This window comes from Arachis hypogaea, chromosome 3 (genome assembly GCF_003086295.3).
Source record: "Arachis hypogaea cultivar Tifrunner chromosome 3, arahy.Tifrunner.gnm2.J5K5, whole genome shotgun sequence".
Taxonomy (NCBI): Eukaryota; Viridiplantae; Streptophyta; class Magnoliopsida; order Fabales; family Fabaceae; genus Arachis; species Arachis hypogaea.
In genome coordinates this window covers 131,508,917-131,579,301 of record NC_092038.1, presented here as the reverse complement: position 1 = coordinate 131,579,301, position 70,385 = coordinate 131,508,917, and the positions used below count along the sequence as shown (strand labels likewise).

Here is a 70,385-nt window from a genome sequence, read left to right as displayed (position 1 = left end):
CCAGGTTGGCGAGGGGGTAGATAGCACTTATGGTGATTCTACTAGTTTCCACTACCAAACATTCCCAGCGAAATTTAATAAACGTTTTTTCAGCCATGTAGTACTATAATATCCCTTCCATTCATAAATACATATGTCACTTTTGAAATAAAGATAATAAGTCAACAAGAAATAATAAAGATAAGCGAAGGTTTTCGCGGTGCGACTTTGATTAATTTTAAAAGAAAAAACAATTTGATCTAAAGTATATAATTTAGAAAACACTTTGTATCCAAGTATTTTTTCGATGTTATAAATTAAAATAATAAAAAAGGTTGGTGGTAATTTGAAATATTCAAGACAATATTGGCAACCCTTTGAAGTTTCAAAGCAACGAAAGATGGTTTAAGGCATAAACATGAATTTCATCATACATCATCCATGATAGTGACAAGTTTTGATCCAATTAGTTTCCTAGATAGTACGCACAATATTGTTTTTAGATCCATATCCATGTGTATGTTATGTCCACGTTGCTCATTCCACCTCACCCCCTAAACATTAATCAATCATTAATGCTCTTCTTACATATCAAAGACCCGCCATGGGTTATGCGTAGATGGATAAGTATTGGCCAAAGCTTGTGGACCAAATTGAATACCTAAACCTAATGCATGCTCAAAATAATGCTGACTTGTTCAGCTCCTAGTCCTAGTAAAGTATACATATACTGTTAATAATACATATTGCTCCATATCAATTTGTATATTTTATATACTCATATATATAGTTAAGTTTGACCTTCTTTTACTCTCTCAGTTCATTATATTATTAATTACAAGCTTTAATTCTCCCTCATTAAGAGGTACGCTTTTTCTATCATCTTTGAAATTACATGTTATTGAACAAGTGAAAACTCAAATATAATTAATTTTATATGAAGTTAATAATTAAAATTTATTAAATTATTTGATATTTAATGATTTTTAGTTATTACTGTCACATAAAAATTAATTTATATTTATGAATATTATAATTTTTAATATTAATTTTAAAATTTAACCATTTTTTGAAGAAATAAATTTTTATTTTCATATTGCAATTACTAGATAGCAATAATCACATCGACCACTATCATTTAAAAATAAAAAGTATGTATATAAAAATTATTGAAAATTCTGAGACCTCGTCTTTGCTAAATCCGTCCCTGGCAACCGCCCCCCTAATGTCGCGTTTTGGAATATTTATAATTTATATAAAATATATACTTAGAATACGAAAATTCAACCGACCACATACATGCATCATGTATGAGGCATGTGTAGATGGGCTTGACTAAACATACATGGTGCACTAATCAAGCATCGCCACGATCAACGACCAAATTATAAATGATAAGATATACGATACATACCAATCACAATAATTGAGGTAAAATATTATTTTGGAATAGATTATTTTATATAATTTTGAGTTAGCGTAAAATTGTTCGCACAATTATTTAACTTCTTATATTTTTTAATAATAATCGTTAACATGATAAATATAAGAGTAGTTAGTTTTATGAATGTAATAATATGTGAGTGGAATGTAAATAAAAAATATGTATACAATGACACTAAAATCAAATAAAATTACAATTTTATATGTGTCAACTTGCACTATTATTATATATATTTTTTAAAATTGTGACTATTTTTATCATTGCCAACGACGAGGTAAAATCAAATATAGAATTCTACTAACATGCGTCTTAAAAGTATAATTTAATAATATTAAAAATATTTGACTAAAAATTTTTAAAATTTTTTTTTTTACATTTTAAATTAATTAAATATATAAAAATTTAAAGAATTTCTACTATCACACAATTTATATATATTCTTAAAAGACATTTTAGCTAAATAATCCGTATCCTTATTATCTATCATATTCAGCTCATAATCAAGAGAATGCATTGTAATAATCTATGCCGAAAATCATCAATACATAATCATTTTCAGCAGATTTGTCCACCAAGCTAAGAAATACTATTTATTTTCTTGTGGTGTATGAATATGCATGACGTAAATGTGAAGACCATCCTGTACATAAGAGAACTTGGATCAAACGAAAATATAAATTATGGTAGCAACAATATATATAAAATCTACCAAATAATGCAATGGGATATATAGGTGTTTTGAGTTTATCAAATGGCTGGAAAAGCGAGAACATTTCGAATCATATAAGCAAGCCATATCCACCGAAAACAAAAAAGGTAGTAATGAAAAACATTTGAAAAGAAACATTTCATTCCTATCATGGTTTTTATTTATCAGAGATTTAATTTTGGGAGAGACTAATATTTGTGGGTATTAATAAAAAAATTAAAAAAATATAATACAATTTAATTTAAAAAATAAAACTTCATAACTTATTTATTAATAAATATAACATGTAATTAAAATATAATATAAAATTATGTTTATCTATATTATTTCAAGACCAAACTGTTTTAAACATATAAATCTTTTCGTGTATTGTTAATCGTACTTTTATAATAATATGTGGAAATTTTATATTAATAAAAATTAATAATGAGTCGAATTCTAGTTTTAAGTTTTTATATAACTAGAATCAGAATTACGTTATAATAAGTCACAAAAAAAAAGTCACTATTATAATTTTATGTATATATTATGGAGATTTAGCGGATTTTGTCTGTTATGGAGTCAATAAAATATTTGTATAATGTGTATAGTCATGTTATGATACAATTCATTCTAAAAACTTAAATTGATAGAAAAAAATAACACTAATAATTATATTTCTAATACTGAATCGATAGATTTTGTAATTTATAACTATTAATTAATTATTATTATTATTATTTTTAATAGTATAATATTATATCTAATAATATGAGATTATTTATTTTGTTTATTAATTAAATACTTATCAAATGAAAATAAAAATGCTTGGCGCTAAACTTTCTCTTATATATATCTTCATTTATTCATTAGACGGGTCTCATCTTTATGGTGACTTGATGAACTTTTATTTTCGTCTCCATAATAAATCATTCTTGGATATATTTGTTTCCAGTTTTTTTTTTTTTTTACTCATTTCTAACACCTCCCATGTAAAGATGGAAAAATTGCGTACTAAAAGAGATGTGAGAGCGACATGCATTTTGTTAAAGTGCATATGCATAATTATTAATTAATTAATTAATTAATTAAACTAGATATAATGTGAACATAAGAAGGGATGACGAGAAGGATAAGTGTGGTTAAACTTTTAAAGTAGTATAGGTGGCAAAAGAATAGAGGAGACTGGAGAGGACAATGGAACAAAAAAGGCAGTGGATGGGGCCAAATTGCCCCCAAAAGTAGGATTAGTCATCACATAAACCATGGGTGTTTAAACTTTAAATTCATATCACAACATGATATGTGTCCATTAAAATGATTTTTTATTGTATTTTTTAATTTAATAAATTAAAATTAATTAATTATAAATTTAAATTTTATTTAAAAGTCTATTACTAATTAATGAATTACTATATGTATAAAATAAAATTTAAATTCTAACACTTATTTAAATAAATAAATAAATTGATTATTTGACCAATTCAAATTAATTTATATACAAAAATTAGTTATTGATATATCCGTTACACCGTTATAACTCGAGCACATATAATAAAGAGAAATAAATTTTTTTTAACATATGAGATTTATATAATTTATTATTCACTCATTAATTTAAATGTCAAAATATTTTTTGTAAATGTCTATTTCTTTATTTTTTTGATGTTGAGGTATAATTCTTTCGGACGAAAAATAAAAAGATAAGACGAGCTATACTGTAGTTACTCCGCAGTCAAATCTTACAAAAATAATTCTTAAAATTAATCATAAATATAAAATATATATTAAAATATAAAAATATATTAAAAATAAAATAAAAAATATATTTATATATAAATATATTAATATCTGATGTTAGTATACAAATAATAAATTTTATTTTAAATTAATAGAGTGAGCGCCGCACAAACCCCATTTGATCACCACTTACAATTCAACTTGCAACATCATTGTAAATTTAGTACTAACAATTTTTCCGAGTCCATGTCACCATTCAATTCGACCTTATCCATGGTTCTTGGGAGCTTCGCTCTCCACGCGCTATTCTAGGAAAAGGATCCTCTCCATTTTTTTTAACAATTGATAGAATACAGTGTGATTCCTCATTTTTAATTTTATGAGTGGAACTAAAAATAAATAAGAGAGAACAGTGAATAGTTAAATTGAACACTAGATACCATCCAATTTTTTTCTCACTGGAGAGGATCCACTCCCCACTCCTCTATTGCCCTCATGACCTCACCTCTTCTTCATTAGTCCTTCCCCCAAAAATTGTTTTCTGTGTTTCTTTTTCTTTTGGCTCATTACACTCCACAAATTACATATCTATTATGTTATCCATTGAAAATATTTTATAAATAAAAATATATAAATTTAAATGTTTAATATTTTTATTATGTATTTAATAGAATAAAATATTAAAAATTCTATTAATAATCTTAATATATACTTTCAGAATATATATTTATTTTCTTTTTGTATTCATATTTTATTTACTTATTAGAGACTTAGAGTACTAATTTGAATGTCACTCTTTTATAAACATAAGACATAATATAATATACTAAAAATCACAAACATTAATAATATTTAAAGTATAGAAAAATTTTTAAGTATGTCGTCATACTATAATTAAAATTAATGATTAGAAATTATTAATACACCAATATAACGGTACATTTGAAAATCTTCGGTAAGTATATGCACAAAAATATTTATTTTGTATTTTCTCTCCATAAAATATTTTGTAACTAATCAAACAATTTGTATGATGAACAAAAATTAAGATAAGTCACTTGTATTGTTGTATAGAAAGGGTATGCTGATTGAAAAAGTCTTCTTTTTTTCATGCCCATAGATTTGAAAATTTTGGTGCGAGACTGTGAGCCATTTGAAAAAAAAAAAAGAAAAATCCAAGTAATAAGAAAAAGAAAGAATGTTTAGAAAAATGTAAGGAAATAGTAGGGTCACGCGGCATTGAAACGTGTTTAGCTTTGGATCCCACAATAAATGGTAAAAGTGCTATATTTAGCTCATGTAGAAGGAAACAAAGATAGGGTGGGTTTTGAATGCATGTTGGGAGAGACAACAAAAATCAATTTCGGATAGGCTCGAATCTCACTGTTTCTTTTCCATTAAGATTTAAGAATATTTATATATCAAACAATAGAGACCAGTTGGACTAGGATAAAAGGATAGAGAACAGAAAATTGCATTAATCTTATCCACCATTTTAAAAAGCAAGCTGTCTCTTATAAAAGGTCATCCATATCTTCCAAATCTTCCATTCCATTTATATACCCCCCCTGCACCTATTCAATTTGTAAAGCGAGTTATTGCTTCTAGAGTAGTTCTACTTGATTGGTTCATGAGAAGAATATAACAAGAGATAGAAGATATATGGAGCAGCAGCAACTGAAGAAGAATAACAACACCAACATGGTTGAAGGACAGAAGAAAATATTAGGACTAGTTCATGAGGATGATGATTTCTTTTCTCATTCTTCATCTTCTGTGTCTTCTTCTAATTCTTCTTCAACTTCAATTGGTTCTGATGATTCTTTTGAAGAAGTAACATCATCTCCTTCTTCTTCATCCTCATCAATTGATCATCAGCTTGCACATGATGATCCTTTGAGTGACATGTCTTCTCTCTTCCAACAACTTCCCATCAAGTAAGCTTCTTTTTCAACCCCATCTAATCTCTACTTCTTTCTAAAGAAAAATATTAACCATGTTATACATGTATGTATTATAGGAGGGGGTTATCAAGATTCTACGAAGGGAAGTCACAGTCATTCACATCATTAGCAAATGTGAGGAGCTTAGAGGATCTTGCAAAGGCAGAGAACCCTTACAACAAGAGATTGAAGTATTCAAGGAGCTATGGAGGAGCCTTAGGTGCATATGAGAGGCACAATACTAACAATAATATTAAGAGAGGGATGCATTCAAATTCAAGGCGTTCATGTTCTTTATTGATTAGTGCAAGAAGGGGAAGCGCTAATAACTTGCCTCCAATTCCATCACCACATCATAGATCTGCCAATACAAGCACCATCCCAAGTCAAACCGTCTTGTTTGCTTGAAACTTGAGAGAATTGTATAAGGCCTTATTCAATTAAAACTTTAGAAATTTATTTTATGTCGTGATGATACTGTTTTTTTGGTTCGTTAATGAGATGATGATGTTGTTGTGATATTATGATGTAGATTTCGTTACTCCATTCAATGAAAAATGTTGGAGACAGAAAAAATTTCTTTCTTGTTGCTTTTGGTCAAGTGGATTGGACCATCCAGAAGGAGTTAGTTAATAGAACCCAGATTAGCATAGCCCAAATTTGTATCCATGAGCTTAAGGTTTGCAAATTTGATACCATTAAAACAAACCTTTTTTCACCAAAAAAAAAATAGAAACTTGAAATTTGAAGTTAATTTTTTTATCTAGTTTTTTCTAAATACATTCTAATTTTAATTAAATTTATACCTATTAAAAAAAATTAACATTAATATTGAAACTTGAAAGTAATAGTATAATTTATATAAAAATAAAGAATAAGAAAATATAAAAAATTAAAATTAAAATTAAAATTAAATTTTATAATATTATATAAAGATAGAGATTATTATAAAAAAAATAAAAATATAATAAAAGTTTTATGACACAATATAAAGGTAAAAAATTATATTCAAATCGTATGAATTAACTACTTAAACTAACATGACATCGTGATAGAAATTTAGAAGAATAATAATAAATATAGAGACTATTTTTAGTTTTATTTTAATATATTACTAATGGATAAATTTATTTGGTGACTCTACTAATAGATAAATTGTGTATGCACATTATCATACTATCTCACATGCCTATGCTGGTGAAACGTGATAATAATTGAGTCTTCTAATTTTTTAAATCCTAATGAGGCCAAATTATTAAGACATAGACGAAGCAAACAACATGGCAGTTGAAGGTGGCGGTGATAAAGAGTTAAAACTTAAAAGCATACTACTCAATTTGATTTCTAATAGAAAACAGTTATCGGTTTTATTTATTTATCTTTCTTTACTGCTAATTGTAGTCAATCAGTTTGGCTGCTGCTGCTGCTTTTTTTTTTTCTCAGTATGCTTACATTATTATTGAAGGGTCAAATTTTGTGTTTAAATTTTATTAACAAGCAACTTAAGAACATTTTTTATGAATATCATAAGATAATGCATTGAAAGAATTAAGATTTTTTACTATGATATCTTTATAGTCAAATCTTTCTTTTTTTTAGAAACGGTCAAAATGATAAAAGAACATTGGGCTAACAGCCCAAAGACATATACGATTTTGGTTTGAAACCAAATTGGGCCTACTTTAATGCAGTTCGACAGACCAATGTCCGGAATCCACTTCCTTCTTGTTCAAATTAGGCGGGTTTTGCATACCAAAAAAAAAATTAGGCGGGCTTTCTGTTTGTCCCAGTGACCAAATAAAAAGTTCCTGATACCAATTGAAGGTATTGCAGGGAAGTCCGTGAGCAAATGTAGCTGAGGTAGAAGTTAGTGAGTAATGGTCTGTAATGGTGAGTTACTCTTAGTAAGGTAGTGTTTGTTTATAAAGACTGGAATTGGGATTCGGACTTGGGAGATTAAATTCGATATTATATTTAGTTATTAGAGATTAAAACTAAAATTTCAGTTCTAAAACACAAAATTTTTTAGTTCTTTTAATACTTCTAAAAAATTGAGACACAAAAGATTAAAATTTTCTAAAAATAAAGACTAAAATTTTAACAATATCTTTTTAATAACTAAAGATATTTTAATAAATATTTTTATTTTATATCTATATTTATTCTGAATTAAATAGAATATTAACTAAGATATAACTACATTTTACACCAAATATAATACAAAACTTAATATCTCAATTTTAATTTCTCTTTCAAATGCAGCTTAAAAGTTATGGTAAATCTCCTTTTTAAGCTTTTTTTTTGGACTAGGCCTATCAAGGATAGACCATGGCACAACTCGCCCTGGATCCGACCCGACTACCAGTGCAGCTCTATCGAAGGTAACCATAAAGTCACAGTAAAGATAGAAGGTTAGATTCAACGATGTTTGTATAGTTTTCTAGAGTGTTTGAGAATGTTCTAGATAGTTTTGGAATATTCAAGAATGTCCTAGAAGGTCCCGGAATATCCTAGAAGGTTCTAGAAGACTCTGGAATGTCATAGAGTAATCTAGAAGAGTGTGGATGTATATATAAATATGAATAGTAGTATGAAATAATCTAAAAATATTTAAAAAATGTGATAGGATAGATATTTGTACTGAATGTTCTAGATGATCAATCTAGTCATTGATTAGATTTAATCCTAACCATCTATTGAGGAGGTAAATGGCTATAAATAGGGGTGAGAGTTAGAGTTTGGGCGTGTGAGTCATTTGTAACAAACAGTTGAATAATAAAAGTATTTTTTTCACCAAAACGTTCTTTCTCTTGTATTCTTAACTTTCTTGCTAAATGCTGAGGGTTAGGCAAACATTGTCTTAGTTCAAGAGGTTGAGTAAGTTCAAGTGCCGGCACAGTAGTGTTGAAGTGTGTCCAAGGTCGTGACAATTTGGCATCAGAGCAAGATTCAAGAGGGAGCACAAGTGGTCTGTGGATATGACTTCTAGTGTAACCATGGAGCATGTTGAGTCTCAAAGGATAAGGGATACTATTTCTTCTCAATTGGGAGGCAAGAAGGCCCATTCTTCAAGTGAACCTAGAGGTAAGGACTCTAACTTCTTAGAAGAAAGAGTTTCTATGTTGGAGAATGTTCTATCCTCTATGGATGAGCACTTCCAAAGGATAGAACATGACAAGGAGACCTCGAGAATCATGTGTTAGGAGAAAGAAAGCATGCTCCAAATCAAAGAAAAGCTTGAGAATTTCTTGAAGTTATTTGAGGAAGTTCGAGTTTGATTTTAGGAGGCAAAATTTTGACCAACCATTATAAGGGAGACAACAAATATTGATATCCGAAAGTCAAAGGAGTTCAAGGACGTGAGGGACGTTCAAGAGGTGGAGAATTTTTCATGGCAAATGGAGAGGTACTTTGAAGGTCAAGGGGTGGTCGAAGAAGCAATAAAGGTATGCAATGTAGCTATCTACCTTTCTGATAATGCTACTTTGGGTGGAGGAGAAAATATATAGATATGAAGAAGGGTACTTGCAACATAGCCATATGAAAAGATTTCAAAATGGAGTTGAAAAGACAATTATTTCATGAGAATGTGGTTTATGAAGCAAGGAAGAAGTTGAGGGAGTTGAAGCACAAGAGTACGATTAACGACTACGTAAAGGAGTTCACTACTCTCACACTTCAAATTTCCAACTTAGCATTAGAGAATGCATTGTTCTTCTTCATTGATGAATTCCAACCTTGAGAAAAGTAAGAACTACAAAGAAAGAATGCTAAGGATGTTGATGAGGCCATCGTGGTGGCCGAATCACTCACTGAGTATCATAGGGGAGACTCTAAACCCAAGTCTTTCTCCAAACCTAGTTCTATTAAAAGTGTGAAAGACAAGGAGAATAGTTTCTCAACCAAGAAGGAAGGGAAATACTCTTCAAATAAAGAGTACGAAGAAAAGAAGAAGGCTTTCGTTCCCAAAGGAGGATGTTTCGTGTGCAAGTGACCACACGAAACGAAAGACTGTCCCAAGCTATGGACTCTGGCATTTATTGTCGAGGAACGAGAGGCTCAATCTCAAGTAATTGAGTGTGTTGGATTTATCCAACTCATGAATGTTGTGAAGAACAAAGAGGCAAGCACTGCAGAAAAGAAAAGCTTGATGTATATCAAAACCTTTATCAATGAAAAATTCGTCGTGGCTATGATCGATACTGGTACTACACACAAATTCATCACGCCTAATAAAGCAAAGAGGCTTGGGTTGAAGATCACCGAAAATAATGGTTTGTTTAAACCCGTGAATACCAAAGGTGAACCCTTTAAGGGAGTAGCAAAAAGGATTGAGATGTCTCTTGGTTCTTGGAAGGGCCTTGTGGATTTCTCAGTAGCACCCATGAACGATTTCAAAATAGTCATTGGTCTTGATTTACAAAAGAAGACAAATATAATACCTATGTCATACTACGACATAGTATGCATCATGGAGAAAGGGTCTCCATACATGGTCCCTACAATCTCTAAAGTTGGAGGAATACTGCTGCTTTCTGCTATGCAGCTCAAGAAAGGGTTCAAGAATGGAGAGATTATATATTTGACTCTATTACAAGAGGAGTCAACATCTGAAAGAGAAGACGTTCCTACCGAAATCAAGGAAGTTCTTGAAGAAATAAGGATGAGACGCCTCCCGAGTTGCCAAAACAACTACCATCTAGGAGAAAGGTGGACCACAAGATTGAATTAGAGTCAAGAGTAAAGCCACCTACCTCAGCACCTTATACGATGGCACCGCCAGAACTTGAGGAGTTGAAGAAGCAACTCAAGGATTTACTAGATGCTGGATTCATTCTTCTATTGAAGGCACCTTATGGCGCACCAGTCTTGTTTCAAAAGAAGCATGATGATTTATTGAGACTATGCATCGACTATCAAGCACTTAACAAGCTGGATTTGAGGTCAAGATAGCACCAAGTGAAAGAATGCCATGACACCAAATGGGCTGGTCATTAAGGCCAACGAAGATCTTCCTATTATTGGCCTCAAATGAGGAATGAAGTGGAGAGTTATGTGAAGACTTGCCTCGTGTGCTAACAAGACAAGATTGAAAATAAGACACCAAGTGGTTTGTTGGAACCTCTGCCGCCGCCAGAGCGACCATGGAAAAGTGTGTCTTTGGATTTCATCTCTGCCTTACCAAAGTCGGAGGAGTTTGAATCTATTCTCGTGGTAATGGATCGATTTTTGAAGTATACTACCTTTATACCTGCCCATACTGATTGCACTGCAGAGGAAGCAGCAGGACCATTCTTCAAGATTGTGGTGAAGTACTGGAGATTGCTTAAGAGCATCATTAGTGATTGAGATCCACGCTTCACAGGACGACTATGGACAGTGTTGTTCAAACTCCTTAGATCGGAGCTTCATTTCTCAACAAGCATCCATCCTTAAATCGATGGGCAGATTGAGAGAGTGAATGGCTTACTCGAATGTTACTTGAGACATTTCATAAGCGCTAATCAGAAGGATTGGACAAAACTTCTGGACATTGCTCAATTCTCATACAATTTGCAAAAGAGCGAGTCCACAGAGAAAAGTCCGTTCAAGATTATGACTGGACAGCAGCCGCTTACACCACACTCTCTTTCTTCCTCTTACTCAGGGAAGAGCCCTAGAGCTTATCATATGATTAGGTCATGGGAGGAACAAGCAGATGTCACTCGTTCTTTCCTCGAAAAAGCTGCAAAGAGGATGAAGAAATGGGCAGATAAGAAGAGGAGGCATGTAAGCTATCAAGTGGGAGACAAAGTAATTATTAAACTTCTTTCACAACAATTCAAAGCCTTTCGCAAGGTTCATAAGAGCTTAATTCGCAAATACAAAGAGTCATTTGAGATCATTGGGCGTGTTAGGGAGGTTGCTTACAAAGTACAACTCCCTCCCTCTATGAAGATCCATAAAGTCTTCCATGTGAGTATGCTTAAACTATATCATGAAGACCAAGATGAACCGAGTAGAGGTGACTCGAGTCGTGCTCTATTTGTGGTGATTAGATCCTTTGGTAAAGAAGTCGAAGAGATCTTAGCTAATTGCGTCGTGCGACGAATAGGAGTACCACCAAGTATCCAATACTTGATCAAGTGAAAAGGACTCCCGATAACCGAAGCTAGCTGGGAAGCTTGTGAAGATCTGTGGCAATTCCAAGAACACCTAGAGCGCTATCATGAACAAAACGCAACAAGAACGTCTGCGCATTAAGTGGGAGAGAATGTGATGGTAAATTTTAGAAGGTTAGATTCAACGATATTTGTATAGTTTTTGGAGTGTTTAAGAATACTCTAGATGATTTGGAACGTTCTAGAATGTCCAAGAAGGTCCCGAAATACCCTAGAAGGTTCTAAAAAACTCTGGAAGGTCATAGAGTAATTTAGAAGAGTGTAGATATATATAGAAGTATGAATAGTAGTATGAAATCTAGAAATATTTAGAGAAATGTGGTAAGATAGATATTTGTACAAAATGTTCTAGATGATCAATCTAGACCGTTGATTAGATTTAATCATAATAAGATTACTCAAAAATAAAACAATTTCTTTTTTATATTCAATATTTGAATAAATACTAAAGAAATGAAAAGAAAAATCGATTTGAAAAATAAGAAATGTTTCTTTTTTTAGTAAAAGCATAACCTTATGATAAAATAGAAACTAGAATCATCTTTAGGTCAAACAAATTTGATCAATTAAAATATTTATATATTAGAAAAATAAAAAATAAAAATTATATAAATAGAAATGTCTATTCACAACACAAAATATGAATAGGAATAAATGAGATTTGTGGATGTGGATAAAGAAATAGTTATGATACTATAATTTACGTTTTATTGAATTGAGTATCATTTTCCAGTTTTTGTGTTTATTCTGCAGAAGCAAATTAAGTCAAAAGGGGATGATATATTATGTTTTTAAATAAAAAGCCTAATAGATATAAAAAAATAAAGTGCACAACTAGGGCATATAATTTTATGTAAAGTAGTGGAGAATCATAAGAGTAAGCGTCAAATTAAGAAAAGATATTTAAAAAAAACCAATGTTGATAAGACGAACTTTGCAAAATCCATTCTAAGAACAAGAGATAAAAAAATAACAGAAAATAAAGAAAAAAATCATTATGATTTGCTTGTTCCTGAATTCTTTTTTTGCGCTAGACGTCGTAGAAGTGGATGACTATAAATAGGGGGGTGAGAGTTAGAGTTTGGGCGTGTGAGTCATTTGTAATAAACAGTTAATAATAAAGTGTTTTTTCTACCAAAACATTCTTTCTTTTGTGTTCTTGACTTTTTTGCTAAATATTGACGATTAGACTGACTTGATTTTAACTCAAGAGGATGAGTAAATCCGAATGTCGACACAATAGTATTAGAATGTGTCTAAAGTCGTAACAATGAACTATGAATTAGGTATTCAACAAATCTTTTAAAATAAATACTCAAATTAGTCCCTTAGAAATTTTAAATAATAAACTTTTATTTTCAACAATTTTATTGCTTTAGGAATTTTTAAAACAGGTCAGTCCTTCTGTAGAAAAAAATAATTTTTATAATAGTATTTATTGAGAATTTGTCTTATAATAAAATTTATTAAAAATTTATTTGTTAAACACATATTAAATATTTTATTATAAATAATAAAAAGAACAAATTGTTCGACATAAATAATTCACAAGAACGTTTAAAATAATAAAATTGATTAATACTTAAAATATTTTACCTAAAATTTATTAGCGACCAATTTAAATATGTAATTTTTTTAACGTTTGTCTTCACATCTCAACTCATGTAGTACGAGAATCTAAACAGTTAGTGATTAGCTAATTAATCCAAATCATTCTAATTCTTTCAACATTGTCGCTAAAATAAAATGCACAAAATACCAACCTTATAACAACGTCCAACTATAGTATATAGCCGTATCCCATGATTGTTACTTGCTATTGCAATCACCTGTATATGACTTCTTTTCTCTCTAGTTATCCACTTATCCCTGATTGTTTACTTGTTTTATTTATTTATGATTTCACTTTTATTTTTACCCTTTGAAACAATTAAGTTGAGCAATAACGATTGACGAACGATCGAAGCGTTCTGCAGCTGGTCAAGTAACCTTTATTTGACCAGAATTTAAGTAAATTGTGACCTCATCTTTCAACTTGATAATATTGTTTTCTTATCAAGATTGATGATCTCATAGCTTATTGTGGGAAAAATTTCCCTTTAACTGATTTTGCGCATAAACATATACACGACAAAGCACGCAGTAGTGCCCGCGGCCGGTGGGGACCCTACTTGTGGTGCATAATTTTGGTCAAAGAAAACATCCAATATTATTTAATTTGAGGACGACTCCGAACGTGTACGTATCTTCCGTTAATTAAAGGAATCAATCAAATTGTAGCAAATAAAAGAGACGATAATTGTAATCACAAGGTAATAAGAATTAAGAAGGAAGCAACATGGAATCAAAGCAGCTTCAATTTTATTCGAGCTGGACCAGCTGGTGTTGGTGGTGGTGGTGGACTCATCACTATTAAGAAAGAAAATAACACACATAATATTCGTACAAAACACTAGCAGACATGTCATCCAGGGTGGAAAACACAACACATTACACAAATTGCACAACAGCAAGTAACCAACTACCAAGAAAGGACGAAACCCTTACACATGCAAAGGTAAAGTAGGTCACGGGAACATCGTGAAGCTTACTTTTAGATATATGGTGACGTGGTCTGTAACGAAAGAAGGGTAAAACCGTAAAACTGAATAATAAGGTGAACGTAAAATTTTAATTTGATACACAATATTGAATAATACCCGCGTTGTTATTTATCAGTCACCGGCGTTTATTTATGGCTAATTTTTTTTATGGAAGTAAAAATGGTGATATGTTTTAACATTGTAATTTTTGGTATTTTTTAAATTTATGGAAGTACACAAATCGGAGGGTCTAATTTCTGTACCTCAAATTTTTTAATTTTTTTAAACACAAATCGGACCGTCCGATTTGTGTACTCCAAATTTTTTTAATTTTTTCAACACAAATCGGACTGTCCGAGTACAAAAATCGGACGGTCTGATTTGTGTGCCTAAAAATCGAACGGTCCGATTTTTGTACCTTTTAAAAATTGAACGGTCCGAGTTGTACTCCGTACATTAAATCATCTCACATTTTAAAAAAATACTACAGTTGATCATAATTTTAAAAAAACACCATTATTAATCCAATATTAAAAATAAAAAGTGTTTTATTTATAAGTCGGCTTTCTATGTTATTTTTTATAATTATTTTTTAAATTTATTAATATAAATTAAATGTTATTACTAATTTAATAAAAATTTAATTTTGATATACTGAGAGTATAAAATATTTTATACAATTGTATAATTATATTCATTATTTCGGATGACTATTGAAAAAATTATTATATAAAAAATAATTATTTTTATTGATGTGATATTATGTAATTAAATGTATTTATAAAATTATTGTATATTAATATTAAATCAAAATTAAATTTATTTAATAATATAATAGTTAGACACTAAACTCAAACTAATCCAATTCATTTACAATTCTACGATTTATTATACAAGAAATTATATGTATATTCGTTTTTGTATATATTATTTTGTTTTTATGTATACGTTTTTTTTTTTAATCTTTCCTCGCATCTTATTAATCATGTTACTTTTACTTTTGTTTTTATGTATACGTTTTTTTTAATCTTTCCTCGCATCTTATTAATCATGTTACTTTTACTATATTGTTAATGGAGTTATTTTTCCTTTCACAATCACCAATGTTGTTTTTACCATGTTTTACAGTGCTAATGAGAATTGAAAGTGCACATAACTTTTCGTGTTATCTTTTACTTTTCATGATTAATTTTTTTCGTCTGATTGATTTATTAGTGAGTCGTTCACCTATGACTTAAAGTTTAAATGGTTATGCATGTTTTTCTCACATGAATAAATTAATAAAATATTCTCCCAACAATATTTAAATGTCATGACGTATAAATGGTTATATTTGTTCCTTAATTTCCAATATGTAAATAGTTGCATGTAACTGACTTACATTTTTAAAAAATTACTAATGTATGTTTGCGTACAGGAATACATAAAATTATATAAAAAAATTTATTAAAAAATTAAATAAAATATATAGAGTATTTTTTATTATAAATATTTTACAAAATTATAATTAAAATTAAATTCTCAATATTTTTAATATTAAAATATTAAAAATAATTAGTATTTATCTTAATCAATTTGAGTTTTTGAGTGGTTATCTCACTTATCCGCTTAAATAATTATTAGAAATTAGAATCTAGTCTTATGTGCGTAGTAATTTATTGGCTAGCAATAAACTCTTAATAAATGGAGCACGAGCATTAATACGTTGTTAGACTAGGCAGAAGTACCCGAATACACGAGTACTCAATCTATCCATACCCAGATGGGAAGGGTAATAACTTGACCGAGTCGGAACAGGGCATGGTCGGGTTTAGGGTGTACCTGCCCCAGATATATACATAGAAACACTTTTTAGGAATTAGGATTTATCAGTGATTCACATCTTTAATCCATACTCTATAGCCATGTCAGCTGAGAAACCCAGTCATCATCACCCAGAGTTTTATTCTTCTCGACTTTTTTACAAAAAACTTCATAACTCCCGTCATCGTCGTTGCTGAGCTCATCTCTGCCTACTCCTTTACAGCTCCCATCTTCCTTAACAGCTCATGTCGCCGTCGCTGCTTATTCCGTTATTGTCGTTGTTGAGCTCGTCGCCACTTTTCTCTTACTAAGTCCCTTTTCTCTAGCTAAATTCCCCTCTCTCTCTCTCTCATTGTGAGTCTGTTAAGTTTTTATCTTTTTCTTCCACAGACTCGTTACTTGGTCGCCGTCGCTATGAGCTTGGGCGTTGTCGTTGTCGTTGCAGTTTCATGTGAGTCTGTCATCGAATAAAATAGAATTTTTATTTAAGCTGGACCACTTAAAAATAGGCATTCAAGAGATCATTTTTGTATGTAATTTCTGAATTTTCTCATCCAAATTTGATCTATGTAGTTGGATATTTTAGTATAGCAATCATCATGGTTTCACTGTGACACTAATGTGATAAAAGCTGCGGTAATTTCATAACTAATATATGAGACATACTAGATTATTAAAATAATTAGAGAAATAATATTCAGATGTGCGCATAAAGTTTATAAGATATGATTATTTCAGGAAAATATATATGTATAGTCCAAGTAGAAGATTGTTAGGAAGTTATTATTTCTTAATATATTTATGAGCAATACATATACTAATTATAATCGTAAATTAAGTAATTTTACATTAAATGAATTATATAATGGTGATATCATTTATTGTCATAAATGTTGAATTAAATAAGTCATTATTACTTTTGATTTGGATAAATGAGATTAAAACCAGAGATACTATTTTATTTGAGTTTTAAGGTTTAATGAGTGTAACATTCAAATATAAATAATGACTTTAGAATTTTGGTACCCAACACATCAAATCCGCCTTCATAACTCTTTTTCTACGGTGGAGTTGCGATTCAGCCGTATAAGGGATATAGAAGGTTTTAGATTGATGAAGATCAAAGAACCACAAGAACCAAGATCTCTGATCTCAATTATGCTCTCGAATGAAGGGATGCTTCCGCGCTCTCAGATATATTTTTTAATGATTTAACATATATGATGTTGAAAAATTCTAAAATTTTCATATAAAAAAAAATTATTCAATCAACTGAGGATAAATAATTTTATTGAATTAAATTATATTAATATGATCATTAGATAATAAAAATGTTAGAAAAATAAATAAATAATATTTTAAAAATATAAAAATATTAAATTATCATTTTAATTTACTTTTTTAATTAGTAACAATAAATATCTTTAATTAATTAATTTTTAAAAAATTATACTTTTAAAATTATTTTATTTATTTAAAAATCTTTTGAACATACAATAGTTCAATTAGAGGTTGACTATTAAGAGTTGAATATAATATTTTTAATTCATATTTTCAATAAAAGGATGTAATTAGTTCTATCCTTCCTAAAAAATTCTATATTCACTATTACTTATTCATCTAAATAATTCTAACATTAATAGAATGTTATTTTTAGATGCAAAAAATCTAAAATATATTTATTCTATTTCAAAAATTAATATTCATATTTAAGTTAAGATTTCAACAAATATGACAAAAAATATTATATTTTTTAGTTAAAAAAGCAAAATATCTATAAAATATTTTTGTGCTTTAATTTTAGATTTTTTTAAAAAAATTGGCAAGTTAATAGAATTAAATTATATTTCTATAACATATATAAGAAGGTATATTACACATAAATAAAAAATGTTAGGTGTAATAAGAAAGATTAAGTTGGAAGTAAATAGTCATTTTTAACCATAAAAGATTTAAACGCTGATAAAATTGACAATAAAGAATTGAAACTAAAGTTTTATACATACAAAATAAGTTTTGTTAGACAAAAATGATCAATTATTAAATTTTTATTAATAATTCTATAAATATCTCTCTCCTTTCATCTTACTTTCTCATCTTTCTTCCACAACCACCATCACATCTATTGAAATTAAAGTTATACTCATACAAGATAAATTTCGTTTGATAAAGATTAAAATCATTAATTCTCTAACCTTGCTGCCTCTATTTCCCCTCTCTTGCTCATCACTCTCTTTTCTTCCCTTCGTGTCTCTTTGTTTGGCGGTGACAAAAGATAGATCTCTCTCTCTCTCTCTCTCTCTCTCTCTCTCTCTCTCTCTCTTCATTTTTAAATTTTTTAGCTCAAAATCGTTGTCTTCAGCACTATTGTGTTCTTCTTTCTGTGGTTGAAGGTGAGAACAGTATCGTCGCCGACGTCAATGTCACCGGAGAGATCGAGATGGAGGTAGAATCGTAGGTGGATGAGATGCATTTGTTAGAGTTTGTGGCGATTACGCTAATCGTGAATTTTGAGGTGAGAAGCAAAAATGACAACAACAACCACGACAGCTCCTCACTCCAATGGCATGACTGCAGGCAGTAGGTTGGCGCGGTGAGTTCTATTGAGCCTCCCACTAGAGTGCGTGTTTTAACATTTAGGTAGATTGGTTTGTCACGCTCTAATTACAGGTCTAGAATTGTTGTTGTAATTTAAATTTGTAGTAGTTGCAACAAGAATGCAAGATGCAACTATCTGAAAGAGATGAAAGAAAAGGAGTGGATTTAGTTAAACAGTACATTTTTGCAGTGGAGGTAGTGGTGGTTATGGAAAGAGGATGAGAAAGAAAGAAAAAAGAAAAGGAGTATTTATGGAATTATTAACAAAAAATTAAGAATTAGTCATTTTTATCGATCAAAACTTATCTTATATGATTATAACTTTAATTTTAATTTTTTATGATCAATTTTTATAGTGTCCAAATATTTTATAATAAAAAAATTATTTATTCTTTAAGTTAGAGTAAGTAAATCACAATAGATTTTATGACTAAGCTTATTATTTTTGTATATAATGATTGTTGTTCAATGAAATTAAACTCTTTCATAAAAAAGAATATATATATATATATATATATTATAATGAGAAAACTCATTTTGGTGTCCAATTTTTTTCTATTTTTATCCTTATTAATAATTTACTTCCTATTACAGAATTCTCACTACTTCATTTCTATTCACGTTCATGTCAATATAACTTTTTCCGTTAATTTCTCTCACACCACGTTACTACATCAGTTACAGAATTCCCACTACTTAATCTTCATCTTCATCTATAATAACTAATAGGATACTAATTTCTCTTCTTAATCTCTCTCACTTCACTGGTTACTTTATAATAGAAAAAAATTTCTTCGTTTCTCCTCCATTTTCTCCAGCATTCTTCTCATTTCGCCTAAATATAATGTAAAATCTACTGTAATTTATTTTTTCTCATTAAATAAAAGTGTAAAACTATTTTTATATGTTTCTTTGATTAATTACTATTGACAACATACCAATAGAAGATTCACGTGGAAGTGGTCGACGAACTTGGCAAGACTATGCCAGACAACGAAGATAAAATATGAGTGAAAAACAGAGGCAGCAACACCTTGGCAGAAGGCGTACCAGTTATCGAGAGAGTATTAGACGAGGAAAACAAATCCATACATCAAGTGATAAGTAATTTTTGGTAAATTTTATTATATTTGTGATATTCATTTAAATTATATTTTATTTAATTTTATCTTAGTTTTAGTTTGTACCATTTTGTTCTGAGTACAATGTACTATGTAGCTTCACTCTAATTATTTTATTAGAGTTTTTGTTGTAACTTCTTAAAAAAATTTATCATTTTTGTATTTTTTTTATATTTTTCTTTTCCTTTCTTTAACATTCTCAATTGAATTGCCTCCATCCTTCTCCTTTGCCTTCTTCCACTAAGGTTACAATTTTGTTTAATTACAGTTGACAACATACCAATAGAAGATTCACGTGGAAGTGGTCGACGAACTTGGCAAGACTATGCCAGGCAACGAAGATAAAATATGAGTGAAGAATAGAGGCAGTAACACCTTGCCAGAAGGCGTGACAGTTATCGAGAGAGTATTAGACGAGGAAAACAAATCCATACATCAAGTGATAAGTAATTTTTAGTAAATATTATTATATTTGTGATATTCATTTAAATTATATTTTATTTAGTTTTATCTTAGTTTTAGTTTGTACAATTTTGTTGCGAGTGCAATGTACTCTGGAGTTTCACTCTAATTATTTTATTAGAGTTTTTGTTGTAACTTCTTAAAAAAATTTATCATTTTTGTATTTCTTTTGATATTTTTCTTCTCCTTTCTTTAACATTCTCAATTGAATTGAATTACTTCCATCCTTCTCCTTTGCCTTCCTCTACTGCGGTTACAAGTTTTTTTTTTTTCAATTTTCTTACTCAATCTATATTTTTAATCTATTTTTTATTTTTTTAATTTGTTACCAATTTTTCACGTAGACAAATAGCGTTATGTCTTTTTCTCTTATTAACTTGATTTGACAAAATTTTTTTTTTTATATTTTATATGTACATTTTATTTATTTTTTGACATGTCTGTATTTAACTATTTGTCAATGATGGGATGAAAAAAATTTATAAATATTTTTTAACATTTTTCTTTTTAAATTATTTTTAATGGGATAATTTTTTTTAAAATTTTCTAAAATACTTGATTACTTAGAATATTGTATTTAAAATTTGAGTATATAAATATTTTAAATTAAACTAAAATAAATAAATTATATTATAAAAAAGTTTATTAATTTTGTTTTTTACAATATTATTTATTTGGCATATTGGCTTCGTTATTTAATTGATATATAATGCATGCAAGAAAATTACACTTATCAAGTGGTTCTTAAAATATTAGTATACTAATTTTTTAAATAATTAATTATTTAGAGTACTGGATTTGATATTTAATTATGTAAAGTATTGTATTTGTCATACAGAAGAGACAAAAAATATATACATATTAATGATAAAGTAAACAAACTCCATATAACATTAAAATGGGATAAGATAAGAACTTTGTTAATTAATTTTTATTTTTTAAATAATTTGACAATTCAATAAATATTTGAATATATATTTTTTATTAGTTTAATCTTTATTATTATTTTCTTTTTTTATCTCATGGGGCATGTAAGTTTTAATTTATTAGTTTTTTATATATCTTTTATTTTTTGGATTATTTTATTTTATTGTATTTTTTTTACTTTAAAAATTTTAGAGTCTAAAAAACTCTTGTTTAAATGATTCAAACCATATGATTAAAAAGTGGTTTAAGAGAATAAATTTAAATTTGGGTAATTTAACATTTATTAATGAATAACTACTAAAAGAAAAAAATTATTGCATAAATAACAGAAATAAGTTGATAACATATAGGCTAATTTAGAAAACCAAAAAAAAGTAAAAAAGTAACAAAAATTAACTTTAATTTTAAAGATAAATAAAAAGATGTGACATTTTATGCATTAGATAATTTAAATGATATTTATTTTATAGAAAGTTAAAAATATTTTTACCTAAAAAAAATTTAATAACAAAATTGAGTTTGGAGAGAGATATATGAAATTTTCTAACTAATTATAAAATTTTTCTATTTCTCTTTATATATTGTTTCACTTTAAGTAACTATTTTTTAGCAGTAATATTCAAATGATAAATTAATCTCACCTTTATAATACGATGACATTATTTAAAAATATGCAAAATGAAATAATAAAGTACATTTTAATTAATGTGCATAATAAAATAAACATAAAACTTATATAGTAGTAGTCAAATACGATAACAATGATTACCTTTTGTCCAAGGTACTATATTAAATTGTGACTTCAATTTATAATTATTAATTAAAAAACTTACAATGATGTATTTTTATTTTTTTTATTATTTAGTTAAAAATAATATATTTTCATATTGATTTTTAGAATTATCGATATCAGATTTTGTTAATATAGCAAAAATTTTGAATGTTTTTTGTCCTAAATTTCTTCTTAATCAATAAAATAAGACAGCTAACACGCACATCAAGAAAAAAATTATAATTTTTATACATTTAGATATTTAAAAGACAAAAAAATAATTTTTTAAATAAAATTTCAACAATTCAAAAAAGTTAACAGAATAGTTTGTTATAAAATAAAGTGATAGACAAAATTAAAAATCGTGATAATAATACTTGGTGATAATTAATAACCATAGAATGAAGAGAAAATGAAAAGAAAAAAAAGACAAAAAAGGAGAACCATATAATATACAATGGCGTTGAGACAATCATAAAAATATAAATTAACAATTTTAAAAAAATAATAAAATTAAAGATAATTTTAAAAATTGAATAATAAATTAAAAAACTATTTTTTATTAATTAGAATTATGCATAAAAATAAGTAATACTTTAAATATAATTTTTTATCTCTAATTAATTAAATACTATTAAAAATAAATAAATAAACCTAATAACATTTATAAATAATCCATTTGTAAATAATATTTTTTAATCTTTATTTTGATTTTTTTAATACATAGTAATAATATAATGAAATCTTTTAATTTTTATTTAATTTATAAATTTTATATATTCTAAAAGTTAAATAATTTTAAAAATTATTTTTGTTTTTAAATTTTTTATTTTTAATATTTAAATAATTTTATTAGATTTAAAATTTTAAAAATAAAAATATAAAATTAATATTTTAAGAATAATAGAAAAGCGGCTGAACAGGCACGATAGTATCTGTTGAGCCGCTAGTGTATATAATGCTAGAAAATCAAGATGGTTCTAACAAGAAATTAGTCAAATGCTTCTGGGTGAAAATTCAAAATCTCTACGTAGATGATGCTTATACTAGATATTAGGATGTTTATTTTCTTTGTAAATTGGATGGTTCTGAATCTGTTTTCTGGTTTATCATGTTTTAGGCATTTGAAAAGAGAAGGAGAATGAAGAGACGGAAGCTAATTGAATCAGTTTCTGTAATTCACATTGCAATGATACTGATTACTGAACGTATCTCCTCCTAATTTGAATGTGGTAAAACATTTAATAACTAATATTTTAAATCATAAATAAATAAAACTAATTATTATATTTATAATTAATTAAGTTATTTCATTTTTGACTGATTTGAAGTTGGTTTATATAATTTTCATATATTAACTATTTTCATGGTTTTAATTCAATCTATTAATGTTTTTTATTTATAAAAGTTCAAAATATTATTGACATTGTTGTTCAATGAAATTAAATTCTTTCATAAAAAAGAACTCGAGAGGCATATTAACGAGATGTGGGACGATCCGGGAAGGCTGTATCGTTTGGATGGAGTCGCTCATATCGCCGGGGTGATCAACGACGAGGTTGGTGGTTTTTGTTAGTGGTATATGTTTAATGGTTTTTGTTGTTAGAATATGTTAATGGTTTATTGAAGTTGTATTACTAGTGGTTTATATAAGTGGTATTGCATGCGATTTTGTATAGTAGTTTTCTATGTGGTTTTGTTGATGGTTTTGTTTATTGGTTTTTGTTGTTAGTATATGTTAATTGGTATTGCATGCGGTTTTGTATCGTGGGGTTCTATACGGTTTTGTTGATGGTTTTGTTTAGTGGTTTTTGTTGTTAGTATATGTTAATGGTTTATTGAAGTGGTATTGCTAGTGGTTTATATAAATGGTATTGCATGCGGTTTTGTATAGTTGTTTTTTATGCGGTTTTTTATGGTTTTATTTAGTGGTTTTTGTTGTTAGTTTATGTTAATGGTTTATTGAAGTGGTATTGCTAGTGCTTTATTAAAGTGGTGTTGCTAGTGGTTTATATAAGAGGTTTTGCATGCGGTTTTGTTTATGGTTTATGTTAGCGGTTTATTAGCTGTTTATGTCCTGATTTGTATTTGTAACCGGTTTTTGAATCTGTTCTAATCATGTGGTCTGTGTATTGCGCAGCCCCGGCGTTGCATATCGAGTATGCGGCGCCAGCAGGGAATGCGGCTTGATGAGCGGTACGTTCCGTACTTGCAGATGGCTGGATTATATCATCTTGCGAGACTGAACGACAGATGGTTCCGACTAGACGAGCCGCTTGTGAGTGCATTCGTCGAAAGGTGGCGTCCGGAGACGCACACTTTCCATATGCCTTTCGGGGAGTGCACCATCACACTTCAGGACGTGGCCTACCAGTTGGGTTTGCCAATGGACGGACATTACGTCAGCGGTTGCCTTACAGATTTTCACGTATATATACAGGGTGGCCGGCCAGCTTGGCAGTGGTTCCAGGAGTTACTCGGTGTGTTACCTCCCCCGAGCCAAATTCAAAAGCTCGCTGTGAGCTGTAGCTGGTTCCAGGAGACCTTTGGAGAGTGCCCCGAGGGGGCCGATGAGGCGACAGTTAGGCGCTTTGCCTGTGCCTATATCATAATGTTGTTGGGAACCCAGCTGTTTGCAGACAAGTCCGGCAATCGTATTCACATCAGATGGCTACCGTACGTGGCTAGGCTTGAGGAGATGGGTGGCTACAGTTGGGGGTCAGCGGCGCTTGCATGGTTGTACCGATGTATGTGCTGAGTGGCCAACAGACATGTCGTGAAATTAGCTGGGCCATTACAGTTACTTCAGTCTTGGATCTTTTGGCGGTTTTCTAGATTTCGGCCCGATGGGTATGATACGTTTAGCTGGCCCCTGGCATCCAGGTACGACTATGTCATTATATTATGTTTACTTATTCTATGAATTTAAGTTCTCGCCTGAAATTTTTTACTAGTTTGTCACATTAATTTCTGACTTCGTATCTTAATGACCTTTGCAGGTGGTCAAGTTACAATCCTGGCATTAGCGAGAAGGGACATCGGGTGCAGATGACTCGGTTGAGGATCGACATGTTACAGGCTAGGGATGTAAGTATGCATAAAACATTTACCTAGTCAACGTAAGTTTAGTTATAGCTAAATTTCTCTTCTAATGTATTCGTGATTAAATTTTCAGTTTATATGGATGCCATATAGCACACCCGACGTCGTCCAGGTTGTCCATCCGGTGGTGTTGGAGCCTCGTCATACGGCCTTATGGCGTTCTGTGACGTCGCTGATATATTTCGCGGTGGTTGAGTGGCACCAGGTTGATAGTGTGTTACCTCAGTTTGGAGGCGTACAGGCTTGTCCCCGTCCCGCCCTGAACATCGACTTCTTGATGTCGAAGGATGGTAGAGGGGGTGATCGTTGGTTCCCGCACCATCTGCAGCATTGGCATCTTCATTGGGAGACACGTGCGGACCACGTCCTTCGGTTTGATGTTGTTGCCGATCCGGGTCCTTCACATGACTTCTTAGATTGGTGGCGTCAGCACGGAAAGAGGTTCTTGTCACCAGAGATGTACTTGGGGGATTCTAGAGACATTCCTATTCCAGTGGAGGTGACATAGGGGGGTGTCGATAGAGTTCCCAACATGGACCGAGTTGATGACGTACCTGATAGGCGTCGGATTGACAGGAGAGCTCGTGTTAGGACACGACGTAGCGACCGAGAGTGGAGGTGGCTGGACCAGGCTATAGAGAAGGATGACCAGGCAGGTAAGGGTCGAGGTCGACGACGAGGTCGTGGGGGCAGACGGAGAGGGCCTGCAGACCACCACGTTGGAGGTGATCCTCGTGACGATGCCGTTCCAGAAGGGGTTGCTCAGGGGGTTGTTATACCCGATGCTGGCGGAGCTAGTGGACAGTTGTATGGGTCTGGTATGGGAGATCCTTCGGCACCTGTTGACGCTGGAATAGGAGAGGGGCCATTCGGAGATTACTTTGTCGGTGTCCCCAGTCACGACCAGATGCTTCAGGAGAGTACACCTTGGGTGAGTTCGGGTACCATGTTTTCAGACTTTCTTGCCGGTGATACTCTTGATGCAGACTACGGTGGGGAGCATTTTCTAGATGAGATCACTGCCATCATGCAGGAGGATGAGGCTGGTCGTCGAGGGGGTCAGACGACGGGGTCACAGGCACATTTAGATGTAGATCTGAATGAGCCTCCATCTGTACCTCAGATATATTCGTCGTCATGTGACCGAATCTCCGGCCCTCATCGCAATACTGTGTCCACAATGAATACTTAATCCGGTTTGCCCAATCACAAATCGCTGGATCCTCAGAGCGAAGAATATCAAACCAGTAATGGAACTCGACCTCCGTTTTAGCATAGGCAGCGTTCATGAGAAGCCTTCTTGCATCTTTACCCTTGAAGGTGAGGGCGAAATTTGCTGCTATGTGCCGAATGCAGAAAGCTCTGTATGCAGCCGGAGGTAGCCAGCCCCCGTCGGGAGCCTCAAGGGCGGCCTTGATGCCGTTATGCCTGTCAGAGATAACGAGCAGACCCGGCTGTGGTGTAACGTGCTAACGGAGGTGGGAGAGAAAGAGTGACCAAGACTCAGCATTCTCACCCTCGACTAGTGCGAATGCAACAAGGAGTATGTCGGAGTTCCCGTCCTGTGCAATCGCAACAAGCAGAGTACCCCCATACTTGCCATATAGATGGGTCCCATCATTACTAACCAACGACTTGCAATGACAAAATGCCTCGATACACGGTGGAAAAGTCCAGAACAGTCTGTGAAAATAAGCCTGAGATTCGTCCAGCTGTCCCCCAACTCGAACAGGGCTAGTCCGAAGAACTGCAATAGAACCAGGCATGGTCACCTGCACTCCTAACACCCACCTTGGGAGCTCATTGTAAGACTCATCCCAGTCACCATAAATGAGCGCAACAGCCTTCTGTTTCGCCATCAGACCCTTCTGTAGGTCGGCCTGAACCCATAGTGCGAGGCAGTCGCATTTAGGAGCACCTTGATGCTAACGGATGCATCAGCTCTAACCATTGGCATAATGAATGCCGATATCACATGATAATCCAAACTCCTGTGATCGCTGGAGATAGAGCTGGCGACACAAGTATGCGGTTCATTGTACCGTTTGACCTCTCATATGCCCTTGCGCTGCTGGAGACTCAGCCGAATCAACCATGTGCACCCATTCCCGAACTCAGAACACTTGCCAACGTAACGGCGATAATCAGACTCCACAACCTTGTACTGTACACCTCGGCGGATGCTGTAAGTCTTCACACTTAACAGGGCATCCTCCTTATCCTGAAATTGCTGACCAACCTGGAACTCTGTCATACCAGCTGACCCTTCTGCATCTCTAGCGCCAAATCCTGCAGCCTCCCCAGGTACCCCCGGCTGCCTCATGGCATCCAGGTCCAAAGATGAAAAATGTGCAGGGTACTGCTGTGTGCCAGAGCTAGAGCCACCACCGACACCGGCAAGTTCACTCGCTCCGATATCATCGCCACTATCATCAGCAATCATATCCGGCTCGACATCATCGTCCTCTACATCATCAAACAATCCATCTCCAGCCCCAGCCGGTGCAGCACAGTGTATAGAGGTAGGTACAAGTTCCGCTGTTCCAACCTCGTCGCCAACACTGCCGTTGAGATCAACAGCGAACGAAGGAGAGGCGACAGGCGGGGCGGGTATCTCGTACGCAAGGGACTGAGGAAGATGCAACAGCATGTCTTGAGCTAGAACTGGCAACCGTCGCTAAAGTGTTGGTATTCCGGTTCGAACCCCCGAGCTGGACACCACATCAACCAGCTTTGCCAACAGCTCCGGTGTCCACACTTCGGGAAACTGCCGGCGACAAAGAAACATGACCTGCAAGTCCTCATCACTCCCGATCGTGAAACAATCATACTTCACGGTATCTTGGAGTACCGTGATTGGAATGCGATAGAAAAACTTCTTAACCCGTTTAACACCATCCAGACCAAGTTTCTGCAGTACAGACCTAGCAAGGTCATCATAGCTCGTCGTAGAACTCACGATAATACAGAGATGATCCTTATCAGTGAACTTGACACCTGACCGAGTTTTTCTCTTAATCGATCCTATGTGGTGAACCAACACTATAAAACTGTCCTCACCAGCCATATGACCCCTCAATATTGAGAGCAACTCACGTTCATCACATATATATACAGGTCTGGAACATACTAATTCGAATCAACCCGTTTCGAACTATTTATACATAATTCGAATCAAGTCAATTGAACTCCATTGAGTCACGTTTGCCTACTAATTCGAAACGACTCAATTCGATTTATCCTTCCCTAATTCGAATCTACTTGATTCGAATTACATGCAAGTCTTTTCAAACGTAATTCGAAGCAAGTTGTTTCGAATTACTTGCATTTGCAGTTCGAATCATGTTGATTCGAATTATATTTATTTGTTCGTTGGTGGATTGCTGAAAATTTTTTTCTTTTGGCTAATTTGGGTAATAAAGATCTCCCATTGGTTTATTTAGGTTTTTTAATATATACTAACTATTTTCATGGTTTTAATTCAATCTATTAATGTTTTTTATTTATAAAAGTTCAAAATATTATTGACATTGTTTTTGTTAATTTCGTAGTTTATTATTTTCAAATTCAAATTTTTTAACGGAAATTTAAATTTGGGTTAACTACCAAAAACGCCCCCGAATTATTCAAACGCTGACAAAAATGCACCCAAATTTTACTATCGACAAAAATACCTTTAAATAATTTAAAAATACAACAAAAATACCCAACAGTAAATATATATTTTTAAAAAATACCTTAGAGATTGAATTTTGACTCAATTTTTTGCAAGTATGATTAGAAAAATGAGATATTATTATTCTTAAAATTTGGTAATTTTTTGCTGAATATATATTTTTTTGTGAGTTTTTAAAAGTATTATTGGTTATTAACAAAAAAATCAAAAAAACTAACATTAAATATGTATTTCTCAAAAAATACATTAGAGATTGAATTTTGATGCGATTTTTTGGAAGCATGATTAGAAAAATGAGATATTATTATCTTTAAAATTTTGTGATTTTTTGTTAAGTATATATTTTTTTGTGATTTTTTAAAAGTATTATTAGTTGTTAACAAAAAAATTATAAAAAATAATATACTTAATGAAAAATCACCAAATTTTAAGAATAATAATATCTCAATTTTATAATTATTCTTGCAAAAAAATCATCAAAATTCAATCTCTAAGGCATTTTTTGAAAATATATATTTACTGTTGGGTATTTTTGTTGTGTTTTTAAATTATTTAAAGGTATTTTTGTCGATAGTAAAATTCGGGTGTATTTTTGTCAGCGTTTGAATAATTCGGGGACGTTTTTGGTGGTTAACCCTAAATTATATTCTCAAATTTTTTAATCCAGTTTTTTAGACTTTAGAAAAACTAATTTTAATTTTTCATTAATACAAAAATAATAAATACTGTGTGCTAGTTTTCAATTTTTCATTAGTATTTTTTTTTTTTGTTGACTAATTTTCATTAGTATTATACAACAGCAGTCCTAAATTAGACACAGCGACTCACACAAAAAAAGAAAAGAAACGGCAATCCTATTCATAACTCGTAATTTTCAAATAAAATATTATTCGCATCACTGTTTTAGATTCTTTGAAATTCCTAAACTGCACCTGAATAAAAGTTAAATCCCAAAAATATCCCATGCATGTGGCAGAGCAAGTGAGGAGAGAGCGAGCCAGGCTCTGTGTTAGGTTTCCGTCCCCATTATACAAAATGACAAAACCACCCCTTTGGAAAATAATTGAAAAAATCTTAAATATCTTGGGCCAAATAAATCAACTATAAATACCCCAAAGCTGTAGAAGAGTTCGATACCTCTGCCATTCGCCCTAAAAAGTATCTTGTCTTTTATCAAGAGAGAGAAAGTAGTGAAGCTAGAGAGAGAAAGCGCATTCCCCTTGCCAAATATCTCTCTTTTCCGTTCGATACCTCAATTCTCCGTCGATCTTATGCAAGAGTCGTTGATCCTCCGGCGATCTCCAGTGGGATAAGTTTCAATATTTGATATTGGTTGAAAAAGTGCTAACCTTATGAGCCGGTTTGAGAAACCTAGTTTGTCTTCCAACCTGAGCCGCTTCATTGCCGGCATACTCATTTTGATTTTCTATCATTCAGCCCAGTTAGTCTCTAATTTTCCAGTTCCTATACACCCTTTAAATCTTGAATCCAATTCTAATTGAAGGAAAAAGTTTGATATTTGTTGTTGATCTCCTTTATTTGACTCTCTCTCCAAATCAAAATCCTGTCTTTTTCACACCCTCTCTCTGTAATTGTCCCTTGATCTTATTGGATCTTCACAAGTCTCAACAGTTTGACTGCCCTTTTTGCTGTTTCGTATGGACCCTGAGGATTTATTTTCCACCAATTTGATTGATGGTTAGTTCTCTTAATATATATTTTTTATTTTATTATTTTATCTTTGTAAAGTTTGGATTTTCTTTTCATTGGTTATAAGCTTAGTTGCCTGCCTATTTCCTGATGATAATAATGTTCGTTTGAAAAGTTTGGAATTTTGGCTTTTGATCCTACTGGTTGATTTAAGGGCCTGGCTGGTTCTGTCTATGTGTTGATATCATCATAATGTGTTGTGTATGAATTGAGGACCTTTTTTAGTAACTATTATCTAGAATCTTGTGATAAGATCTATCTGTCTTTAAACAATGGTTTAGGAATAATTATGGTCTTAGTTGAGCTACAAAATGTAATGGGATATTATTGTTTACAATGGGATGGATGGGAATTGTTGTTTTAATGTTTTGTTCATTCTCGTTTTTATGCTCTCATGAATTGGAAAAAGTGAGAAACATTTTGGATCACATGATTTGTTTAGTGCATTGTGTTTATTTCTTCATTTATTTTTCTATATTTTTCTCATTCTGAATTTTTGTGTCCAATGATCAGGTACCATTGCCTCCCGCATTGAGAGGCAACACAGATCTCGCCCCTCTGTTATTGTAATTGGTGCTGGGATATCAGGGGTTGCTGCTGCACGTAGTCTCTATGATGCATCTTTTAAGGTGTCATATATCATTATGATTTGCTTTTCTCCTTATTCATTCTTTCTATCTCTTTAGGTTAGAAAATAATTCTTCTTGCTTTCTATTTTAACATATTTTCATGATTTCGCTAGGTAACCGTACTCGAGTCACGGGATAGAGTTGGAGGCCGGATTCATACTGACTACTCATTTGGTTGTCCAGTTGACATGGGTGCCTCATGGTACAACTTTTTCCAGTGAATTGTCTCTCTGTTGTATAGAGTGTTTTGTGCGCAAAAATAATATTCATGGCCTTTTGGTCTGTGTGCTATGTTCCAGGTTGCATGGAGTTTGCAATGAGAATCCCTTGGCTCCATTGATACGTGGTCTCGGCCTTACTTTATACCGAACCAGTGGTGACAACTCTGTCTTATATGACCATGATTTGGAAAGGTAACGATCATCCATCATTTTTGAGGTTGATGCATTTTAAGGTTTGGAACGGAATTTTTTGCAATTTTTAGAATCAAAAGCAATAGTATTTTAAGTGAATCTACACGATAACATATAAATAAATGTGATAAATTTGCTAAATGAATAAATATGTATGCCATCATATTTTCTTTGTTTGTAGAGGGATTGTGAGTCACTATATTATACTAGTAGTACTTCATGCTAATCAGCAAACTCATTGCGTTTCCAGTTATATGCTGTTCAACATCAATGGTCATCAAGTTCCACAACAGACAGTTATTGAAGTCGGAGACACCTTTAAGAGAATACTAGAAGAGGTTGATTTTTTCACTTTCTTTAATATGGTTTTTGGTTTTTCAGTAAAGAATGTGATTGTAAGTATCTTTAGCTGGAGCCTAATTGTTTTTTTGCTTGTGATAACAGACAGGGAAAGTGAGAGATGAAAATCCTGATGACATGTCAGTTTCCCAAGCAATTTCAATTGTGTTAGACAGACATCCAGAACTAAGGTACTTTTTAGTATAATAATATTATCTATGGCTATGAGTTTTGAAACTTGAAGTTATATGAAAGTAACTGGCAAAGCTTTTTGCAGGCAACAAGGACTTGCCCATGAAGTGCTGCAATGGTTTATATGCAGAATGGAAGCTTGGTTTGCTGCTGATGCGGATATGATATCACTGAAAACCTGGGACCAAGTAAGTGCCATCGTATATTAATATTAGTTGAAGGATAAAAAATATCTTTTTTTCGTAAAATTAGTTTGCCACCTGCCTTTGATTAGATTGGATTAGATTATTGTTGAATATATGATGGAGTTCTGTGAGTTGAGTATGATAGTAGAAGCCTAAAAATGTCAAATTTTTGTAAAATTGACATAGATTGTTTCAGACCGATCATTATATAATGTGCGTTGGTTGTTTTTATATTCTATCTGAATGCAAAGATCAACTTAATACTAACTAATATCCAAATATGCTTACTTGGTTACATTTTATTTTCCTGATTATAGGAACATGTCCTAACCGGTGGCCATGGACTTATGGTGCAAGGATATGACCCTATTATAAAATCTCTTGCAAAAGATATTGATATACGCTTAAACCACAGGTATGCATACAAATCCCATTTTTTCATGATTCCATGACAGGAATTGCAATAAGTAGGGAGAGAAGAAAAATGTTTTTTGACTTGGAGAAATATTAGGCAATGGAAAATTTGAATATGTTGCTACTTGATACAAAAAGTAAAGTGGATTTTTTCTGCGCTCTCTAACTTGGTTCTAGAATTAGATTTTCTGCTAATTTGAAATATGTTGTTTTACAACATATGTCACAAGTCCTTTTGCTAGCTCTTTTTAGACATGTGACAACGTAATTTGGGGACTTGTATGATTTTCTTTTGAATCTGAGACATTGGTAGCAGATTGACTGTTTTACCATCTATAAGACACTAAGTTTTGACCCTTATGCAAACTTCACTATGTAGGGTGACCAAGATATCCAGTGGTTACAATAAGGTAATGGTTACGGTCGAGGGTGGTAGGAACTTTGTTGCTGATGCTGCCATTATAACCGTTCCTCTTGGAATTCTAAAGGCCAATCTGATTGAATTTGAACCAAAACTGCCCGATTGGAAGGTTTCAGCCATTTCGGATCTTGGAGTGGGCAATGAAAATAAGGTGGCTCTACGATTCGACAAGGTGTTTTGGCCTAATGTAGAACTCCTGGGCATTGTTGCCCCAACCTCTTATGCCTGTGGCTATTTTCTCAATCTCCACAAAGCAACAGGTCATCCCGTTCTCGTCTATATGGCGGCTGGCAGGTTTGCTTATGACCTGGAGAAGCTTTCTGATGAATCAGCTGCCAAGTTTGTAATGCAACAGCTCAAGAATATGTTCCCTGATGCTTGTGAGCCAGTAAGTTCATTTCTCATGTTCTCATACATGCTCTCCTCTTTGCACTCTGTTGCTGGAGCCTGATAAATTGTTTTGTTGGATGATTGCAGGTTCAGTATCTTGTGTCACGTTGGGGAACAGATCCAAACTCTCTTGGTTGCTACTCATATGATTTAGTTGGAAAGCCAACTGACGTGTATGACAAGCTTCGCGCACCATTAGGTAATCTATTCTTTGGTGGTGAAGCTGTGAGCTTGGATAATCAGGGATCAGTGCATGGAGCTTACTCTGCTGGTGTTATGGCCGCTGAGAATTGCCAGAGACACATTTTGGAGAAACAAGGCCAATTGGAAAAGATCCCTCTTGTCTCATCTCTCGGGCATGAAATGCTTGAAACTTCTATTCCTCTTCAGATTTCTAGGATGTGATCTGTGACCAATTGAAAATAATAAATTAACATTTCTTGTGTATGATAACACCCTTTCGTCTTATCCTGCTTTGTTGAACATAAGGATTCTTTTAAGTTATCATTTCCCGGATCAATTCTGTGTACTTATTTGGTTTGTGGTCATAGTCATTTGGAATTCTGTCTAAAATCAATCACTTATTATTTTTATTATTGCTACGTATACATGTCTCGAATTTAATTATAAATTAATATTTAGCAAGCAAACTAAATTTATAGTATTTATATCATTAAAATAACAGAGGAATCTTAGAGAATTATAATAATTTATTATTTTTTGTCATTAGTTAGTCATTAATATTTAAAAAGTATGGAATAAAATATGTTGTTAAATTACTAGACTAAAAATTAAATTAAATGAATTAAGTTAATAATTAAGTGATGCGTAAAAATAAATAAATTTTAAAATTATATTTTTTGAAGCGCTTTAATTACAAATCACACAATGCATGACACATCCACGAAGCTTCCTTTGAGGTAGCTGGTCAACAACACAAAACATATGCTCAATGGAGCTGATACTATGCCTCTTATGGCTTTGTATTTAAGCGTATGATTTAGCTGTCGCATATAAGCCTCTGCATTGAAACTTCGATGTGTGTCTCTGTTCTAAACTGTAATGGTATAGCCACAAGAACATAGCAGGCAACACTAACGTGTACAAACTGTACATAACACAGTGAAAACTGGAAAGGGATCAAAATTTTGGTTGTTTCTTACGTACCAAGTACGAACATGGTGTTTCCTTATTGGACTTGCCCAATATATAAGCAAAACCAATTTTTGCATTTGCAATTTGCATGTCAGCATCAACCCACACCAACCGTCTAAATAAAATAAATGAATTTTATTTATTTAATAAAATTAAAGCCAAAAAGAATTCTGCCAAACGACAGAAAACAAATAAAACGAAAGCGTTTGGACGCCGACGCAGCAAGCAACGAAGGAAACAACCCACCGTAAGCGAAAAGCAAATAAACTTATTATTATTCAGCGGAAGAGACATTCTCTCTTTCTATTCGTCTCTTTTTTATCATTCCAAATCCTCAGCGTATTCGCGGAGTACAAAGCTCGAATCTCTTGGGTATTGGGTCGTAGGTTTTTCTCTTCGATTTGCCGATCGATCCAATTCTCATCCCAATGGCTACGATCGGCCACAACAATCTCAATGCCAAATTGGTCGGTCCTTTACCCTTCACCTTCGTTCTTCGCTCCATCTCTTTCCCCTTCGATAATTCCCTTGATTTTAATTTAATTGTTTAGTATTTTTAATATTCTTAATATATGTCATCAGGTTCTCCTCGGGGATATGGGTGCCGGAAAATCCAGTCTCGTTTTGCGCTTCGTCAAGGGTCAATTTCTTGAATTTCAGGTTTTTTTAAACCCCTTTTTTTGTATTTCCTCGGTTTGGAGTTGGAAGTTCTAAAATTTTAAGAGTTTCCTTGCTTTATTTGCTGAAGTTTATTGTGTTTGTTGATCACGGGCATGTGTTTCGATAAATTAGAAGTGGGTTATTCGTTTTGAATCAAATCTTTTTTCTTGGGTCCCGCCGCGGCGCCCGCCGGGGGGGGGGGGCGGCGCTGGGCTACATCATATGGGAATTCCAGCTGATTGCGAAAAGCCTGAAGCTCAATCTGATCACGAAGGTTATGATGATTGGTGGCTACTGAGACCAATTTGCTATCTTTTTGAAACTGAAGATAGTAGCCGAGAAGAAATTAAAAATTGGGATGTGAACGGGAGAGATTCAGAGAAGATATCTTCTCCTGGTGATTGTGTCAACGTTGATGGTTTTAGGAGCTTTGATTTTGTGACAAGACTTGAATGTGCAGAAGGTGGGGATCATCATACTGAATTTTTGTGGTTTTATTCTTGTCACAGGAATCAACTATAGGTGCAGCGTTCTTTTCTCAGACATTGGCCGTCAATGATGCGACAGTGAAATTCGAGATTTGGGACACAGCCGGGCAAGAGAGATACCATAGCTTGGCACCCATGTACTACAGAGGTGCTGCTGCTGCTATCATTGTCTATGACATTACTACCCCGGTATAATACCCTTTTGAAAACCTATTTAAGTTGTTAATATTTGGTCTACATCAATTAGCTTTTTCTGGCTTATAATTTTGTGCTGCTACTTCTTTCTTGCTTATAATGCATGGTAGGTCTCAAATCACAACTTTGTTGTGCTCAATTAGGTGATCAAGATGCCCTTTCTGTTGTATTTCTTAGATGCTGGAAATGTGTTTTTGGATTGAGGTTTAAAGTGTCTAAAATATGATTATCCTTATATCTTTACATTCCCTTGAAAAATAATAGTAACTTTGAAAACATTCTGACTCTGGATTGTATGTGTTTGGTGTATACATAGTCAAATGCTGTTTTACAGTATTTCCATAGTTTCCAGAACAATCCTTGCCATGAGATTGCATCTTGCCTTTTAGACATTATTATATGCATGATGCTTCTTAATAGGATACCTGTTTGTTTCTTTTCGACCCAAAGTTTACACAAAACATTGTAGCGTAATAGTGACTGAGGTCTATGCCATACCTTAATTTGAAACTAATGACTGATCAGAGGTTATTTAATAGATTTCATTACAAGGCTGGTGAAATTTGGTAAAGTATATGGTTGTAAATCTTGGTTGTTTATATTTGGAAGTTTGTGGATATATGAGCATATGTTTGTAGGAGCTTAATTTGTGCAAAATACTGAGAGTCAGTATGATGGGTCAACTTCATATTTTCCTTAAATGAGAGTATATCAAATCTACCAGCATGATTGTGTCCTTTGGTTTATTTCAGAGGATTGATAATTTGCTTCTAACAATTATACTGCCTCTATGTTTTACATGTAGGACTCATTTACTCGAGCCAAAAAGTGGGTCCAAGAGCTTCAAAAGCAAGGTATTAGTTCATTGATTCTAAGGTTTTCTTATGCTTCTTTTCTATATTGGGAAGTAAAAGTATAAATTACAAATCAAGAACTAGGTATAAACCATTTAAAATGTTATTGATGCAGCATATTTGTGAAGAGTCCCCCCTAAAAACACATTCTTGAACCTCAATAATTTTATTTATTTATTTGTTTTTTTCGTGTTTCTGTTTTTATTGGAACTTGTGGGTAGAATAAGTTAATTGTTAAATGAAACTCTGGAGTCATGCTTTACAGTAGAATAACGCATACATAAGACCCATTGTGCATGAGATGATGTGAGAATGATTCTGTATCCTGTGAGTGAGAATATTATTGCGAACAGAAAAACTTAGAAGCCAGACACACCCCTTGCATTTAGAATTTATCAAAAAAATAATGGTCAAAATGATTGTTGAGAAAGTAACACTCGAGGCTTTGCTCTAAATTATTATATATTTAACAAGGGCTACCTTTGGTTAGCCATTCTCTGTTAAACTTAGTCTTTCGGGGATTATGGCAGTTGTAGTTGCTTAAGTAGCTTCTCAATTAATGTACTTACAGGGAATCCTAACATGGTCATGGCTCTTGCTGGTAACAAAGCTGACTTGGAAGATAAGAGGCAAGTGACAGCTGATGTAAGTATTGTTTTCTTATATTCCTTTTATGCCATGCTAGCTGTATAAATTTATGATATTCTTAACTTTGTTGCAAACAAAGGTTAAAGAAAAGAACAATAGGAGACTGCTGATTCTGGTCCTAAACTATAGACCGCTATGGAAATGAAATTGACCCGTGAATTCTTGGCGAAGAATTTTTTTTTTATGAAAAAGAAAATAGTGGTTTTAAGCTTGACATGCCTATGAACCTTTATGAATGCATCCTTGCAAAGGGAAAAATGGACATGCTTTTTTGGCTTGAACTGTGTATCTAGTATCTGGCAGTTATTCCGATTTTATCATGCAGGCTCATTGTATCAAAATTTTGATGCAACTGTAATACGTAGTTGCGATTGGAGCATGCTTGCATTGTTCTTCAACGATTGATCCACCACCCCCTCCCCCCTCTCTTCTCTTCTCTCTCTCAGATTTGATATGCCTCTACTAATATATCATAGTGACATTTCATGAACTTCTCTGTTCATATGTTTTAACTATGGTTATTGCAGGAGGCACGCGTATATGCTGAGGAAAATGGTCTGTTTTTCATGGAGACATCTGCAAAAACTGCAGCCAATGTTAATGATATATTTTATGAAATAGGTGAGAGTTCGTTCCTATTTTATATATCATGGCCTACTTGATGAGGATTTCATATCCTATGTTGCTTTAATTGATTTTTTTTATTATTCTTTTATAAGTAACTCAACATAGCAAGGAGCGAAGAATACCCCAGAAAGTGCATACCATACTTTCAAACATAGCAGAAACAACAAAACAAGAAAAAACAGAAACAGAACTCTCAAAACACATAAATAACATATTTCCTCCAAATTGCCTCATCCTTCTTTGCTAAAATATCTCCATCTTTCTTTAATTGAATTTCAGTACAAAAAAAAAAGAATTTGAGGGTAATGTCAGTTTAAATAGGAAAAAAACACTCACTTGTAGGAAATATCTGTTTTCACTTTTACAGGCCAAAAAATTGATACTGTCTTCATGACTAGTTTTAAGAATTCATAAATTGTTCATTAATTATGAAATTGTTGGCCGAACCACTGACATGACCTGCCCTTATGATAGTCTACGGCTACGTTCTTGGATTGCTTTCTTTCTTCTGTGCCAGCAAGGGTCGTCTAGTTTTCCAGTTTTGTTGTTGTGCCGCATGGCATGCAACTTATTTATTTGCTGCTCTTCATTATTCTAATAAAATTTAATGTTCTAGAAGTATGAAAATTGTTCTGTACATACTGTTATTATTGTTCTTTTTTATTTTGCCTCGCAATGAAGTGCTGCACTTTGCTGACTGTTGAATTGGTTGTGTTAACAAAACAGCAAAGAGGTTGCCAAGGGCTCAGCCAGCTCAGAACCCAGCAGGGATGGTTCTTGTTGATAGACCTGCCGAAGGATCTAGAGCAGCTGCTTCTTGTTGTTCATAAACTCTTATTTTTCTTTCCTTAATTAATTAATTCATCTTGCTGCTGCTTTTTCTTTCCTGTGGTTTGATATGCACTAATCACTTTTGATGGCACTGTTATGTGGTGCTCTAGAAAGTGTATGGCCTTGCCTAATCAATGGAATTTGCAAAAACAGAATTTTATGGTCCAAAATATATTCCTTTTGTATGTATATACTCCTGAATTACCTTGAATACTAAGTTATAGATTTAATATTAGATATATGGAAAACATTTGATTCTTTTTTCCGTTGTTTTTTATTTTTTATTCACGTGACAAACGTAGAAATGCATCAAATCCTATAAAAAGAGAGATGAAAGAAAACTTAACTACTTATAGACCGAGAATCCTTATAAATACACCTATCATTCCCTTGTCAAAGAAACCACTGTGCCCTTGCGTAAAATTACTAACACTCGCATTGTTTAGTGGAACCGAAAGTGATAAGCACTTGAGTAAACAATTGCAAATGTAACCGTAGTGAGAAGCAGTTACTTATCCACTCGTGTACTTGAAAAGAGAATTATTTATGTTTGAAAGTATTTAACATATAACTATTTGTTTTACATGTGACCAAACAAATCGAGTAGTTTGACTTATTTGCATCACATGTGGGTGAAAGTGTGAAACACATCAGATTTACATGACTTTGAACAACACACTTCTCTTCCCAATATATTACTTAATAAGTGTAAAAACATAAATATAGTATGTTACATATTTATTTTGCTTTTTCTATTTTTGAAATAAAAAAAACTCATACATTGTGTTCTTGCATGCAAAAATCCATTTCCCTTTGCATACTCTCTCTTGTGCTTATCCTTATGCAAAACAGGACAATTGTAAAAAGTAAAGAGAAGCATTTTTCTTTTCAAAGGCAAGTATTAATAAGATTATAAATAGGATAAATTAACAATAATAACAAAAAAAAAATCCTAAGAAAACTAAATTAAAACCAACATCCAAATCCTAAATATGAGAGAAGAAAAAAAAAACTAATGATTGCATATTCATGTACTCTTGTCTACAATGTTTTTTAATTTCTTTTAGCAACTATCATTAACATCTGTTGTAAAATTTAAAGCTATTGAGATATGGAACAGAGAACAAAATTGATATGTGCCATCATATTTTACATTATTGTGAATATAAGTACACAATTGTGTTCAAAGAATTGAGTAGAGGTCGCTTTCTTGCAGTTCTAAGCCATATTTGTTTGGATCATAGAAAAATGAGATGCTGTCACTGCCATCACAGAAGATCCCACCCAGTTCATCGTCACTTGCTATGTTTTGTTGTTGATCCTCTGTGACTTCCTCATAGTCAGAGAGTATAGGTGTTGCAAGTACTTGTTTGGATTTGTTTGCATGCCTCTGATTGTTATTTGGTGTATGAGTTACATAGAAAATGAAATTGGCTGAAAATTAGATTGCACATTTGATGACTTACTGTTGATGTTGACATGATCATTTCTGGAAAGTGCTAAGATCACAACTAACAAGTGCATGTGATCACAGTCCCTTTATATTCTATATTCTATACTCTATTATACACTTCATTTTTACTGTTTATGTGGCCCTTGTGTGACAAGTTGAGATGCTTATTGTGGATTATACACATTTTACGGTTTATCTGATATTAGGCTGACGATAACTTAGCATAATTTAGTTATATAGATAGGTTAATTATGTTATTATAAACTTGTATCATTTTAGAATTTTTAATTAATTGACTCTTATTGCGTTAAAATTATGCTGCTGTCCGGTTTATTTTATATTTGGTGTTTTAACAAATTGTTTAGCAAATTAAAATGAACTTTAAATCTATAATCATCAACTAAATTTTTTAAATAATTGTGTAAAATATTAGCAATGATAGAAGAGAAAGAGTGGAAGGCATAAGATAATGTAAAAGGAGATAAAAAGAAAAGGTGTGAAGTGAATGTTGATTTATAAAGTAAACTACTAAACTTGAATATAAGTGAGAATAAAAAGAGAAAATGAATTCGTTTTTATTAACAAATTTATATCTATTAAAAAAAATAGCATTACTATTAAAGGTATAGAATAATTTACGTAAAAATAAAAAGTAAAAAGAAATTAAAAAATAAGGCTAAATACTACCTAAGAAGATTAAAAAATAATATGATGATAAAAAATTATAAAATAATAATTTTATTAAATATTTTTATGTGATAATATTAGAAATTATTTAATGTGTCAAGTGTTTATTATTGTGTCATTATTTTTTTTTCATAGATTATAAATAAATTGATAGATAGATAAATAAATATTCGTAAAATGAAATTTATTCTCCAAATAGGATATGTAATATTAAAATTTAGACTATTGATATGAATTATTTTTTTTGTACAGTTAGATAATTTAACATGTAAAATTATAAGATTAATGCTAGATTAATTATATAGATATTATTCTCTATAATAGTATAAATATATGTCTAAGATAGATACTTTTTTCTATATTATTGACTAATTATTATAGATAACATCATAATTTTATATAAAATATAAAAACTTATATGTTATTCATTTACTAGAACATTATTTTATATTTTTTTTAATATATTATAATAGATAAATAAATAGATAGATAGATAGATATGCTAAGTGGTTATGATATATATGAACCTTGTGAATGTAGTTCCTTTAACAAGTTTGCTCAGAAGTTTTTTTTATTCTCATTTTTCCAGCTTTATCAACGGTAATTATCACAAGGACCTGGGTAAAATATCATATATACATACATATATAAGAGTGCTCAAAGGCTGGTCTCCTCTTTACAAGGACATTATTCCACCAACCAGAATCAAGGCACATGTTCCTAAACCATTGTCATGTTAGATAGTGGTGCTTCTGGAATGTGGGGATGAAGCCACGAAGATATTTTGTTCATTTTTTGGGTGTGTTTGGACTTTGGAAGATTCCCATTTCTAAGATAATGGAAAGGAGGGTTAATACTTAATAGTATATATAGACAAACAAGAATTACTCCAAAATCATCATTTATTAACTTTACCCAGCTCTTTCTTTTCTATCACACAGTTTCTTCACCTGGCTTCAATTTTCTTGTCCTGTCACTATTTGCAGTTTTTTGAAGAAATTATTTATTTTTTAATTTCTTTTCAAACATCACGAGTTAGAAAGGAAGGAAAAGAAAAAGAATGATATAGTAATTTGTTATTGCATATACAAGATGAGATTCGAATTTTCGATACTTGCATAATCAGAGTGAGTTGACCACTTGACCAAGACCAACTCAAGTTGAGCCCGCATCCAAATATATATCTTCTATAATATAGCCGAATTGATCGGTTTTTATTTTGATCATTATTGTACAGCACTCTTATGATCTTATCAGAAAAGATTTGGGCCCAGCATACAAGGGCAGCCAGTGATGAAGAATTTGCATTATCTAACATCTTTGAACCGACCAAAAAAAACATCTTTGAAAGTATGGCCTAATCTATGTGTTTGTAACCTTGTGGTTTAATGTTTTCTAAAATTGTATAATTTTTTATTAATTAAGAAAATAGGTTTAATGTGAGCTTGATTAATAATCTATGTTAAATATTTTTTAAAAGTTACATATACTTGAATGTAGCTATAATTAAGTTTGTATTAGTTCGTTTTTTAGTAATGAAGTTGAAGTTAAAAAAAAAAAACAAAAAAACAAAAAAGTATGGCCTAATAACTTATACCGTACAATTATATGAAAGAAAAAGAGGCAGGATTAATCATTTCCACTTCTGTCTAACTTTAATTTGAAGTTTGAACCACATATGATTTATATGAACCCCATGTTCGTAATACGATTTTAAAAGCAAATAGCTTTGTCTTTAAATGAACCGGCTTTCTGGCACTGTGGCATGAAGCATGTCTCTTTACTTAAAAAACAAGTTTGATTTCCATGGCATTAGACAATTTTGGTTGGTTTAATTTAATCAATATCACCTAACCTTTATTATTTGATGAACTTAAGAGCAATATTATATGCAGAACAATATTATATACATTGAATTGTAGATAAAACTTTACACACATTAATGTCTGTATATATCACTTTCCATATATGTTTATCTCAAAATTAATGTTCAGTCACATCTCATTAAGATAGTGTTTAATATTTTCTTTCATGTCTGGGTTTAAAGAATAATTGAAACAATTTGCCTGCGAATGCCGTAAAATGACACTATATTTGGTGCATATCCTAACTCTGTTAGGTTCCTACTGCCAAGTTTGAATTGCTGACAAGTAATGGAGTACAAAGAAACAAAGTGAAATGACAAAGTGTTATTCTCTATTCTATTGTTGTCTTGTTAGTAAGTTTTGCCGATGAAATAGAATAACGTTTCATTCCATTATTTGGATAATTTCAAAAATGAAAAAGATAATTATTATGAAAAGTACAATATTAAAATATTAGAGGTTAATTTGCATATTTTCTAGGTCAAGGAATAAGGTATACATATTCTATAGTTTAATTAAGAAGCAGTGTGCAATTTTCTCAAATCACTCGATATCCACAAGGGTGACTTAAATTACATAAGAGAATCTTAAATATATGTTGTTGTAAATTCAAAATCTTACAAAATGACTCAAAGTAGGATTTATATAACATTCAAAGTATAATATATATACAATGAAACTAAAGCTTAACAAATGCAATCAAACCATATATAGAAATATAGAATATGATCACCACTTTAGACTATGCACAAATATAACTATATTATTGTCTTTGTTGAGATATCGAATGTATAGTAAGTGGAAAGGCCATTAAATGAGAAGGAAAAGTATATGAACTAACTTTTAATTAATCAAGAATGGAATAATTTAATTAATTATAATTATATTAATAATTAATTTTAATTTTTTAATTTAAAATTGATCAAATAAATCTAATTAAAATCTATAAAAAAATTTTCTTTTTTCTTACATTAACTTATCCACCTCCAACAATCACACACATAGACCTCTCTCTCTTACCGTCAGGCCCTCTCCGCCTCTGTCCTCACTCAAGACTCTGCAATTTCTCAGACTGGAAGTGACGCAATAACGCCACGTGAAGAGACTGCCACTGCAGCGTCGACGCGGTCAATTCCCATCGTCGGAACTATGTGAACGCGCGGCCTTCCATGGCAAACATCGCCACCGCGACCCACTCCTCTTCTGGCACTGCTCTGAGCAAGAACTGCTCCAGACGCTCAATCCAAGTCATCTCATCCTCACCGCGAAAAATCGGAGTTCCAGTTTTCTCCACTGCTCCAGCGCGGTTCTACTCCCCTGCGAGCCACTAGTGGTTTATAATCATGGGGTTTAATCTGTGGGTTTTTGGACTTGTTTCTAAAGGATGTGTAATGAATTTGCCAATGGCCAATGAAAATCATATGCTAGGAGCAGTTACTTGTGGCACTAAAGAGACTGATTTTCGCGCAAAAGCATTAGCCAATTTACAATTCAGTTGGATCCTTTTCATAATTCTGATATTTGCACAAATTGTTTGCTTGAAATTAGCTAGAAGATACATCATTGCAGATAGGTTGGAATATGAAAGACTTCATAATAAAGGCACTGACTCCTCCATGGCGAGTGAAGGTTTCAAGCAGCCGAAATAATCTACCATAGTTTCAAGTGAATGAAGATTTGAGATCATGAAATTCAATATAATATATCCAACGCTATGTTGGATTTTGATTGTAAGAATTCTTTTGTTTTTGAAAGTAAAATCTCAACACAATATTGTAGAGTAAACAGTACTAGATAAACACTACACCCTACTTAACTACATAAAAACACTACAAACAAAGATAAGTCCCCACGTCATCTTCGGTATTGCCATCAACAACAAAGGGGATTAACACCTGTCCACTCATTAACGCTAGTCATGGTCATGTGGATGACCTCATCAACACCTTTGCTTTTATTCTGGAAGATTCTCATGTTCCTTTCCAACCAAATATTCCACACGATGGCACAAAAGTAGCTTAGCCGCTGCTTTCGATCCTCCGGACTCCTCGGTTCCTCTGTCCAACTTAGAAAATGCTCTTTCATGGATCCCGGATAAGACCATTGATGGCGAAGCCCTGCTATCCAAGCACTCCATACCTGCTAAGCAAAAGCACAGCCTAGAAACAGGTGATGTACAGATTCCGTTTCGTTATTACATAAAACACAAACACTATTATCCGTGCTGACAATCCCAAACCGGCTTAGCCTCTCCTTTGTATTCACCCTGCCGATCACAACAAACCAAACGAACCGCTCAACTCTTGGTGGAACCAATCCTTTCCAAATTGTCTTCGTGAAGCTGTAACTGGTCACCTCCTCTGGAAGCATTTCTTCCTGTAGCACCTGCACAAATGAGTTAGTTGAAAAAACACATTGCCTATCATATTTTCATACCACTCTATCCTGGCCTCTCGGTTATGTACTAGTTTCACAGGTCTTAACGCCTCATGTAGTTCCAACTCCAAGTGGAAAAGCTCTCGCCTCCATTGGAAGTTCCAAATCCACTCTAGCCCATCCCGAAATTCGCAATCCCCAATAACAGATCCACATTGGTTTGAAACAGAGAAAAGCCTTAGAAACTTATCCTTCAGAGATCCACAAAGTAACTAGACGTCCTCCTAAAACCGTGTCCGTCACCCATAACCAATCTCCATACTCAAGCCTGTAACCATCTTATCCCTTATACATTGATCCGAGATTTGTACCTGACAAATATCCTTCCATGGGCCTCCTCTAGTAGGTAGCACTTGAGCTGACAGGAGCTCATTTGGATTCAGACTATTACACGAGCAGACAACCTTCTTTCACAAAGGGCACTCTTCCTTTGCGAACTGCCACCACCACTTGAACAATAGTGCTGTGTTACGGATCATAGCATTTCCCACTCCCAACCCTCCTAATTTCTTAGGATCCTGCACCAGTTCCCATCTTACTAATGCTATACCATTTTTACCATCCTCCTTGCTCCACAGGAATCTCCTTTGCAATGAGATCAGTTTCTCCACAACAGTCTTAGGCATTTTGAACAAGCTCAAATAATATACTGGCAGACTATTTAAGACTAATTTAATGAGTATTACCTTCACAGCTTTGTTCGGCACCTTAGCTTTTCAGAGGCTGAGTTTTTCCTCCACTTTGTCTAGTATAGGCTTCCAGGTATTCACCAACCTCGGATTTGCTCCTAAAGAGATCCCAAGGTACAACCCAGCAAGTTGCACATACGTTGTACCCACTGCTCTTCACAATTAATTGGAATCAAACTAGACTTGTCAAAATTAATCCTGAACCCTGACATCAACTCAAAACATCGCAAAAGTCGCTTGTAGTTCTTGATAATCTCCTCTACAGGTGGACAGAATAGGATAGTATCATCAGCAAAATGCAAGTGTGACAGTTCTATACTATCTCTTCCAACCAACAGCAGTAAGATACGTCCATTCCTGATTGCCTCTCCAATCATTCGATGTAGCACATCAACAACCAGAACAAATAAGAAGAGAGAAAGCGGGTCACCTTGCCTCAAACCTCTTTCCATCTTAAATGGCTTAGATGACGACCCATTTATCAGCAGTGATATAGATGCAGTTTTCACACACTCCATAACTCACACTCTCCATTTATGCCCAAAACCCATCTTTTGTAATACAGTGTCCACAAAACTCCATTTGACTCTATCGTATGCTTTCTGAAAATCTAGCTTTATTATTGCTGCCTCTTTTTTCTTCAATTTCATCCAGTTTACTGTTTCACACGCAATAAGTGCCCCATCATGTATTTTCCTTTCCTTAACAAATGCACTCTGAGTCTCCTTTATTAAGCCCGGCATCACTGCCCTCATCCTCCTAACTAGCACCTTCGAGATAACCTTGTAAACACATCCCACTATACTAATAGGTCGTAGATCTTTGATCTCCTTTGCACCTACAAACTTTGGTGTAAGAATTCTAAAACTGTCTAGTGAATATCAAGGTAATAATCTCCAATAAATGTCAGAAGCTTGCTATCTCTAGATCCTGTTGATTGTTTTATGAATGCCTTTAAAATCGGTCTTTGCCTTACACTTGGTTCAACTTCAGGAATTGTTTACAGAGTGGTGGAGCACGAATTGTTCTCGAACAATTACAAAAATATAAAAAAATATTCATTTAATATGGAAAAAACATCCTAATACTTAACAAAAGAAATATCCAGTTATATTTTGCCAAAAATAATTAGATATCTATAAAATTTAAAAAAAAATTATGAAATTCTTAAAAAATAGAGATATTCACATTTGTAATACAAAAAAAATTGAAAAATATATAAAAAACATCTATTTAGTATAAAAAATAAACATTCTGATACTTAGCAGAAGAAACATTCATGTATATTAACTTATTTTTATTAAGATGAGTTTCGAGGTTCAACCTATTAAAAAATTAACAGAAATTTGTTGAACCCCTCTTGATTTTTTACCGGAATTGAAATGAAAATTATATATATACATTACAACTTATATAAATGGGTTGTTTTGTACTTTTGAATTAAGATGTGAAATCCCAGTTTAGGTCGTCATCTCCATGAGACAAGCTCTTAAGTGCATTCAATTTGATTTATTATTATTTCTTCTTTAAGATTTTTCTTTGTTTTTCGACCACGCACCGTTGGATGAATACCTTCAGTGTAGTGTTTTTGAGAAATCCCCACCTTTTATTATGCCGTTCTGCTTTTGGACATCTTTGTATTTCATTTTTTAATAATTAATGAAATATAACCTATTATCTTTGAAAAAAAAAAGAATTAAGATGTGTTTCACCTTCGATAGTGATTTCTTATTTAATTTACTAGTTGAGACCTCTTTAGTCTTTATCAATTGTGTTTTCAACAAGTGATAGGAAAGTTGATGATGTAAGTACAACTCTTAGCATTATTGAATATTCAGAAATTAAAAGGATTTTTTTTTCATCAAAAATAGAGAGATTTAAATTTGTAATTTTTTAAATGAATATGAAAAAATTATGTTATTTAAATTATGATCGATTGGTAATTAAAAGAATTTTTACTAAAGAGAAAAAAATTATGTTATACTGTACATTTAAAGTAATAAATATTATAATATCATAATAAGAAACGAGGTCCACATAAATCCTCATGGACTTATAAAAGAAACTAATTCGTACACTCATGAAAAAAAATCTCACCAACAAACACAGGTCAAAAAAGTTTAACTATGACTTGATGCAAAACTAAAAATATATAATTTTGTTTCTGAAAATGAAAGGAGATCAGCATATAGGTATGACTGTATAAGGTCCCCCGTGGCATGAATTGTTTATTTAGTCTGCTTTGGAAGAAAGATTGAAATTGAGAGATAAAAATTAAGAGATTGAAATTGAATTAATTTTTTATATTATATTTAATATAAATTATATTAAATTAAATTATATTTTAATATTATATTTAATTTAAGATAAATATAAAAGTTGATGGATAAATTTAAAATTTAAAAAATTAAATAAAAATATTTTTAAATAAAATTATTATAAAAGTTTTAATTTTCATTTCTAAGAATTTTAGTCTCTGTGTTATAACTTTTTAAAGGTATTGAAGAGTTTAAAATTTTGTGTCTTAAAATTAAAATTTTAGTTCTAATTTTTAATTACTCATCCGTTACTAATAAATCGGCCTAAACACAAATTAACAAACTTGGAATCGGAAACCACCAAATTCAACAATCTTTTCGAAAATGTCTCCAACCGAACCACTAAGATACACCGGTTGCAAAAAGACTCCAAATAACAAGCAAAAGATACGAATAACCGTCTCAAATTAAAAAACAACTCAATATATACGAGTGACTCATTAAATCACGATTCATTCCATATTTTTTCTAAAAAAACTCACATTATTTTCTTATTTGAGCGTTAGAATATTTTTGCAGATGTCTATTACTACTATCCTTAGAGTAGCCCACTACTGTCGTTCTTAGAGTAAACTGACATATTATCCTTTTTGTCCAAAAAAAAATGAACTCAAACACTAGAAAAACGAACTATATCTTAACATCAATTATTTACACAAAAATAATTACTAAATACAATACTCAATTTCAATTTCTCAATCTCAGGTTTAATCTCAAAAAACAAATACAAACTTAGTGCTCATAAAATTATACGAGATAAGAAGCATACTTTACAAAATAAAAATAGTGATACATATACTCCCCAAGAGCAATGTGCCTTAGCTTATATAATGTTAAACGGTCATTGAGTTTGTTTCTAAGTTTGAGATAGAAATATAAAAATATAAAATATATTTAACAAATAAGATATCAATATAGATATTATATTTTAAAATATTAAATTAGTATTTTATATTTTTTACAAAAAAAATATAATAAAACTAATAAAAAATATAACATATTTTTATTTTTTTATTATTTTTATTAATTTTTTATTGTTATATTCTTTATCATTATATTTTTTCTCTTAAATTTTGTGTGAAAAAAATAGAATAATTAACATTTTATAATTTATTTTATCTTATATGTAACAAGTTGCCAAATAGATCACAAAAATAGTGTTTTTGTATCTTTAGTTTTTTGTCATATTCTTATTGTCGTGCCTTGTTTTGATATCAGAGCCAAAGGCAACCTTACTCACCAGCAGTGTTTCTTCGGCTAAATAATTTTGATATGGTAGTAAAATGGGTGTTATACTTTAACATGGTAATTTTTCATGTTTTTCAATACTATGGGAGTACACAAATCGGTGGGTCCGATTTGTGTTGAAAAAATTTTAAAAAGTTGGAGTACACAAATCGGACAGTCCGAGTACAGAAATCGGACGGCCTCTTGAAAATCGGACGGTCCGATTTATACTTCTTACATTAAATCATCTCACATTTTAGAAAAATACCACGTTAGATCACATTTTAGAAAAACACCATTGTTAATCCAATATTAAAAATAAAAAAATGTGTTTCTTCTTCCTAAAGAGTAATGTTGGGTGTAAATCTAAAAAAAAAGAATCTCCAGTGGTCAAATAAAATCACATCTACGGCAATTACAACCAAGAGAAAAGGATAGAAGCTAAGAGAGTTGGAAGAAAACGAAGATGGCAAAGAAGTTATTTCTAATTTGTCATTCAGCTACACAACAGGATGCGGGTAGTTGGAGAGAAACTTGAGAAAAACAAAACATATGAAATTCTTAAAAAACATTATAATACATGCAAAATGGCCCAATATTTCTCGGTTATACATACAGTAACTCTTAAAATTTCCCAAATTCAAAGACGAGAAACAGCTAAAACCTGCTCAATGTTATTATTATTATTGTTGTTGTTATTGACCTGACTCGTTGACTTCTTGGGCTTGTTCTGCTGCTGCTCATTCTCCGGCGGCACCACAAACTGTTTGGCCATGGCCCTCAACTGAACCTTCTGAAACTTGCCGGTGGCCGTCTTGGGCAACTCGTCCAAGAACTTAACCACCTTAGGAACCATAAAATGCGGCAAATTCTTCCTACAGTAAGCAATTACCTCGGCCTGAGTGACATGATCTTTTTTCCCAGAAGGATTCTTATTGAGTGAAACAAAGGCACAAGGACTCTCACCCCACCTCGGGTGCGGCATTGCCACCACCGCAGCCTCCAGCACCCTCGGGTGTCCGTACAGAACCTTCTCAACTTCCACACTGCTTATATTCTCGCCTCCCGAGATAATCACATCCTTTGACCTATCCTTGATTTCCAAGTAGCCATCAGGGTGAATTACACCCACATCTCCGGTTCTGAACCAACCATTCTCGAAAGCTTTTGAGGTTGCTTTAGCGTCCTTAAAGTATCCCATCATTATGCCACTTCCCCTAAGCATAATCTCCCCCATTCTTTTCCCGTCACGCGGCACGCTCTCCATTGTTTCTAGATTCTTGACGTCCACGTCAGCCATTGTGACCACGCTGATGCCCTGTCTTGCCTTTAGCTCCGCCTGCTGTTGTACTGGAAGCTGGTTCCATCTTTTCTGCCACTCGCACACTAAAGCGGGCCCTGTCGCCTCCGTCAGGCCGTAGGCATGTGTCACATGGAACCCAAGGGACTCCACTTTTTCAAGAAGGGAAGCCGGCGGGGGCGCGCCGCCGGTTAATATCTCCACCTTGGACTTGAAGTGGAGGCGCTCGCTGGGCTTGGCCTCGAGGAGGATGTTAAAGACAATTGGAGCGCAACACATGTGTGTGACGTTGTGGAGAACAATGTTTGTGTATATGTCAGATGCCACAGTGTTTCTAAGACAAACATTAGTTCCCCCACGTGCTGCCACTCCCCATGTGAAGGTCCACCCATTGCAATGGAACATAGGCAGAGTCCAGAGGTAAACTGGCTCACTACCCATTTCCCAACCCAGAATCAAACTCAGGGTGCTCAGATACGCACCCCTGTGGCTGTACACAACTCCTTTGGGCTCTGAGGTTGTTCCCGATGTGTAATTCAGCGAGATTGGAGACCATTCGTCGTGGATTTCATCCACCACAAAGTTTGGATCGCCTTGCCGAACCATTTGCTCGTATTCCAGCTCGCCCAGGCGGATCCCCGTGGGGGAATTTATGTCGTCTATGACGATGACTAGAGGAAGACATGCGTATTGTGTTGGTTCGGTTTGTCCTACGAGCAATCTCAGGACGTCCCGCGCCTTGGGGACAAGCTCGTAGTCCACGAAGAAGACTTTGGCTTCCGAGTGCTTGAGAATGGCGGCTATGTTCTTGGCGTCAAGACGAGTGTTGATGGTGTTGAGCACTGCTCCCGCCATGGGAACTGCGAAATGCATCTCGTACATTGCTGGGATGTTAGGTGCCAGCACTGAGACCTGTATGTTCAATTAGTATGTGAATTACATTGAAAATTGAATGTATCTAGAAGCAAGCAATGTGTTACTTGATTATAATGATTGCTCATTAATTATTTAATAGGAAGTTAGAAGTAGTACTCCCTTAGTACTCCCTTGCTTTAGTTAGCCATATATATAATTGCTATTAGTATTCTCCGCGCTCACCGCACCATGTGAAAATTTGGTGTGTGAGTGGAGAAAAACACATAACCAGAGAAACTGAGATGAAAGTAAGTGATAAACTTGCATTAATGAAGAATCACACTCATTACAATCCTAATAGCAATTATATATATGGCTAACTAAAACAAGGGAGTACTAAGGGAGTACTACTTCTAACTTCCTATTAAATAATTAATGAGCAATCATTATAATCAAGTAACACAATGCAAGTTGTGAGACTTACGACGTCCTTGTTAGCGATATTGAGGGCACGCAGCGAGGAAGCGAGGCGGCGGCAGCGGTGGTAGGTTTGTGACCATGTGAAACGGGTTCCTTCATGGATGATGGAGGGTCTGTTGGCATAGCATGCAGCTGCCCTCGTCAAGAAAGTTAGAGGGGTCAGTGCGGTGAAGTTTGCTTCGCATTTTGGAAGAGTATCCATTATATTTTTAGCTAATTGGATAACAGAATCAAGAAGAAGAGGAGAAGTGTGTTCTGTTCTATTTTGTTCTGTTATGTTATGTTCTCTTTGCAATTGGAGGGAGATTCAAGCTTTATAAATAGGGGGAGGGGGAGTGGAATATGATATTAGTGGGGACGTGTTTGTTAAAGACCACGTTATTTGGGGACTGTGGGACCCATTTGGGTTAGTAAGTAAGAACTAAGAAGATGCACTGAAGTTTAGCTTAGTCTTCATTCAAAACTATTTAGAATTTACGTCTACGGAAGTTGCTTTGATGCTGCCGCTACTAACTATTATCACTCTATGCCTCTTTGAACACATTCATCACTATTCAACTTGACTACCATTTTTCTAAGTTTATGGCAATCAATTTTTATTCTAGTCTAGTCTAGTCTTTATCATTTAAATTTGGAGGAAGAGATTACTCATTGTTATTGGTTAAGTTTTTATCAACAACCAAAGCTATTTGAAAGGTTAAGAAATACATTAAGACAGACTTCTAAAACAAAAATGAAGCATGGTGCCCTTATTCCTTCAAATACAATTCATGTTCATGTGTTGTAATATTAAAATGTGAGTTTTTACATTGCATCGGCCCATTTTCACATAAAAATGATTCTATATTTTATTATTTTTCAAGGAGATAAACTTAAAAAAAAAATCCCTGCGTATTATTTGTCATGGGGCAATCATATTGTGTAAAGGAGTAACTCTTTAGATAGCAATATATATAATTAAATAAAAATATAAAAATTATATTTTATTAATATTATTTTTAAAAAATTCAGATTAAGTTAATTTAGAATCATTTTTTCTGTCACCAACCCTTTTTAATAATAAAAATGCTTCTGAAGTTATATTCATTTAATATATGTTTTTCGTATTTTAATTATTATTAACAATACTTAATTAGTCTAGTCAGTCTATATATATAATGCTAAAATATATTTTAGGTTTAATGACCCATGTTAGTAGTAATCATATGAAAAATTTAAATAGTTAAAGTTTTTAGTATATTTATTAAAAAGTTTAACATTTTTTACTAATAATAACCTTAACGAATGACTTAAAAATATTATTAATAAAATCTTTTTTCCTGAAATAAAAATTTGTTCAAAGAAGGTCGACTATTGACTATTGGAATAGGCATTAAGTGCAAATGGCCTTGTCTGTTTTAATCCCAGAAGCAAGAACTTGCCATAGTCAACAACTCAACATGCCTAAATTCTGAAGTGGTTCAATAAATGGTTTATCATCAACACAAAATTAAATGCCATTGGAACTAGGAAAAGGAGGTATGGCATTCTGTTCTGGAATTAATAATTCATTTTTTAAATTAATTAAGTTCTGTCATAAATAATTATTGGATTTTGTTATCATGTGTCCAAGGAGTCAAGGACATAAGTTATATATACCATAAAAAATATTTTAATGTTATTTATTGTAAATAATATTAAAATATTTTTTTATAGCAGGGATGTTAGTATATTACACATCTATGTAACCATATAATTAAGTTGACCTAACACAAAAGAAATCCAGTATTATTAAATGAAATGTGAAATACACGCGCCTAACACACAGGAAATTACTCTTACCCAACGTTTCTTATCTTCTTCTTCTCTTCTTTCCCACGCTTCTTCTTCTTCTCCCGCGCTTCTTCTTCTTACGCTCGTTTACGCACGGAGCGTCTTCCTCTTTGCCTTCTTCTTCGTGTTCCTCCTTCTCCGCCTTTTTCGCGTTCCTTCTTCTTCACGTATTTTCTCTTTATCGTCATTCTTTTATTGTTGTTGCTGCTATATTTTTTGTCTTTTTCTCCTTCTCTCTGGTGAAGAAGCAGTAGAAGGTGAGGAAGAAAAATTTTGAATAGTGCAGAATAAACCGAACATAGTACTCATAGTGAACTGAATACAATACTCATGGTGAAACAATTGTATAGTACTGAGTGAACGAAGCATAATCCATTATATAAAATCAAATTCAAACAGCTTTCTACAGAATAAACCGAACACAATAATCATGGTAAACCAAACACAATACTCATGGTGAACCGAACACAATACTCATAGTGAAACAATTGTATAATACTAAGTGAACGAAACATAATCCATTATATAAAATCAAATTCAAACAACTTTCTGCAGAATGAACCGAATATAGTACTCATGGTGAAACAATTGTATAGTACTGAGTAAACGAAACATAATCCATTATATAAAATCAAATTCAAATAACTCTACCTGCAATTTACATATTATCAATTCAATTCAATTTAGTACACCTCCGTCCATTTAATTCAATTCAAATTAGCAATTGTATTCCATTCAATTCGATTCAAAATTGAATAATCCAAACATTGTCAGTTTGATTCGTTTCAGAAGAGTAATCCAAATCGCTCTCCATTCAACTGATTTGAAGTTGAGTTATTTATTGTTTCGATTGAGAACTGCAGATTGAAGAAGAAAACGAAGAAGAATAAGAAGAAGATAAATACAACGTAACCATATCAAAATAAGAAAACGAGAAGATGAACGCGACCAGAGGAGAACAACGAAGGCAATGCAGATCAATAAGGAAGAACACGAGCAGAGAAAAAGAAGGAGGAGGAGGTTTACGTTGCAGTAGAAGGTTTACGTTAAACAAAGCTTTAGGTTGCAGCACGTTATATGTAGCGCGTATATGACAAACAAGTGAGGGGTGAAAGATGCGCGTGTAGAAAAAATTACTTGGTTAACAATCATATAAAAAATACATAATGCAAAACTTTTTTCTTTTTATAATATGCATAATTTTAATGTTGTTTATTACAAATAACATTAAAATATTTTTTTATGGTATGGATAATCTATTTTCTTAGGATATAGGATAGTAAAATCCATAAATTTATTTTTAAAAAATTAGATACATTAATTATTTTAGCTAATAATAATTCTACTCTTTTCATTAACTCAAGAGTCCGATCCAAGGCAACAAAAGTAATTTGCGCTAACTTCTACATTACTGTCAGAAGAAAAAAAAAAGAAAAAAGAAGAAAAACTCACTGTCGAGTGTCGTTGTTATTGCATTTAAATAGATAAGTATAAGAAGATTTGGTTAACATCGTGAGTCATGCAACCAATAGAGTAATTTCTAGGACTGTTCAAGTTACATATATACGGACGGATCTAGAAGGGATGAATAGTAGTTTTGGTATCCATTCTAAAATTTTAAAAAATTATATTTATATATAATATATATGTTTAAAAAAATAAAAAATATTGTGTAATTTATTAATTTTATATATATTATTTTTTATTATATAATAAATTTATATTTTAATTATTTTATTTATTAATATTTTTTATTTAATTAATTTAATATTATATTCTCAAATTTTTATATTTTTTAAATTAATTTTTATATAATCATCTTTATATTTTTTTTAAATTTATTTATTTTTAATATTAAAATGTTTAATATTTATATTATTATATAAAGTATTAATAATAGCTTACGTAATTATATTTTAATAATCATACCGTGTATTTTAAATTTTTTTATAAAAAATACTTATTTTTTTTTAATTTATATTATTAAAATTTTTTATAAAAATATTTTATAAGAGTATTCTCAAATTATAATTTTTAACTAAACATATTATAAATTATTGATATTTTATAATTTTATAATTAATATTGTTATATTTCTTTTATACAACTCTTATGCTAAAAATAAAATTATAAAAAAAAAATTTATAATTTTTTAATATATATATATTGATATACTTTTTAAAAAATTAACTCAATAATTATATGTTATGTTTAAATTGTTTTTATAAAATAAAAAATATAATAAAAAATTAAAAAATTTGTCTAAAATTCGACCCGTCATATTAAAATTTATAGATCTGTCCCTATACATATATATTGTTATCTTCATCATTTTTTATTGTTAACTAAAATGCTATCTTTCAAATAACAAATCATTTATTTTATTTTTCTTATATGACAATCTTGCTTTTTTTTAATACGTTGGAAATTATTAGAACAAATTTAGTTTAGGATATTATACGGGATATACATGTCTTCCATAATAATGTTTATGAATATAAAAGCCAAAATTCGAAATTACCATCTACACGTCTTTTTTTTTTTTTCCAGCATCTCTCGTTCTACATTGTTAAGAAGTTAACATCATATCGAGCTTATTACCCAATTTTTTTTTTCAGAAAAAAATAGAACTTACCCAGTTTTCTTTTAATAAAGGATATAATAGTTTACGAAGAGATAGATACGGTATGAAAACTGATGGGGCCCGGCAACAATTTTAATTTTATTGAAGTTAGCAATTCGATCCAAAGCAAATGTGAACTATAGGAAGATAAAAAGAATAATCCTCCTAGCCATGTGATTAGTTGTTAGTTTTTCGTGAAGACTAATAATCCATACGTAATTTTATAACATACAACTACACCCAATCCAGAGTATTTAGAGTCTTGGTCTAGTCTTGTTGAATATTTATTCTATCTAACTAGTTGTAGATTAAGTTGAATAAATTGAATTCCAAAGCATACACGCCGCACAATTTTTCGAGGAAATTGTTATGAAGAAAGCTAGCACTAGTAAACCTTTGAATAATTTTGAATTCAATAGCTTTTTTTATCAACTCTTGAATTTCCAACAAATATTATGGACTATTATTATTCAGAAGGCATAAAACCCTTAATATGCCGGGAAATTCTCCTAAGTCTTTGTCTTGTTCTGCTTATGGCGATGGCACCACCATAGCAAGACAATATAGAAAAGTAAAGAATTTGAATAAAGTTATATGCAAATGTGTAGTGGACAGGAAAATGTGTAGTGGTTAATTCCAGGCTGAGAAAATTGTTTGTAATTTCCAAAATCTAGAAGGTGGACGAATTTTTCCATGGAAAATTGGAAAATTAATGTTCAGTCATTGTAGGTTTGATTGCTTTTTTCTCTTAGCTTTACTAATGCTTTAATTGCTTTTCACTTTCCTTTTCTTTTTTATTACTACTATAAAATAGCATATTAATTGCATATTTTACCGCAAATTTTAGTCACAATTCGTAAGTAAATTTTTTTTTGTTACTTTTAAAGTTCTTGGATAGCTGTTGTCATAAATTTTAAGATTCACAAGTAACTTGGAAAGTTAGTCATGAAAAACTGTAAACTTTGTAAATAATTTCGTGAAAAAAATATATAATATTTGTCGAATTTTATAGCAAATTTATGTGTGTTTTTTTTTTTTTTTTGCATGTAACAAATTTGCAGCAAACTCCAATACATGTGACAACAAATTCCACAAATAATATTTTCGCAAGTAATTTTTGCAGCAAATTTCGTAAGTAACAAAATTCACAACAAAATATCATAGATAATTAATTTACAGCAAATTCTGTAAATAATAAAATTAGCAACGAAGAAATCACACATAATTTTTGCAATAGATTTTGCAGGTAATTAATGCACAATAAAATTGAAAGTAATCTTTGCAACAAATTTCGCAAGTAATAAAAGGTGCAACAAAATCTTGCATCAAATTTCACATTCACACAACAAAACTCGTAGGTAGCTTTTGCAGCAAATCCCACGCGTCACAAAATTGGCAACAAAAATTGCAGATAATTTTTGTAGGAAAGTTCGCAAATTAATCCATAGCAAAATTTGCAAATAATTTCAATAACAAATTTCGCAAATAAAAGTATCCTCAGATTAATTGGTAGGTTATTTGTTTTTTTTTTCTTGTTTTTTATGATTAATTTGATGAATTTATATACACCTGTTAAAATATAAAAAAATTACTGATCATTATTTAATTAAACAAATGAGTAAAACAATGTCATAATTATTAGTTTGTCAATAAATTAAATTTAATATAGGTAAGTTTAATAAGAAATTGCTCCTTTTTTTTTCTTTTCCATCAGTTCCAATTCGTTTATGATTAATTTTCATTTAATCTATTTTTATTTTTTTAAAATAATTATCTACATATCATTTTGGAGTTTGCATATGGAAATCGATATTGAGGTCTATAAATAATTAGGAATATAAATTACATTATTGATAAATATTAAACCACTCTTCCATTTTAGTCCATGACAACAATAAAGACGTTTCACAACTCACAAATTCAGCTCAACAGAATACACAAATTAAATTATAATTTTAGTCTTTATCTTATCTTATCTTTATTTGCTTTTATCTTTCATAGGCCAATGCTCTATATATACTTAGTTTTACCTTTATAGTTTACAATTTTTAATCAATCAACAATCAATAAAATTTCTTCACCTGTTCTTTTCTTTCATTATTCTTTCACAATTTTATTATCTTTACGTACTCTTTGTATACTCTTTTTGTTTTATTATGGTATCAGAGCTCTGCTGACATCCATGGATAAATCAACCTCTCCAACCTCTCCTCTCATTATGAATAATCAACCTCCCTACTCTATCCTAGATCAAGGAAAAAGAGCACACCAGCAACTTCATTCGGAGCCTTTTTTTTTTACCTTTTGTCAACCCAACACTTTTTTTTCATGGCACTTCCTTCCAATAAATAAGCTTGTCCTTCAAACCAACTTGAGCTTTTGTCAAGTGCAATTACTCTTACACACAAATTTCTCCTATTATTATTCATCTACCAAATAGTTCTCAAATTACTGTTTCTTATAAGGCATTGTTCAATTTTCACCATCATTGGTTCTTCATGATATTCTTTATCTACCTCATTTCAACTTTAATATTATCTCTATCTCAAAAATTACTTCAGCATTCATATGTGAACTCACTTTTTCATCTTCTTCTTGCACTCTACAGAGCAACAATTTGGCGACGGTTGATTTGGGTAGAATGAGAGATGGATTATATGTCTTTGAACCCAATTTCAGTAAAAATTGATCCACTACACATTCCATAAATTTCATCCAATCCCCACCCATTTCACCTTCAAATATATGGCATTTTAGTTTAGGACACTTTTCTGGACAAAGACTTAATCATTTATATAAACAATTTCCTTTTATCTCTATGCATCATGATGAGGCTTGTGACATTTGTCATCTTTCTAAGCAAAAGAAACTTTCATTTTCTCAAAGTTTTAACAAAGTCAATGCAAGTTTTGATTTATTACATTTTGATATTTGGGGTCTGTTTTGACAAAATTCTATTCATAATCATAAATATTTTTTTACTATTGTTGATGATTTTAGCCGCTTTACATGGGTTATTTTATTAAAATCAAAAGAAGAAGTGCAAAATCATGTAAAAAATTTTATTACTTTAGTTGAAACACAATTCAACTTTAAAGTCAAAACTATTCGTTCCGATAATGGACCAAAATTTATTTTACATAATTTTTATGCTTCAAAGGACATTATTCATCAACGTAGTTGTGTTGAAACTCCTCAACAAAATAGAAAGGTAGAACGCAAGCATCAACATATTTTGAATATAACTCGTGCTCTTATGTTTCAATCTAATTTACCACCATCTTTTTGGTCTTATGCTGTTAAACATGCTGTTTATTTACTTAACAGAGTTCCATCATCCACAATTAATTTTAAAACACCATTTGAGATTTTATTCAATCATCCACCAAATTATCATGACCTTAAAGTTTTTGGATGCTTATGTTTTATTTCTACCCTAATGGCAAACAGGTCAAAATTTGATCCAAGAGCCAAAAGGGTTGTGTTTATTGGCTTTCCACATAATTTTAAAGGATATATTGTTTATGTTTTAAAAGATAAAAGAATTGAAATTTCTAGAAACGTGATTTTTTATGAAATGATCTTGCTCTTAGTCATCAAAAATGTCCAATTCCATACACCCAACCCAACATTGCCAAACACACCTTCTCAAAAACAAGATTTAGTTAGTCTTCCAATTGAACCCTCACCCATACCCATTGACCTAACCCCATCTAATTCTTTATTTTCTCCAACAACCTCTCCTTCTTCCTCACTGTCATTTCCTAACCAAGTTGAACCCATGACCACCGAATCTTTCTCAAGGCACACACCCTTCTCTCCTTTCGCACTAGACACCAGTCTGCCATCACCTTCTCATCTCCCGTCACCTTCTTCACCACCTGAGCAACCTCATTCTCGTCATTCTGACCGGTCTCATCGACCTCCAGCATATCTCTCTGATTACTTGTGTAATTCCTCTCTCATCTCTACAAATCAATCTCCCTCAAAGTGCAAGTATCCTTTATCTTCAGTCATGTCTTTTTCTTCTCTTTCATCTTCACATAAAAAGTTTCTTTTATCTCTACATTCTGACGTTGAGCCAAAGTCTTTTAAGGATGCCAATCAACACTATAATTGGCATAGTGCTATGAAAGATGAGTTGGGTGCTCTTGAGCTGAACAAAACTTGGCGTCTTGTTGATTGCCCTGCAAGGGTTAAGCCGGTTGGCTGTAAATGGGTCTATCGCATCAAACGCAAGCCTGATGGTTCAGTTGATCGATATAAAGCACGCCTTGTGGCTAAAGGGTTCACTCAAACTGAAGGTGTTGATTTCTTGAAAACTTTCTCCCCTATTATCAAGCCTGCCACCATCAGATTAGTTTTGGCATTAGCCTTATGAAGAATTGGCCCATACATTAGTTGGATGTTAATAATACTTTCTTACATGAGGATCTTTTTGAGGATGTTTATATGACTCTGCCACCTAAATTTACATCTGCTCCACTGAATCAATGCTATAAGCTACTAAAGTCACTGTATGGTTTACGACAATCTAGTCGTATGTGGTATGACAAACTTTCTCATCTTTTACTATCTCATGGATATCAGCAGACCTCATTTGATTATAGTCTATTTGTTAAATTCATTGGTGATCAAATTTTTATCCTTTTAGTCTATGTTGATGACATTGTTCTTACTGGCAATTCCATTTTTGAACTTGCTGTCATTAAGTTTATTTTGCACCAACACTTCCGAATTAAAGACTTGGGCCCATTAAAATATTTTTTGGATATTGAGGTTGCTCAATCAGTGAAGGAAATTTACTTATCTCAGAAAAAAAATATTGTCTTGATCTTTTGGAGGATTCTGGTTTATTAGGTGCAAAACCTGCCTCTGTTTCAATGAATAGTACCACAATACTATATCAAGACAAAAGTCCCCTGCTATCTGACCCTTTTGTATATTGCTGTTTGGTTGGCCATCTTATCTATCTCACCGCTACTCGACCGGACATCATGAATGCCACTCAACAATTAAGTTAATTCATGGCATCTCCTACTGAATCTCATCTTCAAGCTGCCAAGCATGTGTTACGATATCTGAAAACTAGTCTCGGCAAAGGACTTTTTTTTCAATGCTTCTCGGCTTCAGTGACTCTGATTAGGCCGGATGTCCTGACACTCGGGGATCTTTAACAGGTTATTGTTTCTTCTTAGGCAGTTCTTTAGTCTCTTGGAAGACCAAGAAACAAAACACCGTTGCCCGCTCATCTAAAGAAGCAGAATATCGTGCACTTGCCAACAAAACTTGTGAACTTCAATGGATACTAAATGTGTTACAATTTTTTCGCATCTCTCCTATTGGCCCACCAGTTTTATATTGTGATAATCAGAGTGCTTTTCATATTGCTGCTAACCCAGTTTTTCATGAACGGACCAAATATTTAGAGGTTGATTGTCACTTGGTTGGACAAAAAGCTCAAGCTGGAGTGATGAAACTTCTCTCGATTCCCACTTCTGGGCAACTAGCTGACATTTTCACCAAGTCTTTGTCTTCTCAACCCTTCTATCTTAATATGAATAAACTTAGTGTTCTTGACATCTTTCATCCTCCAACTTGCGGGGGGCGTATTAAACCACTCTTGCACCTTAACCCATAACAACAATAAAGACGTCTCATGACCCACAAATTCAGCCCAACAGAATACACAAATTTAATTATAATTTTAGTCTTTATCGTATCTTATCCTTATCTTTATCTTTATCTTATCTTTATTTGCTTTTATTTTTCATAGGCTAATACTTATGTATACTTAATTTTACCTTCACAGTTTATAATTTTCAATCAATCAACAATCAATAAAATTTCTTCATCTTTTCTTTCATTATTCTTTCATAATTTTATTATCTTTACTTACTTTTTATGGAATCTTTTCGTTTTATTAATAAATGAATGTATATATGAGACATTTTAGTAGGATTATGGTGATTATGATTTTTTTAAAAAAGTGTTTCTTAAAATAAGTATTATTAAAATATAAAAAAGTGAAATTTTAATTTTAACGATATTTGTATAACTGTAAACCATCGTAATATAGCCATATTAAAATATATATACTTAAAATGTTAGAATATGTATATAGCAAGATAATTAGTAATGTATGTGATTTCTCGGCTTTTTTACGTAAATACGCATGGAGATAACTTTAATTCCCAAAATACGCATGGATGAAAATGTTTCTGCAAATGCGCACCCCCAACTCGCAAGGAGCAACCACGAAATGGAAATGGTATACACATCAAGGAGGGTGTCCACGAAATGGGATCATGGCACTGACACAAACCATTTCGTTCCTGGCACAAAGGAAATGCAGCATGTCAAGCTTGGTGTCCACGATTGGACCATTACACGCATGGCAAGCACGAAATGGGGACTTCACTTATGGCACACACGAAATGGACCAAATCAAGTGTGTCATCCACGAGTTGGGAATTTCATGGGAGGCACACACGAAATGGCCATCCTCAAGTGTGGCAGGCACGAAATGGGGGTGCAGTCAAAGCAGCAATTGCGGTTTCTGTACGAGCATGCATTGGGTGAAAGTGAGGCAATTTATTGTTGGGTTGTGAGTTTGAAGCATATAAAAGGAGGTTATGGGAGGGGAGGGGACCAAAGCGAAGGTAAAAAAAGGAGAAGTGAAGTAGTGGGTTGCTTCGGTGAAAAAAAAGAGAAGTTGATGAGTAATTTAATTATTAAAAAAATGAGTGGAAGTGGAATTAATGTGGAAGAAAATCTTAATAGGTTGGATGAATTTCACATTTCTGCTCATTTACATGTTAAGGTGAGTTTATTTTTTTTAATTACAAAAAAAAATTTGTTAATAATTTAAATAATTGTTTTAAACTATATAATTGTGTTTTGATCTATTTCAATTTCAGCCGGCACGTGTCTTGATTTCGCATGGCACGCTGGTCGATGTTTTCTCTGTAGACGAAGCAGATCCGAGTATGGAGATTAGGAGGCAGATGCTGGAGCCGTATCTAAGAAGAGCCGGCTTCTATTATGCGTCTCTGATAAAGCGTTTTGAGTACGACAACCCAATGATTAGCGCTCTTGTGGAGAGATGGCGTCCTGAGACCCATACATTCCACCTCCCATGGGGTGAGTGTACTATCACTTTGGAGGATGTTGCCATGCAGGTGGGGTTACCAATCGACGGTGAACCAGTCAGCGGTACTCTGAGGTCATGGAGTAAGTTCCACCAGAGAGATATTTGGCAATGGTGTGAGGAACTCCTTGGAGAAGTTCCTGACGGACATGTTGGGACCACGAAGTATAACATAAAACTGAAGTGGCTCAGAAGTAGACTGCAACAGATGCCTCTTGACTCTCCCGAGGAGGCTCTCGTACGGTATGCACGTTGTTACATTATGTATTTATTGGGTGGCGTTTTACTTCCTGACAAAGCGAACAACACGGTTCACGTACGTTATCTTCCTCTCCTGGCAAACTATGAAGCCATTAGTACATATAGTTGGGGTAGTGCCGTGCTCTGTTGGTTGTATAGAGGCATGTGCCTAGCGACTGATTATAACATCGAGGGAATGTCTGGTTGTCATACACTGTTGATGTCTTGGATATACTTCAGGCTTCCTTTCTGGGCACCAGCGTGACGAGCCCATACACGTTTCCGTTAGCTACAACGTAATAAGTTTTCTTCCTTTTTTCCATTCAGCCCAGTGTTCATCAGAATCATATTTTTAAGTTGTTGCAGACACGACCGTGGAGAAATCATTATCCAAAGTGGGTCGTCACACATAAAGGTCACTCCTTCACCTGTATACGAAATTTCACCATTGGGATATATGACGACATAAATATATTCAGATGCCATTATGACACCCAAAAATTAGTAAAAGTAGCTCCTGTGAGAGTGGAATTTTCGGAGAAGAAAGAATGGTAGAAGAAGTGAGAGTGAGAAATGTGGGTTTACTTCTGCTGGCGAAGGGCTTTTATAGCCTAGCCGTTGTCCCAATTCGTGTGCAGTACACACAAATTTGTGACATTTCATGTGCGATACAGGAGACATGGATTCTGAACTCAGCCGTACACCCATTTCGCTGATGCCTGCCGTGACTTCCTCCTTCCATTTCGCTGCTGCCCTCTTGAAAATGGGATATTCATTTCGTGTGTGGTTAGCATGACATGGAATGCCCATTTCGTGGGCACCATAATTGAAATGGAGTTCATTTTTATTTTACGGGTAGAGGCCACAAAATGGCAATGCGCATTTACAAAAAGATTTCTAGCTATGCGCATTTTGGGAATTAATGTTTTTTAGATACCTATTTAGGTAAAAAAACCTGATTTCTCTACTTAATTAACAGATTAGATGCAAATACGCATATACTTTAAATGTTCTTTGAAGATTTTATGTGACTATAGTGAGAGTTTACTTGGAAGAGAAGTATTTGATTTCACTGTAATTAGTATACCTATAATCAAGGCGAGACACATTACTAAATTAGTATAACTAGTTATTTTTTAAATATTATTTTTTTATTCAATTTTTTTAAATATCAATTAAAAAAATAAAACAAACACATTCAAATAAATTTATTGTTTTTTTAATTTAAAAATAAATCTAAAAAACAGAATAATCAAATAAAAATTTTAAATTTAAATCTTCTCAACACTAACATATCCTAAATAAAACTATAATATTTATTTAATCACATATTTTAATTAGTTACCTCTTCTCTGCAGTAACAAAAAAAAAAACATTTTCTCCATACAAACTAAAAAGTCAGAGCTATAGCGCCTTTCCTCTTCGCCGCGTTCATCTTTCCCCGCGACGAGCTCCCCCTCCCCCGCGAAGAACTTCTCCATCCGTGATGCGCAGCTCCATCAGCGACCCGCAGCTCCTTCGCGAGCCTCCTCCGTCCATGCGTGTCTCCTCCATTCTGGGTCTCTTCCACTGTCATGATATTTTTCTATCTGAGGTAATTCTGCTTGCACAACTATATATGATAGGAAAGTTTTATAACATAAATGTAATTCGAATGTGCTAAACCCTAATTGTTACTATTCTGATGAGTTCGGGTTTAGAGTATTAGTGTAATTGGATGCGTAATGATCTAATTTTGAATGTGTTCATGTTATTCATGTTAATATTGGATGTGTTTGTGTTTTTGTGGTGTCATTTTTAATTTTTCAGAAATTAGATATGAGAGTATTATTGTTCTTGCAAGTGTTGAGTATTTGTTCATTTTTATTGGTAATTTTTGCTGTCTATCAATTATTTGGTGTGCAATTTTATGATTTTAATTGTGTAATCTTATAATTTTAGATGTATAATCTTATAAATTTGAAATTGTAAACAAATCATATGGATATGAATTTTGGATGTGTTGATGAAATAATTAATGGAGCATTATTATCATTTTGGATGTGTTGAAAGAGAAAGAGTTAATTAATGAACATTATTATTATTTTGGATGTATTAAAAGAAAAAGAGTTCAAGAGATACTCATACATGTGGCATGATGGTGGTACATTAGAAGAGAGAGAAAATAAAAAATAAATATTTTTTAAATTTCTTTAAACAATCGGTACCGTAAAAGCAGATATTTAAATTAATTAAATAATAATAAATTTTTTAAAATAAAAATATAATTAATTAAAAATTTAAAATAATATATTATTAAATTTAATGGTGGACAAAAATTAAATTTTAAATGATAAATAGCATTTTTTTAATCAATATATATTTAGTTTATAGATTTTTTCATTAAAGATATTACGAATGAAATGGTTATTTTAAAAAATAAATGTCATTTTAGATTCTTTATTATTTATTTGAAGGATAAAATAATTTTTTACTATTTAAAATTTTTTATTTGATTTTTAATCACTACTAGAAAACTAGTTATTACAGACAGATATTTTTGACGAATTTTATCCCACTGAAATACAGACAGAATTTCAGAGGAATTTTTTTGTTGGAAAACAAAAAAAATAGATTAGCATAAATTACAAACAGAAAAGAGAATCCGTCTATAATTCTGTCGAAAAAATTATTTTTTTTCGCGGAATGGTTACAGACAGATTTTCCGTCTGTAATTAAGTAGACAAAACGCGCGTTTTATTAAATTATTACAGACGAAAAATCCGTCTGTAATTTAAATGAAATCCATCGGAAATATTGAAAACCCTAGTTGAAGATTAACCCATTCACTCGCCATTCACACCATTCACTCCATTCACTCGCCATTCACTTCGCCCTGCACCCCGCCGCCCACAGCCACCGCAGTCTCTGGCGCCACTGCAGCCATGCAGCCCCCGCATCAGCCCTCACAGCTCCCCGCAACTCCCACAGCCTCGCAGCCACTCAGCGGCGCAGCCACCGCAGTCCCTACACAGACACAGCCTCCACCACCACCGTAGAAGATCCGTTGCCGTCGGATTCCGAGCTTCTTTTCGTTCCAGATCAGCGTTTCTTTGTCAGATTCCCTTCGCGCAACTGGTAGATCGCAAACCCTAACTTTTCTATTCGTTCGTATTTTGTATTTTTCAGCTGATGCTTCTTTTGCTCGTTACTCTCTCGAGGTTGATGATTCTGATGTTGTTGATCCATCTTTTGAGCCACTAATACTAGTAGAAGATTCCACTATATAGCTTGTAAGATCAACCATCCGGTTCTCGAGGTTGTCTTCTGCACTTGTTGAAGCTGTTAGCTCTCCCTCACTTGGAAGATTCCTCGGCTGTAAGTGTCCATTTCCCTCGATCAGATGAATCTCAGCATGCTCTATGTTCTGGGTTTTTCCTCAGCATGCTCTTAATAAGTTGTTTCCTGTTGCATGCAAGTCGGCTTTCAAATATTATCATTATAATGAAAAGGCTTGCTTGGCTTGAATGATTTTATATTCTCTTTAATGAAAAATATTTAAATAATTGATCAAAAGTTCATAATATTAATTATCATTACAAGTTACAACAGTGTGACTGATACTGGTTTGAAGTAGTTACTTACAGTGTGAAAGAATAATTAATTGGCAATGAAAAAATAGAGGATCTGTTAATTTTATTATTAAGTCCAGCCATGTCCTGTTTCATTAATTTAATCTCAAGTGTCACACATTTTCTTTAATTAGCTCTGCCCATTTCACCATAATGTTGTGAATAGCTCTTTTTTTCCAGTGTTGGATTTGGAGTATATGTATGTTTATTACTGAGTGAATCACAAAATGACTAGCTGGATTTTGCTGTTCATTTTGATCATGCTTAAGTGTGTTTATGTGTGCTTATATGGTTTCATGATTTTTGTGTCTTTCAAATATCAATTTGAGGATCCATCAAATATCAATTTCTGCAGTTTCCAGTGTGACAAGAGGGGATTACACATGAATATTATCATTTTTATTTTGAAAATATTATTTTTTAATAAATTTATACAAATATATCAATGTCTTCGGATGAGGACTATGATGATGATGAGGATGAAGATGACACTGAAGACTATAGCTGATAGTTTTAGCATCGTTAAACAATATACTGGGAATTATAGTTGATAATCAATACATTTTGTTTATATTTTGAATTATATTGACTTGCTTGTTTATAGTACTTTTCTTTTAGTTTGATAATACGATGAATTTGTTTATTTTTTGAAATATTATAAATATTTGAATATAAATTAGATAAAAATTTGTATTAAATTTATATTTATTTTGTATGAAAACAAGTTTATTTTGTAATTAAAAAAGTAAAAAAATTCTATTTTACCTTACAGACGGATTTTCTGTCTGTAATTATGATTTTCCAAAGTTTAAATTACAGAAGGAAAATCTGTCGAAAAATCCGTCTGAAAATCCGTCTGTAAGTTTGTCACCTTCAGGAAATGGAGAGAGAATTTATAGAGGGAAAATCCGTCGGTAATTTTCTGACGGAAAAAAAATCCGTCGGTAAATAATTTCCGACGGAGAGTTAATAGAGGGACAAAATCCGTCGATAATTTCGTCGGTAACCAAACATCTATCTGTAATAAAGACTAAATTTATCTATAAATCTGTCTGTATTTATCTATTTTCTAGTTGTGAATTATTTAAGTAATGGATCTAAGCTGTTTTAATATATTAATCGGTTATTATTTACTTACAAAAATTATTTAAATTAATTAGTTGTTAAATTAATTATTTAAATAATTAAAAATTAATTAAAAAATTTTAAATTGTATAAGACTACTTTATATTTTAAACAAATGGTCAAACATAAAAAGGACATTTACTCTTAATTTAAGTATGAGTTAAAGTGTTTAGCCTTAAATTTATTAAGGGTAAAGTATATTTTTTATTTCTGAAGTTTGATAAAAATTTTTAAAATATCTCTAATTTTTATTTTGTTTTAATTTTATCCTAAAAATTTTTTTATTTATATCAAATATATTTTTTGACGACTAATTTTTCAAAAAATTTAAAACTAATTCAACAACAATTTCATAAGAACAACCCTCAACACAAGCAAATCAAACATAATTTTTATACATTATTGTTAGATTGGTCTTAAATTTTTTAAAAATTTAGCCATCGAGAGTATATTTGATACAAATCGAAAATTTTTGAAACAAAATTAAAATAAAATAAAATTTAAGAATATTTTTAAAATTTTTACAAAAATTTAAGAACAAAAAGTATACTTTACCTATTTATTAATTATTATATAAAAAGGGCATTTATTAAAGATAACATAAAATTTATATAAAAAAATTACGCGTAAATTTAAGTCCTAATAAATCAAACAAAAATATTCGGAGCGAAAGTTTAGAGGGCAAAAGTAGTTATAACATTTTTCTTTGCTGTTGTTTGTATTCGTTAATTAATTCTAAAATAAATCTATAATATTAAATATAATAAATGTATAACTATGTAAGTTACATATATACATAAAGTTATACATATGATAAATATTAAGTTAAATAAAATATTTTAAATTTGTTACGGCCTGGCCCGGCATTCGCACGGGTCGACCCGGCTCAAGGCCTACCCGACCCGGTTGCACGCCCTCCAACCGACCCGGACACGCGTCCTGTACGGCTCACACGTGGCTGTGGGACAGCGTCCTTTGGGATATGGGCCTGACTCCATGGGGGCCCATGACTGACATGTATATAAAGGGAAAGCTGGCTCTTTCCCCGAGGTACGTCATATCCTTTCAACTCTTTATTCTGCCCGCCTGCACATTACTGACTTGAGCGTCGGAGTGTCTTTGCAGGTGGCACCCCCCCTCATCATCTCTCCAAGACAAGTACTCGGTTACTCGACTACCCGCAAGCAGTGCGACCCAAGCTAAGGCGTCCTCACCCCTACATCTGTCCACCCGATCTGTTCGGAACCCGACAAACGAACATTGGCGCCGTCTGTGGGGACTCCCTACCTAAATGGAAGCCGTGCTGGGCCCCGGGGACCAAGCTCGAGCAATTGGAGCGGAGGGGGCAGCCTCCGTTGCCTCACT

The 70,385-nt window shown here is 32.4% G+C and overlaps 6 protein-coding genes across 6 annotated transcripts; 4 read left to right on the top strand and 2 right to left on the bottom strand.

Moving 5' to 3' along the window:
• The first annotated feature begins 5,137 nt into the window (after nucleotides 1-5,137).
• Nucleotides 5,138-6,548, top strand: LOC112791694 (uncharacterized). The gene is made up of 2 exons (XM_025834624.3): nucleotides 5,138-5,788; nucleotides 5,872-6,548. Exons 1-2 carry the CDS (start codon nucleotides 5,514-5,516, stop codon nucleotides 6,200-6,202), a joined length of 606 nt encoding a protein of 201 aa, XP_025690409.1. The 5' UTR covers nucleotides 5,138-5,513; the 3' UTR covers nucleotides 6,203-6,548.
• Nucleotides 6,549-23,706: 17,158 nt separating this feature from the next.
• On the top strand, nucleotides 23,707-25,830 carry LOC140183616 (serine/threonine-protein phosphatase 7 long form homolog). The gene is made up of 5 exons (XM_072232076.1): nucleotides 23,707-23,778; nucleotides 24,361-24,896; nucleotides 24,990-25,103; nucleotides 25,220-25,307; nucleotides 25,396-25,830. Exons 1-5 carry the CDS (start codon nucleotides 23,707-23,709, stop codon nucleotides 25,828-25,830), a joined length of 1,245 nt encoding a protein of 414 aa, XP_072088177.1.
• An 831-nt stretch (nucleotides 25,831-26,661) lies between these two features.
• LOC112782791 (uncharacterized) lies at nucleotides 26,662-27,181 on the bottom strand. The gene is made up of 2 exons (XM_072232075.1): nucleotides 26,839-27,181; nucleotides 26,662-26,750 (listed from the first exon to the last, which is right to left on the bottom strand). Exons 1-2 carry the CDS (start codon nucleotides 27,179-27,181, stop codon nucleotides 26,662-26,664), a joined length of 432 nt encoding a protein of 143 aa, XP_072088176.1.
• Nucleotides 27,182-30,107: 2,926 nt separating this feature from the next.
• LOC112791693 (probable polyamine oxidase 4) lies at nucleotides 30,108-34,211 on the top strand. Its single transcript, XM_025834623.3, has 10 exons — nucleotides 30,108-30,696; nucleotides 31,222-31,337; nucleotides 31,451-31,539; nucleotides 31,637-31,750; nucleotides 32,001-32,088; nucleotides 32,195-32,280; nucleotides 32,367-32,469; nucleotides 32,784-32,881; nucleotides 33,260-33,689; nucleotides 33,779-34,211. Exons 1-10 carry the CDS (start codon nucleotides 30,657-30,659, stop codon nucleotides 34,094-34,096), a joined length of 1,482 nt encoding a protein of 493 aa, XP_025690408.1. The 5' UTR covers nucleotides 30,108-30,656; the 3' UTR covers nucleotides 34,097-34,211.
• A 495-nt stretch (nucleotides 34,212-34,706) lies between these two features.
• LOC112791692 (ras-related protein RHN1) lies at nucleotides 34,707-39,319 on the top strand. The gene is made up of 7 exons (XM_025834621.3): nucleotides 34,707-35,313; nucleotides 35,429-35,506; nucleotides 36,016-36,183; nucleotides 36,995-37,043; nucleotides 37,615-37,688; nucleotides 38,219-38,312; nucleotides 39,045-39,319. Exons 1-7 carry the CDS (start codon nucleotides 35,275-35,277, stop codon nucleotides 39,146-39,148), a joined length of 606 nt encoding a protein of 201 aa, XP_025690406.1. The 5' UTR covers nucleotides 34,707-35,274; the 3' UTR covers nucleotides 39,149-39,319.
• Nucleotides 39,320-50,291: 10,972 nt separating this feature from the next.
• Nucleotides 50,292-52,765, bottom strand: LOC112791691 (trans-cinnamate:CoA ligase, peroxisomal). The gene is made up of 2 exons (XM_025834620.3): nucleotides 52,464-52,765; nucleotides 50,292-52,036 (listed from the first exon to the last, which is right to left on the bottom strand). Exons 1-2 carry the CDS (start codon nucleotides 52,659-52,661, stop codon nucleotides 50,465-50,467), a joined length of 1,770 nt encoding a protein of 589 aa, XP_025690405.1. The 5' UTR covers nucleotides 52,662-52,765; the 3' UTR covers nucleotides 50,292-50,464.
• Between the last annotated feature and the right edge of the window lie 17,620 nt (nucleotides 52,766-70,385).

Excerpts from the sequence above, each read along its gene's own strand:
- LOC112791694 (XM_025834624.3), top strand. The coding sequence starts at position 5,514 with ATGGAGCAGCAGCAACTGAAGAAGAATAACAACACCAACATGGTTGAA. Across the intron at positions 5,789-5,871 it reads TTCCAACAACTTCCCATCAA|GAGGGGGTTATCAAGATTCT; the intron begins GTAAGCTTCTTT and ends TATGTATTATAG.
- LOC140183616 (XM_072232076.1), top strand. The coding sequence starts at position 23,707 with ATGTGGGACGATCCGGGAAGGCTGTATCGTTTGGATGGAGTCGCTCAT. Across the intron at positions 24,897-24,989 it reads ATTCACATCAGATGGCTACC|ACATGTCGTGAAATTAGCTG; the intron begins GTACGTGGCTAG and ends AGTGGCCAACAG. Across the intron at positions 25,104-25,219 it reads AGCTGGCCCCTGGCATCCAG|GTGGTCAAGTTACAATCCTG; the intron begins GTACGACTATGT and ends TGACCTTTGCAG.
- LOC112782791 (XM_072232075.1), bottom strand. The coding sequence starts at position 27,181 with ATGGCGAAACAGAAGGCTGTTGCGCTCATTTATGGTGACTGGGATGAG. Across the intron at positions 26,751-26,838 it reads TGCATTCGCACTAGTCGAGG|GCATAACGGCATCAAGGCCG; the intron begins GTGAGAATGCTG and ends TATCTCTGACAG.
- LOC112791693 (XM_025834623.3), top strand. The coding sequence starts at position 30,657 with ATGGACCCTGAGGATTTATTTTCCACCAATTTGATTGATG. Across the intron at positions 32,882-33,259 it reads GATATACGCTTAAACCACAG|GGTGACCAAGATATCCAGTG; the intron begins GTATGCATACAA and ends TTCACTATGTAG. Across the intron at positions 33,690-33,778 it reads TCCCTGATGCTTGTGAGCCA|GTTCAGTATCTTGTGTCACG; the intron begins GTAAGTTCATTT and ends GGATGATTGCAG.
- LOC112791692 (XM_025834621.3), top strand. The coding sequence starts at position 35,275 with ATGGCTACGATCGGCCACAACAATCTCAATGCCAAATTG. Across the intron at positions 35,314-35,428 it reads ACAATCTCAATGCCAAATTG|GTTCTCCTCGGGGATATGGG; the intron begins GTCGGTCCTTTA and ends ATATGTCATCAG. Across the intron at positions 37,689-38,218 it reads AGAGGCAAGTGACAGCTGAT|GAGGCACGCGTATATGCTGA; the intron begins GTAAGTATTGTT and ends TGGTTATTGCAG.
- LOC112791691 (XM_025834620.3), bottom strand. The coding sequence starts at position 52,661 with ATGGATACTCTTCCAAAATGCGAAGCAAACTTCACCGCACTGACCCCT. Across the intron at positions 52,037-52,463 it reads ATATCGCTAACAAGGACGTC|GTCTCAGTGCTGGCACCTAA; the intron begins GTAAGTCTCACA and ends TTGAACATACAG.